This window comes from Gorilla gorilla, chromosome 1, assembly GCF_029281585.2.
Source record: "Gorilla gorilla gorilla isolate KB3781 chromosome 1, NHGRI_mGorGor1-v2.1_pri, whole genome shotgun sequence".
Classification (NCBI taxonomy): domain Eukaryota; kingdom Metazoa; phylum Chordata; class Mammalia; order Primates; family Hominidae; genus Gorilla; species Gorilla gorilla.
Window position 1 is genome coordinate 208,019,856 of NC_073224.2, and position 71,919 is coordinate 208,091,774.

A 71,919-nucleotide genomic window follows, 5' to 3' on the forward strand; every position below is an offset into this window, starting at 1 on the left:
TTAATTTTTTTCCCCCAGAAAGGATGTGATGTGTTTTTTTGTTGTTGTTCTATACATTTTTTTTCTCCCACGTTTCATGACTTCAAAGTAAATTTTCAAATTTGTCAATGATGCCATCCTATCCTAGTCTGGGGCCCCTGAGAGCTAACGAAAAGAAGTTTGTCTGTTGCCCAAAATCCTACACTCTAGCCTGTAGAGTGTTCAGGAGCATAAACTTCTGTAAAGTACTGCTAGTTTTTCAGGTGGAGAGTATTTTATTGTTAGGTAAATTGAACTGTAGTCTGGTTTATTATTTCCTGGAATTTGTCAAGAAATTAGCAGTGACTAGCAATTCTAGTGTCACTGTAGGCATTCAGCAAATGTTTGTCTGTCCGGAGTCACCAAACTACAACCACTGCTGAGTTGGAATATGGTACTTGCTGTCATGCTCTGTAATAGAGAGTAGTTTCAGAGGGAAGTGAGTGAAGTTATGCCTTGCTGAGTGTGCAAAAGGAGATTAAGGATACAGAATGACACATTATCGGGGCTTCAGAATCACTTGCCAGCACACCATTGTATTGGTGAAGATGGTGAGAAGTTGTTTGCTGGTATTCTGATCTTGGCATTTTTAAGTTTCGTAATGAATGGACTAATTATTGTCATGGACTTTTCTCATTCTTGTGTTGTAAAAGTAGGGATTCTTGAAGAGTAGTACCTTGATACGGATTTTACACATTGATATAATCTTAAAAATGATGTTATCTTAAAAATAATGTCTCCTAGAAGTTGGTAGTCTTTCACTTGATCTTAGCCAAAAGGCCGAGAAGCGATAGAAGTTGGTAGTCTTTCAGTATAAGCAAAGAGTAGTATGGTCCTTTTGTTTTTTTTTTGTTTGTTTGTTTTTGAGATGGAGTCTCGCTCTGTTTGTTGCCCAGGCTTCCCAGGTTCAAATGATCTTCCCGCCTCAGCCTCCCAAGTAGCTGAGAATACAAGTGTGTGCCACCACACCCGGCTAATTTTCATATTTTTAGTAGAGATGGGGTTTCACCATGTTGGCCAGGCTGGTCTCGAACTCCTGACCTCCAGTGATCCACCTGCCTTGGCCTCCCAAAGTGCTGGGATTAACAGGCGTGAGGGTTGTCCTTGATAGTGAACGTAATAGAATTACAGGCAAAATCACTGATGTGTAATTAAAAGTTAGAAATTATATTTTTCGGCTGGGCAAGCTGGCTCATACATGTAATCCTAGCACTTTGGGAGGCTGAGGCAGGAGGATTGCTTGAGCCCAGGAGTTCGAGACCAGCCTGGGCAACATGGTGACTCCATTTCTACAGAAAATACAAAAGTTAGGCGTGGTAGTGTGTGCCTGTAGTTCCAGCTATCCCGGAGGCTGAGGTGAGAGGATCTTGTGAGTCCAGGAAGTCAAGGCTGCAGTGAGCCAGTGAGACCCTCTCTCAAAAAAAAATAAGAAAGAAATAGTAAATAGTATTGTTACTATTCAGTGAGGGAAGGAATTGATTAGTATTAATTTCCTCTTGTGCTACAGGTGCTTTTTATATTCATTTAATTCTCACAACTACAAGAAAGGTGGTATCTTCATTTGCATCCATTTAGCTTATTTTGAATCACTTCTATTTGCCAGGCACTAGGGAAACAGCGATGAGCTCCCATGGATTTACAGTGGTGAGAAGAGATACAGAAACTCAAAAGGTTAAGTAACTTGTCCCAGGTCACACAGATAATAATTAGTGCTGGATTAAAAATCCAGGTCTTTGACTCTAAAGCCCTTGATTTTTCCAATACGTCATACTACTCTCTCAGTAGCTCCTCTTATATTGAGGTTTCTCATCAACATGATGGCCTAGCAGCTTGTACTTAGGAGAGCTGTTGAAACTAATGGAGAAGGCTGGAGGCAAGGGGATCATTTAGGAGATGCTGACTGGAGGCTCTTTGGGGCCTAAGCTAGGCTTTTATGTGGGAGGAGATTCTGCCTTGAAACTCTCTTGGGGCCCCGGGGTGTGTGCTTTGAGACAGTTTTTATGAGGCACCTGGGATATGTCTGCGTGAGGGAAGTCTGATTAAAGAAATGCAGCAGCGTGTTATGTTTTTTATTTTTTGGAAAAAGAGGAGAGTATATTTATTGGGGCCAAGAGTGAACTAGAACTTACTACTGTATCAAAGTTTCTCTGTTGAGCTGTGTGGGACACTTAAATCAGAAGAAGTGAGAAAATACACGTGAAAGCACTTTGTTAATTATAAATTGAACTACAGATTCAAAGTATTATTACCACTAAGATCTTTCTACTAAGGCAACAGATTTTGTAGCTGGAAAAGGCTGGCATTTTAGAACACCTTTATAGATGAAAAATAGTTTCAAACTGCTGAACGGGGTATTTTCTGACTCAGAACAGCAAAAGTCAGGCCACTCCCTCTGTGAGTCAGTCAAGTAAAATTTAATTTGAACGAACCAAATGTATAGGCAGAAACCATTTACAACATCATTGAACTTTGTAGCACTAGGAAGAGTAAATGTTTGAATACTTTTGTGTATAGCTTTAAAAAACAGTATGAGAGCCCCATATATAGTTGACTTGAAAAAAGTTTCAAACAAGGTAAATTGGATTTATTTTTCTTTAGAATTAACTTTTTATTCATTTTGTCCTATAAAGGTAGTATTTCCTTATGCAGTAATTAAGGAACACTTTACAATTTTCAGACAGAAAGTTGAAATTTAGTAGGGATTTATTTTACAGGATTCGACTATACTTTTTCCTTTTTGTTGTAATGTGGGGGTTGGTAACCACTGAAGCCTAGAAAACGAATGTATTTACAAATAAGATGCAGAGGAGCAGGTGCATACATTTTTAGCTGTTGCTCTTGGTCTTGGAAGAATGAAGCTTAAGTTTATGTGAAACTAAGTTTGGTTGATTTATTTGGGTGCTATTCCATCAGCTATATTTGTTGAATAGAAGATGGGATCTTTAAAATTTTGTGTACGAATCAGGATCCATAGTTTTTTTTGTTTGTTTGTTTTTGTTTTTTTTTTTAAGACGGAGTTTTGCCCTTGTTGCCCAGGCTGGAGTGCAGTGGTGCAATCTTGGCTCACTGCAGCCTGCGCCTCCTGGGTTCAAGCGATTCTCCTGCCTCAGCCTCCTGAGTAGCTGGATTACAGGCACACGCCACCACGCCTAGCTAATTTTTTGTATTTTTAGTGGAGATGAGGTTTCATAATGTTGGCCAGGCTGGTCTTGAACTCCTGACTTCAGGTGATCTACCTGCCTCGGCCTCCCAAAGTGCAGGGATTACAGGCATGAGCCACCGCGCGGCCCAGGATCCATAGTTTTAACATGGTGAACTTAGTTATGTTTATTGAATAGGGTGATGGTAGAGATCTTGGGGTACTGGTGAAGTTCAATATTACCCTTTCAGGGTTTAGGTTTCCACATTCCTTTCTTAATGCCAAATCATGTATTGTCTCATTTGAAACTCAATAATCCTGTAAGTAGTATTCTTTTAGCTTTACAGATAAGGAAATTTATTTATAGATTGATTGTTGTTGGGTTTTGTTTTGTTTTGTTTTGTTTTTCTTCCAGACAGAGTCTTACAGTGGTGCAACCTCAGCTCACTGCAGCCTCCACCTCCTAGGTTTAAGCGATTGTCCTGCCTCAGCTGGGATTATAGGCGTGCGCCACCACGCCCAGCTAATTTTTGTATTTTTAGTAGAGACAGGGTTTCGCTATGTTGCCTAGGCTGGTCCCGAACCCCTGAGCTCAGGTGTGAGTTGCTGGCCTCAGCCTCCCAAAGTACTGGGATTTGATTATTAAATCCCAGGTTTTAGAATCTAAGTTAAAGATTATCAATAAATAGATAGCAGTGAATAATTTTTTTTTTCCTTTTAGGGGCTTAAAGTACTTAAATCTCTGTTGAACAGTGGATACCACCAGTTATAATTACTTTGGGAGATGGTGATTTGAGTCTCTTAATCTGTGAAATATTAGAAAAGTCTTGGCTAGGCACAGTGGCTCATTTTGGGAGGCAGACACGGGAGGATCACTTGAGGCCAGGAGTTCGAGACCAGCCTGGGCAACATAGAGACACCATCTCTACAAAAAGTACAAAAACTAGCCAGGCATAGTGGTATGAACCTGTAGTTCAGCTACTCAGGAGGCTGAAGTGGAAGGATCACTGGAGCCTGGGAGGTCAAGGCTGAAGTGAGCCGAGACTATGCCACTACAGTCTAGCCTGGGAGACAGAGGGAGACCCTGTCTCAAAAAAAAAAAAAAGAAAAAATCTTTTCACCATTTTCATCTTCTGAACTATTACTACGTATAGAGGTGTCAGTTAGCTTTCTCTCATTTTCCTTTGTTTTATTGGCTGAACCTCATTCTATGGACTCCCTTGACTCCCTGGTCACTGTCTTGGCACTTGAAGCCTTTTAGGTTGCTTAGTGTAGAGCTGAGGTGCATATTGTGTGAAAATCTTTTTGCTCTTTGGAGTGGTAGAGGTCTAGGCTCAACCAGAAACTGTCACTACCCTAGCACCTCCATGAAAGAAGCTGCACAGCAATGCTGGCTGTCTGCTTTCCACAGTTCCCCATTGTGGAGTTACCAGGACTTAGGTGAGAGAATGACTCGTTTCCTGCACTGTTTGTTCAGTCAGTGTAGATTTACAGGACACAGAAATCTTTCCCAGAAAAATGACTGTGAGGAGTTGACAGATTATACAGATATTTTTTATGTGACTTGAATATAGACGGTTTTTGTTTGCCTATACTGATTTTCTTGCCCACAGGTTATGTTAACACAGCATCCACTTCATTTTAAGTGGCCTAAACTAAATTTCATCATTTGAATATAAATTTACCTTATACAATGTTGGCTTTTTAAATTCTTGAGAATTTTAAGATTAGGCTTTTTTGTGACCCTTTCTTTGCTAGTTGAGCCTGGTTTGAAAAAATATTTTGAACATTAGAACAGTCTTTACCTTTAGAGAAATGGTGTATTTAATTCCTCTCATAGTATTTTTTATTTGAACTTTTAGTCTTCTCAAGACATTAATTCTTTTGGCATAAAATGTACACATGATATATTTGTTTTAGCAGATCAGATAAATTACTTTATATTTTTATTTCTGCAGTGGCCAGATATGTTGGCTGTTAACTAATGTATTGTTTGACAGGAATTCAAATTCACAATCAGGTCTGTTTTCTTCCAGTTGTCCTTTAGTTTTTGTTTAAATTTGACCATCTTTTTATTTTCCCCACCGTTTTACAGGAAACATTCACTAGGTTGTATCACCACAGTATTTGTAAATTGGATTTATATACAAATGTTGATATTTGTTGTTTTTAGTAGCAGAACAAATTGTTGTGTATTGTATTTTCCATTATTGGTGAAAAGCCTTTCATTAGGGAATGGAGTGACTGGTTAGTGCAGAAGGATATGAGTCACCAGCAGGATTTGTCAGCAAATAGAGAAGGATATGATGGAGAAACAATAGATTCTAGTGACATTATTTTCATTCCACATGTGTGGTTACAAACAAGTTTCCTTTTGGTGATTAGTTTAAATTATGCAAATTGGGTCTTTCTGGGTGAAAAGTACTTTAAATATAAGTCACAGGCTATATTCTCAATTGTTTTCTTAGATTGGATCTTCATTTGGAGGTCATCAACGGGTAGAATTTAGTTAAACTCGTTATCTGTTGACTACGATTTAGTAAGTTGAAAGAAAATTTTCGTTAAGCTTTTTGGTAATTACGGAGCTGCTTGCTCAGTAGATCAGGGGAGGCCCATAAATATGGCAATATTTGCTCTTTTTCTCAGTGAGCAAAGAGTTGCTCTCTTACCACTACACTGCTTTGAAATTCCTAAGAGCTTTTATTGCATTTGAATTGGTCTGAAATTCTCAGCCCGGTCAAGGCTTCTTCAGAGTTATCTAATCAAAGACTAAGCACCTTTCTCAAGTCACACTACCATGGTTCCTTCACTGTTTCTACCAGTTTTCTATTCTAAAAGTTTTACCTTTCTTCAGAAGTCTTAATCCTACTCCATTCTTCTCATGCTTACTTTGTATCTTTAAAATTTGTGGTGGTAATATGAAAACTTAATACCAATCAAGCATTTTTCACCCACGTTGATTCTTCTAGGAGCTTGATCCTGGATAGTGTTTGTATGATGTGCACACGTCTCTGCAAATGCTTGTTCGAAGATTGGCTGTGCTGCATTTTGGTATAATTGAGAGGTGACATATTGTCCCTCATCTCAGTAAACATTTGGAGGAAGAGGATGAGAAAGATTGAATTTTGCATTCTTTAATTGGGAAGAAAAGGAAGGTGAATCCATGTTGAGCTGAGCTAGTGAGTAAAGAATAACTTCTTGACATGGCATTATAGAGTTATTTCACCATTTTTATTTCACGTTAATATGTAGTATGAAATATTTACTTTCACTGTGTGGTTTTTAAAGATCGTAATGTTACTGTGTTTTGTGAAAGGATGCCATTATTGGACAATTAGTGGATAGACAGTACATTTTAAAAGGCCACCAGCAGCTTCAAATAGAATGATTTGGATTCTTGACTGTTTATCTTGTATTGTACTCAGTACACAAACATATGTCTGTGAACTATAATGTAATTTATAAAAAGCAAGTTTAGGAGAGGAAGTGAAGTGTAACTTACCCAGTTATAGGGGAAACTTGGATCAGAGTGCCTGAACAGCAGAAACATTTCTGGGGCTCAAACAAAATAATTTATGTTGACAAGATGTATTTTGGGATGTTTTTATTCTGTGTCTTGTCCATAGAGAGTTTCCCTCCCTCTCTTTGGGGGTTAATACTGGAACAGGACCTTTAAATACGCTCAATACATTTGACAAAATGGGGAAATGAAAAGAGTTAAGTTGACCCATAAATTACTAAGTTCTGAGAGATGGTATTTTTTTTTTTTTTTTTTTTTTTTTTTGAGACAGAGTCTCACTGTCGCCCAGGTTGGAGTGCAGTGGCACAATCTCAGCTCACTGCAGGCTCCGCCCCCCGGGGTTCACGCCATTCTCCTGCCTCAGCCTCCCTAGTAGCTGGGACCACAGGCGCCCGCCACCTTGCCCGGCTAATTTTTTGTATTTTTAGTAGAGACGGGGTTTCACCGTGTTAGCCAGGATGGTCTCGATCTCCTGACCTCGTGATCCGCCCGCCTCGGCCTCCCAAAGTGCTGGGATTACAGGCGTGAGCCACCGCGCCCGGCACGAGATGGTATATTTTAGATAATGTGAACAGTAGCCTGAAAGTTTTTGCTTTGCATGCTACTCCTGTGCTGTAGGTTATTTTGAAAGGTGATTCAAATAACCTTTCCCAAGTATCTATTTTGCAACCTCAGGGAACTTGCAGCTGTTATAGTCATTTTAACTCTCCTGATATAGCTCAGAAAACATTTCAATGTGGTGTTGACAGGCTGAATCCAGGTGTTCTTTTGGATTTTTACTACTGAATTTGCTTTATTACAATTGAAGTTCAGAATCTTAAATTAATTATTAATGAAATTATTGATTCAGTGGTTCTTGGGTTAATGTACATATAGTGATGTTGGAAACTAAATTAAAATGATTAAGACTTAAATTGTTCTGTGGAAAAATTAGCCTTTTGAGATTAAAGAAAGAAGGATGGGAGGAGGAAATAAAACAAATGTTAGGATTTAACTTTCTGGGGAAGCAACTGAATTGGAGATAGTTCCTATTCTTAAGAAGGTTACCAAAGTTATTTAGGAAAAGAATGTGCTTAAACTTTATAATAAAGGGGCTTGGGAGTCTTAAAATGCACATAAACTAAAGTCTTTAAACATAAACCCCATAGAAAAGATAGCCATGATACTTTTGTCACAAAAGTATGGATGAATAGAATCCATTTAGTAAAACTATTTAATGTAATTTTTAAAAGATTAACTGAAAACAATTAGATTAATACTCAATATAAGGATTGTGCTGTTAGGATTTTTTAATGTTATTACCAGTGCTATTCCAATACTTTTTAAAGAGAAAGTCGGTGTTGGCCATAGTGCTGTTAACCTGCATTTAAATTTTATTTGTGAAAGGAAAAATACCAATTTTAGATAAGAGGTTCATTTTGAGAATTGGAAATCTTTAGAGGAAAAATGGAGTACAAAATTGTAAATATTTTTAAGTGTGGCCTGAAAATATTTAATGCAATTTTTGTCTTATAGTTATTTGTAGAGGTAGAAATTACTAGAAAAGGACAACTGTTAATCACCGGGGTACATGCACTTCTAAAACCACTCCCTTTTCATTTTGGTGGGAACAGGGCCCACAGGACTTCAGTGAATAACTGTCACTGTTCTCAGAAGCAGGTGCGATTGTTGACTAATTGCTTCCCTTATCTTTCTGAGTGGCTGGCCATGTATCTTCTACTGGTTTTGAAATGTTAAGACATTTTCCCACCATCAAGGTCATGATTTCTTTTTATAGAACTGATTATTGATTTCTGTACTGGGACTTGAGTCTCAAGTTCCCTCCTTAAATGAGGAAGTGGAAAAGTGGGAATAACCAAGGGAGTAACTATGAATTTTTTTTTTTTTTTTTTTTTGAGACAGAGTTTCACTCTGTCACCCAGGCTGGAGTACAGTGGCACGATCTTGGCTCACTGCAACCTCCGCCTCCCAGGTTCAAGCAATTCTCCTGCTTCAGCCACCTGAGCTGGGACTACAGCCATGCGCCACAATGCCTGGCTAGTTTTTGTATTTTTGGTAGAGACAGGGTTTTGCCATGTTGGCCAGGCTGGTCTTGAACTCCTGACCTCAGGTGATCCGCCCATCTTGGCCTTCCAAAGTGCTGGGATTACAGGCGTAAGCCGTCGCGCCCGGCCAAAAATTTTTTTTTAATAGTAAAAAAAGCATCTTGTTTTTGGCTTATTCACTGACATTTTGGATCCTTATTTGTGTAGAATTGAATTGATACCTCTTTATCAACTTCCTAGGACTGTAGTTATTGTGGGTAAGGAGGGATATTAATATTATATTGTATATAATTATATTATGCTATATATTATATTATTATATTTATATATTATATAAATATATGTTATAATATATGTTATATATAATATATATTTGTTATATTATGTATAATTATTATAATAATATATTAATTTAAATCTTCTAAGTTTCAAGGACTAGTTTATTCTATTTTAGTTTGATAAATGGAACAGTAGAGGGATAAACAAAGGTAGGTAGTGCAGAGGATAGATAGAACTTGATTTGGGAGTAGGTTATAAGAGATGAATAAATTTTCAGTTTGAGACCAGTTAATCAGAAGATGAGTGTTTACTAATTAAACACTGTACTAATTAAAGGTGAGGTTTTTTAGTTTACAAGTTTTCAGACACTTTTTTCCCCCAAGTGGTCAAAATACAATAGGTACAGTAGCATTTTACAGAGGACTTTCCCTACTACTTTGATGGTTGAGAAGATTTTACAATCTATTGTCTGAATAGCCTCTGAATATTAAGTTGGACTCCACAAGTTCTGTAGTTACTCAGAGCCTTGACTGTTTTTCATAAACTCTATATCCAGTCTGTGGACAAATCCCACGTCAAAGTGTATCTTGAAACTGACCCCTTCTTATCTTCCCTATTGCTGTTACCCTGGCCTAAGCTACCATTATATCTACTTGTCTCCTTGCTTCCACCCTTACCATTTTTGTAATGTTTCCACATAGCAGATAGAGTGATCCTTTGTAAAACCTAAGTTATCACTCTTTTTTTCTCTCCTTTTTCAGCTTTTATGTTAGGTTCAGTGTGTACATGTGCAGGTTTGTTACGTGGGTAAATTGAATGTCGCTCGGGTTTGGCGTGCAAATGATTTTGTCACCTCGTCACCAGTTAGCAAGCATAGTACCTGATAAGTAGTTTTTCAACCCCCACTCTCCTCTCACCCTCCACCCTCAAGTGGCCCCCAGTGTCTGTTGTTCCCCTCTTTGAGTCTATGTATACTCAGTGTTTAGCTCCCACTTATAAGTGAGAACATGCGGTATTTGGTTTTCTGTTCCTGTGTTAATTCGCTTAGGATAATGGCCTCCAGCTGCATCCATGTTGCTGCAAAGGACATGATTTCATTATTTTTTATGGCTTTGAGTTGTCACTCTTGAGTGAAACCCTTCATTGGCTTCATTTGGAGAGGCATCATTTTCTGAATAAAAGTCAAATGCTTTTAGTGGCCTATAAGGCTCTCTTTTATTTCTCTGACTCTATTCATTCCATTGTCCTCTCTGTTCCAGTAGCATTGGTTCCCTTGTTCCTAGCATACTCTAAGCTTGTCCCCACCTCATAACCTTTGCAGCGGTTAATCCTCTGCCTAAAATGCTCCCCAAATAACCTGTTTGGCTCACACTCTCAGCTCTTGGATAAAAAGTCACTTTTTTCAGTGAGGCCTTTCCTGTTAGCCTTATTTAAAATTGGAACCCCCCTCCCTCTGGCACTGCTAATTCCCCTACTTCTAATTTTTCTCCAGAGCAGTGACATTTTTATTTCTTTTTTTCTGCCCAGTAAAGTGTAAGATCCATCCCAACAGAAATTTTTGTTTTGCTTACTGCTCTTGCACCTGTAAGAGTATGTGACCCATAGTACATGTTCTGTAAATATTTGAATTAATGAAAGAATTTGAGGAAAATGCCTAGCTCTTCAGGAGGATAAATTCTTTACTGTTGACAGATTAGATTTTTTATACTTATTTTAAGGGGAAATAAAAGTGGCTATTGACATGAAGGGAATTTGCTTTAGGAAAAAAATGTTGCAAGGTGTTAGTTGTATATTACATTATTAGGCTTTCATGTTGACTGATTGTTGAAACCAAGCTGACTCAAATTTGCATTACTTCCTGTAAAATTTCTGGTAAGAAAAGTAGCAGTAAATATATGCATACTCGTTTTTTTTAGACCTTTGCTTTTAGACTGTATTTCTTTAAATCTAGAATTCTTTTATTGTACCTTTATATTTTAATGTGCTGTTTTAATTTGGTGAATACTGGCGTAGCTCACCAAATTAGAGGGTTTATTGTATCATTTAATTTGGAAATGTAAAGGGATGATTTCTTAGAAATCCTGATGTGAGTGGATTGATAAGAGATATATATATATATATTTTTTTTTTTTTTGAATTTTTTGAAACGGAATCTAGCTCTGTGGCCAGGCTGGAGTGCAGTAGCGCAGTCTCAGCTCACTGCAACCTCCGCCTCCTGGGTTCAAGCGATTCTCTTGCCTCAGCCTCCCGAGTAGCTGGGATTACAGGCATGCACCGCCACACCCAGCTAATTTTTGTATTTTTAGTAGAGATGGGCCAGGATGACTTCGATCTCCTGACTTCGTGATCCACTCACCGTGGCCTCCCAGAGTGCTGGGATTACAGGCATGAGCCACTGTGCCCGCCAATTGATAGGAATTTTAAAAGGATGCCTGGTAAAATTGGGTTAAATTAAATGAGGCTGCTTTTATAAAATTCCCTTATACTTCTAAATTCACCTTTTTTTTTTTTGAGACGGAGTCTTGCTCTGTCGCCCAGGCTGGAGTGCAGTGGTGCGATCTTGGGTCACTGCAAGCTCTGCCTCCCGGGTTCACGCCATTCTCCTGCCTCAGCCTCCCAAGTAGCTGGGACCACAGGCGCCCACCACCACACCCGACTAATTTTTTTGTATTTTTAGTGGAGACGGGGTTTCACTGTGTTAGCCAGGATGGTCTCTTATCTCCTGACCTCGTTCGTGATCTGCCCAACTCGGCCTCCCAAAGCGCTGGGATTATAGGCGTGAGCCATGGCGCCCGGCCTCTGCATTCACTTTATTTGTAGTTAGAATTACAGTTGCCAAGGCAGGATGTGAATTTTACTCATTTAGCCTCTTTAACAGGAAAGAAAACACTTTATGTAATTGTGTAGGTACAGACCTGCCTGGGACAGAGGACTAGCCCTCTGGAGCCTCTTTCTAATCCTATGATTATAGAACTGATAAGAATGTAGTTTGATTGTAAATCATTATAGGGTTCTTACCACCTTAGAATTTTTTTTAAAGGTAATACCATATGTACATGGGAAAAGTTAAAACAGTTCAAAAGGTATACGTTAGGATGTAGTAAATCATGCTGTTGACCTCCAGCCTTCAGTCCTGTGTTCCTGGCCCTGCCCCAACCCTAGGAAACCACTGTTACCTCTTATCTTTGTAATCTTCCAGATATCCCATGTGCATGAATGCATACAGTACTCACACATATTTCTAAGCACACTGTTGATACTGTCATGTACTGTGCTTTTTTTTTTACTTATTAGTGTCTTTTAGCTGTCATTTCATATCAGTTCATACAGATGTTTTCTTTTCAACCTCTGGATAGTTTTTTCTTTTTTATCCCTTATCTCCCTCCTTTCTTAATTTAAAAGGACTTCTCTGTCACAGACTATCCTTTCTCATCCTTCATTGAAGTTATATTCTTTTGTTAAAAATGGAAATGTTGCCTAGGAAATGGAAATATCCCAAATTCAACATTTTAAAAGTTAGGTTTTATGATAAAATTAAATGGAGAGAGAGTATTTGGGTGTATATTTGAATTTACCACTGTTATATGTCAAGTAAACTAGCCTTTTTCATCACTTGGTAAGTTAAAACAATAATTTATTTAAGTAGATAGAGCAGAATTAATGTCAGAGAGACAACTTTAGGAGAATTTTCCTGTATGGTGTACATGCACTGAATTTATGTTAAAACATAGGGTTCTGCAACTTTTGAGTACTTTCTAGCTGTGATAGGTTGTTTATGATTTTTTACACACTGTTTGCTTTGCATTCTTAAATGTGTCACAGGAATTAACGTTAGTTTATCTGAATTGACAGGTGCAAAAATGTAACTGTTGCTGTGTAGTTGAACTCTTGATGGAGGGGGAGGGAACAGAAGCTTGTTTTTATCATGTATCTGTTAAAAGTGCTAGAACATACTGTTTCTTTTGGCAGAAATTCCTTTGCTGGGTTCTCAGTATTAAGAATTGAAAATCTTAATAATGAATTATCTTTATTCCTGGAAATGGTCTTTCCAAAATGAGGTTGGGAGAGTAAGATGGGATAAAGCTTGTTCTGTTTGCTGAGCAGACACACACTGGAGACTAGGTAGAAAACTTAATGCTGGAGCTGTAGCCTTTAAGCCTGGCTGTCACTACAATGCAGGTCTTTCAGTGCCTTTACTCAGCTGACACACATTTGCAGTGATAACGTCATTGAACCAAAGGGATTCAAATAGGTTAGAATTTCCTTGTGTTTTGCTCTGCATTGCATGCAAACTATTGTTCTTTGAGTAGTTACTTTAATAAACTCCACCCAGTCTCCCACCTTATTTTAAGGTCGCAGAGTTGGAGATGAACATCCAAGCAGATATTTGGAAAAAAAATTATACTTGTATGGAAGTTTGCAACTTGAAAAATATGTGGGACTAGACTCAGTGGCTCACGAGACCTGTAATCCCTGTGCTTTAGGAGGCCAAAGCTGGAGGATCGCTTGAGCCCAGGAGTTTTAGACCAGCCTGGGCAACATAGCAAGGCCCCCGTCTCTCCAAAAATACTTTAAAAATATTAGCTGGGTACAGTGGCATGCACCTGTAGTCCCAGCTACTCAAGAGGTTGAGGCAGGAGGATCACTTGTGCCCAGAAGTTTGAGGTTGCCGTGAGCTATGATTGCACCACTGCGTTCCAGCCTGGGCAATAGAGCAAGACCCTGTCTCTGAAAAGAAAAGAAGAGGCTGGGTGTGGTGGCTCACGTCTGTAATCCCAGCACTTTAGGAGGCCAAGGTGGGCAGATCACGAGGTTAGGCCTTCAAGACCACCTGGCCTTTGGTGAAACCCTGTCTCTACTAAAAATACAAAAATATGCCTGTAATCCCAGCTACTTGGGAGGCTGAGGCAGGAGAATTGCTTGAACCCAGGAGGTGGAGGTTGCAGTGAGCTGAGATCGTGCCACTGCACTCCAGCCTGGGCAACAGAGTAAGACTCCGTCTCAAAAAAAAAAAAAAAGATAAGAAGTATTTGGGCCGGGCACAGTGACTCATGCCTGTAATCCCACCACTTTGGGAGGCCGAGGCAGGAGGTTGGTTTGCATCCAGGAATTCGAGATCAGCCTGGGCAACATAGTGAAACCTTGTTGCTACAGAAAATCAAAAATTAGCCTGGTGGTGTGCACCTGTGTTCCCAGCTCCTCAGGAGCCTGAGGTGGGAGGATCGCTTGAGACAGGAGGTTGAGGCTGCAGTGAGCCATGATCGCGCCACTGCACTCAGCCTGGGTGACAGAGTGAAAACCTGTCTCAAAATAAATAAATTAAAGAAAGAAAGAAACCTGGGTTTTTGTTCTTAAGCTGCTACCAGTTAGCAGTGCGATCATACTTAAGCCATTTTAACCTCTCTGAGCCCCAAACTTTTTAAAAAATTTTTTTTTAAGACTGAGTTTCGCTCTTGTTGCCCACGCTGGAGTGCAATGGCACAATCTTGGCTCACTGCAACCTCTGTCTCCCAGGTTCAAGCAATTCTCCTGCCTCAGCCTCCCGAGTAGCTGGGAATACAGGCATGTGCCACCACGCCCAACTAATTTTGTATTTTTAGTAGAGATGGGGTTTCTCCATGTTGATCGGGCTGGTCTTGAACTCCTGACCTCAGGTGATCTGCCTGCCTTGGCCTCCCAAAGTGCTGAGATTACAGGCGTGAGCCACCACACCCGGCCAACTTTTTTGTTTTTTAAAAGGTCAGGGTAGTTGATGTTTCTGTTGGTTCTAAAATTTCTTGACTGTAGAAGGAGTACTTTATGAAATGTTTTCCTCTGTAATCTAAGGTGGCTATGTTTTGGGGTAACAGAATTTTGAGGTAGGAAGAGCGATGGAGTGTATTTTTGTTTTTAGTTTTGAGGGTAGACATTTTGTGTTTTTACTCTAGCGAGTAACTCATTCTGCTGTAGTATTATTGAAGTTCTTAGAATGCCATTTTGAATTTCATTTGTGTCTTTTATATTATTTTAGTTTTATGTTTGTGTCCGTGGTTATATAATCACAAGTATGCAATTTACACAATAAAATGCCATAGAGTATCATAAAAAAAGCTTGAGGATAGATGAATAGTGTTGAAGCTTTGTAGGCCTAGCTACTTACCTGTATATTTCAGTTTCTTCCTGAAAATGGTTCCGTAGTCATTATCTTTCATACCTATTTCTGTCTGGTTACAGCTATTTTTTAGAGACTTCTAAATAAGCCTTTATTGGTAACTTAGGGAAAAGGCAAGTGAAAGAACTTAAGCTTTGTCCCTGTTTCCAGAGGAATTTATGATTATGTTGATGTTCCCTGACTGAGCCAGCTGTAAAGAGTACTGTGTTTCAAAGCAGCAGGCCTAAAAATAATAATAAAAATTCTGTCACTTCTTGCTTTGTTTTTTTTGGTAGGGATTAATGTTTGGGGAGAAGTCTATGTGAATCAGTGATCTTCAAATAATTTTGTATTCTTGAGGCAATTATGTGACAAATAATAAAAAGGTAAACTGAAAAAGAAAGGAGAGGATGAGGTTTATACATTAGTTGAGTCAGCAGGCATTTGTGGTACATTGGAAAAAACGGGACTAACAGAAGACTTGGGTTTGAATTTGGGCTCAGTTAAAAACTTCCATTGTGTGATGTTAGGCAAGTCACTTCATTTTTCTGATCTTCTTTCCTCATTCCTTATATGTTGTAACAACTACTCAAGACTTGTGAGGAAAAGGGGAAATGATTTTTAAAAAATCAATTCTTTATTTACGTAACAAGTTGGTTATGTCCAGTGCATTGTGTGAAACATTACAGTATCCTATAGGAAAGTACTGTCAGTACAGTGTTGGATCACAGGATTTTTTGAGAGTGCCTTATGAGTTAGTCTCATCATTGAGGGCCAACACATATACTTTGGATAGAAAGAATAAAATCCTCAAAGTGAAATTTTGATTAATATCCTCTACCCATTTATAGGTACACCTTATTTTAACCAAAGAGTATATGTGAAGGACCTAACCATCAAAGCAGAAAAATAAGGAGATCTTTGTGAAGTTTATGAAGAGTTCATGGGCCAGGCGCAGTAGTTCACGCCTGTAATCCCAGCACTTTGGGAGGCCTAGGCGAGTGAATCACCCGAGGTCAGGAGTTCGAGATGAGCCTGGTCAACGTGGTGAAGCCCCATCTCTACCAAAAATACAAAAATTAGCCAGGTGTGGTGGTGGGCACCTGTAATCCCAGCTACTTGGGAGGCTGAGGCAGGAAAATAGCTTGAACCTGGGGGGCGGAGGTTGCAGTGAGCTGAGATCTCGCCATTGCACTTCAGCCTGGGTGACAGAGCAAGGCTCCGTCTCAAAAAAAAAAAAAAGAAAAGAGTTCATGGAAGTTTTCTTTAAGTATCTAGTAATCATTTAAAAATTATTTGAGTTAAAAGTAATTGAGTCTCTGATTTTTTTTGTTTTTTGAGACAGAGTTTTGTTCTCATTGTCCAGACTAGAGTCCAGTGGCACAATCTCAGCTCACTGCAACCTCCACCTCCCAGGTTCAAGCAATTCTCCTGCCTCAGCCTCCCGAGTAGCTGGGATTACAGGCGTGTGCCACCATGCCTGGCTAATTTTGTATTTTTAGTAGAGACGGGGTTTCTCCATGTTGACCAGGCTGGTCTCGAACTCCCGACCTCAGGTGATCTGCTCGCCTCAGCCTCCCAAAGTGCTAGGATTACAGGCATCAGCCACCACACCTGGCTCAAGTCTCTGATTTTTTTTTTTTTTTTTTTTTTTTTGCGGCAGAGTTTTGCTCTTGTTGCCCAGGCTGGAGTGCAATGGTGCCATCTTGGCTCATCACAACCTCTACCTCCCGGGTTCGAGCGATTCTCCTGCCTCAGCCTCCTGAGTAGCTGGGATTACAGGCATGCACCACCACACCTGGCTAATTGTGTATTTTTAGTAGCGACGGGGTTTCTCCATGTTGATCAGGCTGGTCTCAAACTCCTGACCTCAGGTGATCTGCCTGCCTCAGCCTCCCAAAGTGCTAGGATTACAGGCATCAGCCACCACACCTGGCTCGAGTCTCTGATTTTTAAAACTCTTCGTAATACCCCTTTATCCACTTCTTCATAGATGGTAATAACGTATAATTGGTGACATTTCACATCGCTTTGGGCTTATAAAGAATGTATTTTGACTTCAGGCATTTGTGTTTACTGTGCCATCAGCCTCTAGTTCATTTTACTTATTCTTTTCTTCTCCAGGTTTTTCGTTGGAATATACGTTGCACATTTATGGCGATTCTGAGTGTGAGGGCAGACTTCTGCCAGGCTCAGCACAGCATTTTCGCTGACAAGTGAGCTTGGAGGTTCTATGTGCCATAATTAACATTGCCTTGAAGACTCCTGGACACCGAGACTGGCCTCAGAAATAGTTGGCTTTTTTTTTTTTAATTGCAAGCATATTTCTTTTAATGACTCCAGTAAAATTAAGCATCAAGTAAACAAGTGGAAAGTAACCTACACTTTTAACTTGTCTCACTAGTGCCTAAATGTAGTAAAGGCTGCTTAAGTTTTGTATGTAGTTGGATTTTTTGGAGTCCGAAGGTATCCATCTGCAGAAATTGAGGCCCAAATTGAATTTGGATTCAAGTGGATTCTAAATACTTTGCTTATCTTGAAGAGAGAAGCTTCATAAGGAATAAACAAGTTGAATAGAGAAAACACTGATTGATAATAGGCATTTTAGTGGTCTTTTTAATGTTTTCTGCTGTGAAACATTTCAAGATTTATTGATTTTTTTTTTTTTCACTTTCCCCATCACACTCACACGCACGCTCACACTTTTTATTTGCCATAATGAACCGTCCAGCCCCTGTGGAGATCTCCTATGAGAACATGCGTTTTCTGATAACTCACAACCCTACCAATGCTACTCTCAACAAGTTCACAGAGGTAAGATTGTAGCATGGTCTACTTTTTGGATTGATTTCTAGGTAAAATCCCATTAAAAAATTCTCTTAGCACAAAGCCATTTATTTCTGTATTTGGAGTCATCCTGCCAATCCTGGTTTGAATTGGGTTGGGTTAGTTACAGCAGATTTTTTCAAGAACATTTTATGAAATTTGGGGACTGTAGAGATATCTAGTACTGTTTTCTCTGTGTTCTTTCTACATTTATTGACAGGTTTTTTTGGTCAAACATTCAGTAATGATAATTAACATTTATTGACCACAATATGCACCTAGCATTATAATAAACAGTGTTACACATTATGCAACGAGCAATGTTTGTGCTTGAGGTCACAAATACAAAAACCCTATGAGGTGTAGATACCATTATTTCCCTCTTACCAATGAGGAAACAGGTTCAGAGCCATTTAGTAATTTGCCTAATGGCGCATAGTATGTGGTGGAACTAATGTACTTGCCTAGGTGTCTGACACTAAAAACCATTCTGTATGTACTTCAGATATTCTAACCACCTTTGATGAAAAGGCACCCCCAGACTACTTCGTTGTAATAATCGTATACAAGGGTCCAGAAACTTGGGTGAAGGAAAGGTGGTAGAGGTAGTATTTTTATGTCAGATCCTTAATATTTTTTCTATTGGTAGGAGAAAAAACTCTTTGTACTTCTTTGAGCAAGCATTTGAACATAAGCTTTTTTTTTTTTTTTGGAGACGGAGTCTCGCTCTTCACCAGGCTGGAGTGCAGTGGCACTATCTCAGCTCACTGCAAGCTCCGCCTCCCGGGTTCACGCCATTCTCCTGCCTCAGCCTCCCTGGTAGCTGGGACTACAGGCACCTGCCACCACTCCCGGCTAATTTTTTGTATTTCTAGTAGAGACGGGATTTCACCATGTTAGCCAGGATGGTCTTGATTTCCTGACCTTGTGATCTGTCACCTCGGCCTCCCAAAGTGCTGGGATTACAGGCATGAGCGACCGTGCCCAGCCCCTTTTTTTTTTTTTTTTTTTTTGAGACGGAGTGCAGTGGCACGATCTTGGCTCACCGCAACCTGCACCTCCCAGGTTTAAGCGATTCTCCTGCCTCAGCTCCCAAGTAGCTGGGACTACAGGCGCGCGCCACCACACCCAGCTAATTTTTGTATTTTTAGTAGAGACGAAGTTTCACCGTGTTGGCCAGGATGGTCTTGATCTCTTGACCTCGTGATCCGCCTGCCTCGGCCTCCCAAAATGCTGGGATTACAGGCGTGAGCCACTGCACCTGACCAGAACATAAGCTTTTTAATCATTCTTGGGTTGTTGAGTTTAAATGATTTTTCTTGCTGTATTTATGGAGTAGAGTTAGAAAGGTGGGTGAACTCTTAGTGATTTTCATTTTATAGATGGGAAAACTGAGACCAAAAGAGGTTTTGACTTGCTTAAGGTCACAAATACCATAAAAAATTTTATCACAACTTTTCAATGAATTGGCTATTACAGAGTTTAGTTTAATGGGATTTTATTTGTATTTTGAAACATTTTTAAAATTCCTGACAATACTTCTACCTTCCTTGAGTCTGTATTATAAGAAGGCCTTTTTGTGAAAAATGAAGTCCTTTAGCAATTAAAATAATTTTACACTTCAGATAACTAAATGATGGACCCTTCTTATAGGATATCACTGTGCCTGCTTATTTATACTTATAATTCCCTGAGCTTCTTAACTTTGTATACACAGTGTACAAGTTGATTCTAGGCCTGTATGCCCTCAGATTGTTCAGTCACCTTTAAGCCTGGCTGAATTATGTGGTACTATTTTCAACCTGTGGATTCCTTGGCCATAGTCTCCAGAAGTGGCACAGGCCACTGTCCTCCTGCAACTATAAAAAAGATATTGGTAGCCCCTTGAAGACAGGTAGTCACTGGGTTAGGGATTCACCGTAGGGAGAGTTTTAAAGGAGCAAGGCTTCTGGCTATAACTGCATTAGCTGTCTTTTTAATATACCACTTTTTTTCTTAATTTCAGAATTTTATTTCTTTTAAAAAAGCATGTTTCTTTCATAAAAATATAAAGAAACATAAGCAAAAAGAATTTAACAACATTTAATTGTTAATAACTGGCTTCTAGATGTTTTCTCTGCATATATCTGTATGCATAAATACACATACAGATAGGATCACACTATATATTTTTTAAAATCTTTCCCCGTCTTCCTTGGTATTGTTTTTATAGCTGTCATAGTGTTCACTATATGGATGTGCCATACTTCTTTAATCATTCCCTTATTTTTGGACCATTAATGTGGTTTCTAATTTTTCACCATTCCAGTTTGCGGTGAACGTGCTGTTACCTAAATCTTTGTATATGTCTTTAATTATTTCTTTTGTATAAACTCCCAGAAGTAGAATTTTGAGGTTGCAGTGTGTGTGAACTTTTGTATAAGTTTTCACGTTATGCTACCAAATTGCCCTTTAGAAAGGTGAGTCTTACACTGCCACTGAGATTTCATGAGTGTCCATTGAATATATAACCACAATGAGAACAGTTCTGATCTTTGTCTAAAAATGTATCTCATTGTTTTAATTTATAATAGTACATTTCTTTTTTTCTTTTTTTTTTTTTTTGGAGACGGAGTCTCGCTCTGTCGCCCAGGCTGGAGTGCAGTGACACGATCTCGGCTCACTGCAGTATCTGCCTCCTGGGTTCAAACGATTCTCCTGCCTCAGCCTCCTGAGTAGCTGGGATTACAGGCCCGTGCCACCACACTCAGCTGATCTTTGTATTTTTAATAGAGACGGGGTTTCACTATGTTGGTCAGGCTGGTCTTGAACTCCTTACCTTGTGATATGCCCGCCTCAGGCCTCCCAAAGTGCTGGGATTATAGGCGTGAACCACCCCGCCCGGCCTATAATAGTACATTTCTACATTTTTGGCTGTAGGTTTCAAAAACAAGTTCCATTATAATTTTTTTTTTTTTTTAAAGGAACTTAAGAAGTATGGAGTGACGACTTTGGTTCGAGTTTGTGATGCTACATATGATAAAGCTCCAGTTGAAAAAGAAGGAATCCACGTTCTAGTGAGTGTGTAGTATTTAAATTTTTCAAAACAAGTTGTATCTTTCAAACATAAATATTTATAAAACTAGGCCAGGTGCACTGGCTCACACCTATAATCCCAATATCGTGGGAAGATCACTTGAACCCAGGAGTTCAAGACCAGCCTGGGCAATGTGGCGAGATCTCATCTGTACAGATAATTAAAAAACTGGTGGGGCATGTTGGTGCACACCTGTGGTCCCAGCTACTTGGGTTTTTGAGGTGAGGGAATCACTTGAGCCCAGGTGGTTGAGACTGCAGTGAGCTGTGGCCACGCCACCACATTCCAGCCTGGGTGACAGAGGGAAACCCCGTCTCAAAAAAGAAAAAAAAAATTTAAAACTTGGTATTAGGTGGGCACGGTGGCACACATCTGTAGTCCCAGCTACTTGGGAGGCTGAAGTGAGAGGATCGCCTGAGCCTGGGAGGTCAAGGTTGCAGTGAGCCTTGATTATGCCACTGCACTCCAGCCTGGATGACAGAGTAAGACCTTGTCTCAAAAACAAAAACAAAAAAACCCTGGCAGTAATACTTTTGGATTTTTTTAAGGTTGTAGTGGAAAATACATTATTGATAGCAATCTTTCAAATTCTTTTGGATTAACAAATTGGCAGTTTTGTTCATTTGTGCTCTTAAAGCCTGCAAATCATAGTATTTTCAACTAATAAAAAGCAAAATTCAGTGTGCTCTTATTTTAACAACATGTAAATTTGCAAGTTTTATTTTTTAGGAAATTAATGCAATATTTAGCTTTTGTTTCTAGGCTACTAATTTGAATATAATGAAAGTAATTTCCATCAGACATTCTTAAGTCCATGTGGAACTCTGCCACTTTGCAAGTACAAGATTAGTTACTTAATATTTTGTGGATAATTTGTAGGAGGCAAAAAGGTGGGATAAGAGGATGAGGAGAGGTAGAAGGCGTCTTGCTCCAGAGTAATCAGCATAGTTTCTGATACTTTTTGTTAGGTTTCTGAGGAGCTTTAGTGTGATTAGATTTCTTATCTAGCTCAATTTGAGCACAAAGTGATTGGAATTATTTTAAATTAAGTTCCTTTTTAGCATCAAAATAGGCTGTTTCCTTATAGCAAATGGGAGCGTCAGATTAGTTAACATTTTATTCTTTCTTCCCTAAGTAGTTGTCTAAGTTGTAGGAGCAGCTTTTAGGAGCACGTAATGAAATGATCTTGTACTTTTAGATGTCTTTGAGCTGTTGGTTTGATTTTGGGAAGGTTATGTAGTAGGAAGAGAACTGGAGATTTTATAAGGAGTTAGGTAGGAAGAACGTAATAAGGAAGATACTGGTTTAAGGTTATGTTCCTGCTTCTTATTGAGAGGTAGTTCTGTAGTCTTTATTATATTGGTCAGTGGTTGGGAAGGCAGTTGATGCAAAAAGAATAATGACCTATTGGTAAGGCAGTCCTCTTATATCTGATCCATAGTTTCCTCATGTCCATTTTGGTGAAAATAAAAACTAAATAGCCAAATGTGTTTTAAAAAAATGTGTTTTAGGGCCCTGTGTGGTGGCTCATGCCTGTTCCCACCACTCTGGGAGGCCAAGGTGGGTGGATCACTTGAGTCCAGGAGTTCCAAGACTAGTGGGGCAACATGGTGAAACCCTGTCTCTCCGAAAAATACAAAAATTAGCTGGACGTGATGGTATGCACCTATACTCCCAGCTACTTGGGAGGTTGAGGTGGGAGGATCACCTGAACCCGGGAGGTCAAGGCTGCAGTGAGCCATGATTGTGCTGCTGTGCTCCAGCTTGGGTGACAGAGACCTTGTCAATCAATCAGTCAATAATGTGTTTTAATAGTTTGGCATGGTAATAATTTGCTTCCAGTCAAATTTCTAAATGACTTTACTGTCCACTGCTGGAAATCACTGGGAATGAGTGTAAACGTGTCAAATGCAGCCCTGTGTTTAAAAAGTAGTAATAAAATTTAAACTTCTGAAAATAAGCTGCATACAAGTTTATTTTGCTGCATTATGAATATGTTCTCTAGTGAGCAAAAATCAACTTGTTTTGACAGATGGCAGAGTGAGAAAATGACTGGATTGACCATAGTCTGTTTGAGTCAGTAATGTTGGTAGACATCTTTGTGAAATAGAAATGAACTAAAGAACTTGAACTAGTTTGTAGAAGATAATGGTAGGCCTAAGATTTATTCCAGGCCTTTAAATTTAGGTTTTTTTTTTTTTGTTTTAAATAGCTGTGATCTGGGAAATGCAAATCAAAAGTACAATATGATACCACCTTACTCCTGTAAGAATGGCCATAATCAAAAAATTAAAAAAAAAATAGATGTTGTCAGGGATGTGGTGAAAAGGGAACACTTGTACACTGCTGGTGGGAATGTAAACTAGTACAACCACTATAGAAAACAGTGTGGAGATTCCTTAAAGAACTAAAAGTAGAACTATCATTTGATCCAGCAATCCCATTACTGGGTATCTACCCAGAGGAAAACAAGTCATTAAAAACAAACAAACAAATAAATAAATAGCTATGATCAGATAAAATGAAAGGTTTAACTTACACTTGAAAAAACAAGGGCATTTAGCCTTAAGCTTGGAATTTCCTTTTCCCAGACAGAGATTTTAAGAATTAATCTAATTTTGCTAGGTGAAGAGGGTTTTGGAACATTTCATGGTAAGAGGATATCCCCAAATAAGGCCTGTCAGTCCTCTGAATGCTCTTGCAAACCAGACACACATTGGAATAGACTAATGGTGGTTTTAGCTGTATCAATTTGAGGTTCAGATGTTTCTAAATGATTAATGATTTTTTAAAAAATAGACACTACTTATATGAGTAAGTGAAGCATGTTTTATATTGTTTCTTAACTAGGTCCATTTTAGGGAGTATTAGAGGAAGTAAGCTCTTGACTAAGGTACTGGTTTTATTGCTATTTACAGTTAAACTCTCTAGTGACATTTATAATAACACGGACAGTCCTTTAATTATGGGGCGTAGTTGTCAACTCAGACATGTACTGTTTTGGCTAATGGGCTACATGAAGTGTTCTAGTGGTGCCAATAATGAATGCAGAATCAATTTAATGCTGTCACTTTTCTCTTTTTCCTCCCCTGATATCTTAAAGTGTCCTTATCCAATCTCATTAGAATAGCCTTATGTTTTTAAAAAAAATTCCTAACAGTGTTTTTGCATTTCTATCTTTGGAGCTTAGATGGCAGGAGGGAAGGCTTGTAAAATGTCAGCCCCCAGTCCCCCTCCTCCACTCCCCATTTGTGTTGGTTTCTTAGGACCTCTTGCTAAGTAGTGAGGAAGATAAACCCCTGCCTATACTGTGAATGCTCATGGGATTAGTCTTAATTGAAAGATAGCCCAAATAGGTGAATACAGAAGGAGAAAGGGATACTTGACAAAATGGTCTCCATTTGCCCAGGACCCTGTCATGCAGCACTGTCCTTGTTAAATGGGGACATATATAATTTAGTAAGCACTTTAAAAATACTTGTGCTTGCCTTTTAATAAGCACAAAGATGGTAGTTTGTTTCTGTTATGATTTCCTAACTATTGGAGATTTCTTATCAGATAACCTTTCTCTAAAGATGTCATAACTTAGTTATCTTGAATTATAATCTTGAATTATCTGTAGAGACCAATGAGACACCAGTTGGTATGCTTTGCCAGAGTGGACTTTTAAATCATGTTGACATGTGCTGTGTCCTCTGTTACTTTGTCTTGGCTTTAATTGCAGTTTTGTCTATTATGTCTAATTACTACTCTATTCAGATATCATATTTGGGAGAACACTAGCTCTTATGACTCTGATAGAGATTTCTGTAAGTTTTTGTAAATTCAGATGTGTGCGACACTGCATTGAGAAGGCTAATTTATTTGGCAAACTTTAATTTCAATCCTGGATCATTTTACAGCAATGATCAGAATTGTGTTAACAATAGGTATATATAGTGCAGTTAGTTCAGTTAGGCCTGCCGTGTGTACTGTGTGCAGGTATTCTGTATTAGGATGTTAATCATGGAGAAAATACCAGTTTAATGTAAAAGGTCATTTCTTTTCAGGATTGGCCATTTGATGATGGAGCTCCACCCCCTAATCAGATAGTAGATGATTGGTTAAACCTGTTAAAAACCAAATTTCGTGAAGAGCCAGGTTGCTGTGTTGCAGTGCATTGTGTTGCAGGATTGGGAAGGTAAACTCTTACCTTTATTACTCTTTTTGTCTGAATTCATTACCATGCCTAAGTTAGTTGAAAGTTTCACTTTGGTAGACATTTGCATATATTATACTAAATAACATTAAATTACCTGAAAGGAAAGGAAATGAGAGGAAAAACTAGTGTAATGATTTCTCAAAAGAGCCTGTTCATTTCATCTGGTTGTCTGATTCCGATGCCAGCCTGGATTTAGTGGGTGTTTTATTTTTCTCCCTATTTCAAGTAATCAAAAGTTCAGGTCACTGAAATTGGCAACAAAATTAAAATAATTTTAGAGTTTGATGAATCTATACATGGTTAATTTTGGACTGAAATGAATGGGAAGTTAATAGAGAGCAGATATCTGAACTTTAAACTCTTGAAAGAAGATGTATGGACAAGAATTGACTTTGATCTTAAAACCTTTCCCCCTGAGCATTGCTTAGAATGGTGTTGCAACGCTGTCATCAGCAGCAGATTAAATGCCAATTTAGGATGCACACTTTGACTCAAAACATTAGTGTAGGCTGCCATTGCCTCAAGGTGGTGGTGACTCAAGCTGTTAGTTCTGCTCTGCCCTTTTGTTTGCTATTTTCCTTTTTTGTAGTGTGGTACTGTTTGTTCATAAGGTTAGAAGTTTTAGTCCTTATCCTGAAGGTTGAAGATAATGTTGTAACTTGACTTGGCAGTATAACTAGTAGCTATCCTAGTTTTAGGTAGCCCAAAATTGGTGCCCTGTAATGGGCTTTATAAAAACATCATTTCCTTTGTTAAATTTTTTTAAAAAGATAGAACTTCTTCTAGTCATCAATTCTTGGGCATTTTCCTAGCTCATCAAAAGGATTTTCTTGAAAAAGTCTAGCACCTTTTTAGCATTTGATAAGGAAATATTAAAATCAATTGGTAATGAAAATTCTGACACATTGGAGATAAGTAATATGTTTGGTCATTTATTTTACTGTGATAATGGCTAAAGGCCAATGAAGGATTTTTGATCATATGTAGTGATGAGAAAATTTAATATATAATGTGATGTTTTAAAGAGTAAAGATTTCTTAAGATTTAGAATTTAGTGCTTTACTAAAAGTAGATAATCAGGCTGGGCGCTATGGTTCACGCCTGTAATCCCAGCACTTTGGGAGGCGGAGGCAGGCAGATTGCTTGAGCCTAGGAGTTCAAGAGCAGACTGGGTAACACGGAGAAACCCCGTCTCTACTAACTACTAAAAATCAAAAATTAGCTGGGCATGGTGGCGGGCACCTATAGTTCCAGCTATTTGAGGAACTGAGGCAGGAGGATCACCTGAGCTTTGGGAGGTTGAGGCTGCCGTGAGCCATGATTGTGCCACTGCACTCTGGCCTGGGTGATAGAGCGAGACCCTGTCCCCTGCCCCGCCAAAAAAAAAAAAAAAAAATCATAGAATTAATGATGATGAGATATATTTACTGTATTAGGCAGATACCAGCTACTTTAGTATACAGGAAGAAGAAAGCTCATGCGTTGCATTGGTAATATGCAGTTACAGGTTTTTAAAAATCCTTTCACTCCAAGACTTATGGATACTTACATACAGGTTTCTTTCTGCAGGGCGCCTGTGCTGGTTGCACTTGCTTTGATTGAATGTGGAATGAAGTACGAAGATGCAGTTCAGTTTATAAGACAGTGAGTATGAAGTTTTGTGTTCAGAAACACAGAAAGCAAGATCATGCATGAGGAAGGAATTATGGAAGGGATATTCATTTATAGTATGGGATAATTTGCTTTTTTTGGCTTGAAGTATTATTTGAAGATGTAAAAAATTTAGAGCAAGTGATAGAGACTCAGTACAGCTGGTTTCCAGATTCAAAAGTTTTCTAATTTGGACGTTATAGACTGTGTCCAGTATATTGTTTTCAGTATCTAGGAATCTCAAAAATGCCCCTTTTAATAGATTCCAAATACCTTCCAAATATAATTCTCTGTTAGGAGGAGGCAAGAAGAATGTGTAGAGGAGCAGTTAATCACCTGAGACTCTTTTTTTTTTTTGAGATAGAGTCTCGCTCTGTCGCTCAAGCTGGAGTGCAGTGGCTCGATCTCGGCTCACTGCAACCTCTGCCTCCTGGGTTCAAGCGATTCTACTGCCTCAGCCTCCCAAGTAGCTGGGACTACAGGCATGCACCACCACGCCCAGCTAATTTTTGTATTTTTAGTAGACGGGGTTTCACCATGTTGGCCAGGATGGTCTCAATCTCCTGATCTCGTGATCCGCCCACCTCGGCCTCCCAAAGTGCTGGGATTACAGGCGTGAGCCACCACGCCTGGCCTCACCTGGGACTCTTAAGAGATCTATTCAGGGACAAAATCAGGATGGTAGTGCACCGACAGGATCTTAACATTGATCTGGAATAACGAATCATGCTATTTTGTTATCCAGAATTCTTTGACAATTTTTGTCTTGCCCTTTCCCTTTCAACCCTTCCTTTAAAAAAAGAAAACGAAAGAAGAGACTATTTGCGACAGAGAGCATGAAATATATGGTAGCGGCTCTAGGAAGGTAACACATTTCAAGGAATGCTATCTTTGTATGTCTTGAGCCTGCTTCTTTATCTTAATATTATTTTTTAGCATCCTAAATACTTGCTACCAACTCTAATCTGAAGAATACATCAATCTAATTGGAAGAATGTAGTCAGATGTTTCTGGATAAACTATTCTGATCTTTATTAAATGGTTAATAGACTATAATGACAGTCAGCAAGAAAAATTTTTCTATTCCTTCTAGGAGGGCTTAGAAAGTTCATGTTGCAACTTAGCTCTTTAAGAATTGTTGTAGTATGGGAAATATGCTGGTTTTCAGCTGTGTGGAATTAGAAAGGCTTTAGGATGTAAATAATGCATTTCAGTGAATCAGACAGCTCTTTTTTTACATGATGAAGTTTGCCATTCTTGTATTTTCAGAAAAAGAAGGGGAGCGTTCAATTCCAAACAGCTGCTTTATTTGGAGAAATACCGACCTAAGATGCGATTACGCTTCAGAGATACCAATGGGCATTGCTGTGTTCAGTAGAAGGAAATGTAAACGAAGGCTGACTTGATTGTGCCATTTAGAGGGAACTCTTGGTACCTGGAAATGTGAATCTGGAATATTACCTGTGTCATCAAAGTAGTGATGGATTCAGTACTCCTCAACCACTCTCCTAATGATTGGAACAAAAGCAAACAAAAAAGAAATCTCTCTATAAAATGAATAAAATGTTTAAGAAAAGAGAAAGAGAAAAGGAATTAATTCAGTGAAGGATGATTTTGCTCCTAGTTTTGGAGTTTGAATTTCTGCCAGGATTGAATTATTTTGAAATCTCCTGTCTTTTTAAACTTTTTCAAAATAGGTCTCTAAGGAAAACCAGCAGAACATTAGCCTGTGCAAAACCATCTGTTTGGGGAGCACACTCTTCCATTATGCTTGGCACATAGATCTCCCTGTGGTGGGATTTTTTTTTTCCCTTTTTTTGTGGGGGAGGGTTGGTGGTATATTTTCCCCCTCTTTTTTCCTTCCTCTCCTACACCTCCCTTTTCCCCCGATCCAAGTTGTAGATGGAATAGAAGCCCTTGTTGCTGTAGATGTGCGTGCAGTCTGGCAGCCTTAAGCCCACCTGGGCACTTTTAGATTAAAAAAACAAGAAACAAAAAACAGCAGATATATATGTAATGATCCAGGTGGTTTTTAGTCTTTACTGATGAAAGGGTGTTCATGTTAGTTTCTTTTCCTCAAAACCCTATCTAATACTAGGCAAAGTAGCCAAGAGCCTTTTGTTTTGTTTTTATTTTGATAAATTAGTGGAGAAATGGCATTTTAAGAGGAGTCTCTTCTCAACTTACCTGAGAGTCGAATTCTTCTCTTCCCTAACCAGTGAAGCTAAGTGGATATCCCAGAAACTTGTCTTCTAAAAGGGAGGACTCCAGGCCATCAATAAAGATGTCCAGGCAGTGAGCGTACTTTCTACACCCTGTAGAATTGTGGGCTGTAGCGTTACTCTGATTTTCTGTCTAGTATCAGAGAATGCTGGTAGCTTAAAATTCTTATTTTAGGACTTGTACTCTGAATTTTCAGGAACCGTCAAAGGAGCAGCAGCAAATTCACATATTTTCGACTTGAGAAATGCTTGTGGTGTGTGTTTTCCAAACTGCCCCCTATATGTAAAGTTCAGTTTAACCACTGATTGCCTTGTTATTACTAGGTTTTTTGAGATTTAAAAAAAAAAAATCCCTGGTTTAAAACCAACAGTGATGCCTAGTGAGTATGTGTCCACAGGCCATAACAGGGTAGAAGAGAGACATTGTGCAACCCAATGAGCAGTGAAGGGACTGTGTTGCTTGTGAAGCGGTGTAGTAGCATTTTTGCAGATTCTTGGCTGGGTTTAGTGTACTGATCTAGAAAAGCTGTTTTTCTGCTCCTTTGTGGAAGGCAGTTATGATCAGGCTGCATGGACAAAGCAGGTAGAGGGGCACCATCAGGGGCTCTTGCACTATTTTCACCTCAAAATATTACATACTCAGTAGTGCCCTGCTTCTAGGGCTCTGAATATGGGCTTAAAGTCATCTTATCCTGCTGGAATTTGCTGTGCAGAGCCATAAGCCTCCCATTTTGTTAGCGTCAGCTAGGCCAGTAGGAACAGACCAGGACCTTGTCTCACACTGATGATACCTCAAATGTTGACTGGCTATGTGAACTGCCTATTTCCTATTGCTGGAGTTTTGATTTTTAACTAAACGTGAATCTGTAGATTCTCTCCTCTCCCATCCCAGAAAACAAAACAAAATAATGCTTTTTGAAATTGTTTCTAGGACTTTAAAACATAATGGTATATCCAAAATTCTTTATTTCAGAACGCAACAATAGATTCCATTAATATAGACTCAAGATCAAAACAGCATACCTGCTAAGCTAAGATAGATGGTGTTGATTCCACTGGGTTTTGAACAATACAATAACAAACCTTTTTCCTTTGACATACTCTGAATTTTGTTGTTTGGGGGGAGGGTGTGTGTGTGTGCGTGCGTGTGCGTGTGTGTGTGTGTGTGTGTGTACGCACGCACAGTGTCCATCAGTATCAGTGCCTGCCTGAGTTAGGAAAATTACATTCCTGGTTCTGTATTGAGGAGAAGGATGTATAAAGCAACATGAAACATTAGCCCTCCTTTTATTTTAAAGACTAATGTTAATTGTTCTTAAAACTGGATTTTTTTCCTTAAAATTAAAGCAATTTTTTTCTTTTCGATTTAATGAAGTATTGCTGGCTGAAACCAGTTTGACATAGAGAGATGTCAGATTGATTTGAAAGGTGTGCAGCCTGATTTAAAACCAAACCCTGAACCCTTTTAAAGAACAATAAAACATATTTTACACGCTCTTTGTGCATTTTTTTCCTCCATCCTCAAGAGTTTATGTCTGTGCTTATAAAGCGGAGTTTAAGCTGGGTGCAGTGGCTCATGCCTATAATCCCAGCACTTCGGAAGGCCAAGGCAGGCGGATCACCTGAGCTCAGGAGTTCAAGACCAGCCTGGGTAATGTGGTGAGTCCATCTCTACAAAAAAAAAATGTTTAATAATTAGCTGGGCATGGTGGTGTGTGCTTGCAGTCTCAGCTACTTGGGAGGCTGAGGTGAGAAGAACACTTGAGCCCAGGAGGTTGAGGCTGTAGTGAGCTGTGATCATGCCACTGTACTCCAGCCTTGGTGACAGACACCCTGTCCCAAAAAAAAACCAGAATTTCACTTATATCTGTTCCCCTTTCTTAGCCTGCTATTTTCAAGGACTGTTTTGGGTCCTGCTAGTTTACTGCAAGGAGGTAAAATAGAGGCTTGGAAATTCAAAGATTTTATGTCACTGAGGTGTTCAGTAAGAGCCAACTTAACCATAGCTGGGATACATCTAGTACATTTTCTGGTTCAGTTCTTGTATACAACCCTGTAGGAATTCAGCATCTTGTCAAAGGCTTGGTTTATACCATAGATTATTATTTTTTAGAGACAGAGTCATGCAGTGCTTCCCAGGCTGGAGTGCAGTGGCTATTCACAGAGTCAATAATCGCATACTATGGCCATTCTGAGTAGTCTCTCACTGCACCCAGCTTATTTATACCATAGGTTTTGGTGAAGCATTGCAACTTTGTACTTGAATTCGTATTAAAGAACAATGAGGAAGTAACAGCTCTGTATTAATATATCAGGATTTGGGAGTGTGGAATTTCCCTTTCACTATGGGGAAGCATCCATCCACCCAGCTAACAACATGCTCAGATACTAGGAAAAGATACGACACTCATTTCACTTTGGAGGACCTCAGTCTGGAGAGGGTGTCAGATATGTAGACATAAAACAGTTACAGTGGGTGGTTATAGTACTATTTATAGAACATTGATCCACAGCCTGGGCAACATGGCCAAACCCCAACTTGACAAAAAATACAAAAACTAACCGGGTGTCGTGGCGCACTACCATCTGGACTACAGTCCCAGCTACTCGGGAGGCTGAAGTGAGAGGATTGCTTGAACATGGGAGGCTGAGGTTGCAGTGACCCGATACTGTGCCACTGCACTTCATCCTGGGTGACAGCAAGACGAGTCTTAGAATTCATTGATCCTGCCACTTCTCTTCACCTCTTTTCACTTCTTCATGTCCTTCATTACCTAGCTTAGGTTCTGTGATGCACTGTGACAATCAGCTTTTCAGCCTTGCCCCATCTCTTGTTTCATTGTACTTCCCTGGCTAAAATCCATTTTTGGTTAAGTTCAGTACTCCACTTTCTGTGCACTTAAGTACTTACACAACTGAACATGCTGATTCAGTCTCTCTAAGGTCATGACCTCTCCGGGCCAGGTGGTACGCTCCTATTAAGTCTCAGTTACTCAGGAGGCTGAGGCAAGAGAATCACTTGAGCCCAGGAGTTTTGAGGCTACATTGTGAAATGATTGTGCCCGTGAACAGCCACTGCACTCCATCCTGGGCAACATAGCGAGACCCTGTCTTGAAAACCAAAGCTATGACCTCATATGAGCCTCAGAACCTCTCAATTCTAGTACATTTCTCTATCCCATTTACACTTTCTCTTAAATTTTTAACACCTTTGCCATCCTCTCAGCTTATGACTTTTTAAAACTTAGAAGTAAAGTTTTCACAAGCTCCTTCCATCACATCTACTCACCCACCTGCATCTGTGCTACTGTCTTTCTTGTAGTTACTATAGGCAGACTGTCCTTGCCCAATTTTTTTTTTTTTTTTTTTTTTTTTTTGAGACTGAGTCTTGCTCTGTCACCTAGGCTGGAGTACAGTGGCGCAATCGCAGCTCACTGCAACTTCCGCCTCCCGGGAGCAAGCGATTCTCCTGCCTCAGCATCCTGAGTAGCAGGGATTACAGGCACATGCCACCAAGCCCAGCTAATTTTTGTATTTTTAGTAGAGACGGGGTTTCACCATATTGGTCAGGCTGGTCTCAAACTCCTGACCTCATGATCTGCCTACTTTGGCCTCCCAAAGTGCTGGGATTACAGGCATGAGCCACTGCCCGGCCTGTCCTTGCCCTATTTAAGGCAAGCTCTTCCACTTGTGTGCTAAATTCCATCCCTTACCTGTTCAAAGGGCCCAGATGTGTAGCCATTTTCCTTCTCTGTCCTGCTCATTAACTTTTCCCCCTACTAGATCATTCCCATGAGCTTATAAACATGCTAGTATTCCATATTTTAAAAAAGTCCTTGTTTGACCCCGCATCTGCCCGTTCAGCTGTCATCCCGCTTCTTTGCTCTTCTCTAGTACAAGTTGAGAGTTATCTATCTATGCTCTCTACTTCTCTCCTTTGCGCTTGCACCAATGAGGATTTTGACTCCACAGAACAGCCCGTGTTAAAGATCACCAGAGGCTGGATGCAGTGGCTCGTGCCTGCACTTTGGGAGGCCAAGGCAGACAGATCACATGAGGCCAGGAGTTGAAGACCAGCCTCCCAACATGGTGAAACCCCGTCTCTACTGAAAATACAAAATTAGCTGGATGTGGTGGCACACGCCTGTAATCCCAGCTACTCTGGGTGGCTGAGGCATGAGAATCGCTTGAACCTGGGAGGCAGAGGTTGCAGTGAGCCAAAATTATGCTTCTGTGCTCCTACCTGGTCAACAGAGTAAGACTGTCTCAAAAAAAAAAAAAAAAAAAAAAAGGATCACCCCGATGGTCAATTCTCATAACTTTTTTTTGAGGGTCTTGTTTTGTCACCCAGGCTGGAGTGTAGTGGCATGATCATAGCTCACCGTAACCTTGAACTCGGGCTCAAACGATCCTACCTCAGCCTCCTGAGTAGCTAGGACTACACGTGCATGTCACTGTGCCCAGCTAATTAAAATTTTTTGGTTGGGTGTGGTGGCTCACACCTGTAATCCCAGCACTTCGGGAGGCCGAGGCGGGCGGATCACCTGAGGCCAGGGGTTCGAGACCAGCCTGGCCAACATGGCGAAACCCCGTCTCTTCTAAAAATACAAAATTAGCCAGGCATGGTGATACATGCCTGTAGTCCCAGCTACTCGGGAGGCTGAGGCAGGAGAATCGTGCCATTGCACTCCAGCCTGGGTGACGAGCGAAAGTCTGTCTCAAAAAAAAAAAAAAATTTTTTTTTTTTTTTTTTTGGAGAGACATAGTCTTCATAGCTTTTTTTTTTTTTTTGGACATGGAGTCTTGCTCTGTGGCCCAGGCTGGAGTGCCGTGGCGCGATCTCGGCTCACTGCAATCTCTACCTCCTGGGTTTAAGCAATTCTCCTGCCTCAGCCTCCCAAGTAGCTGGGACTACAGGCACGTGCCACCACGCCCAGCTAATTTTTGTATTTTTAGTAGAGATGGAGTTTCACCATGTTGGCCAGGCTGGTCTTGAACTCCTGACCTCAAGTGATCCCTCCACCTCGGCCTCCCAAAGTGCTGGGATTACAGGCGTGAGCTACCGTGCCTGGCCAAAACATAGTCTTTTTATGTTGCCCAGGCTGGTCTTGAGCTCCTGGTCTCAAATGATCCCCCTGCCTCCGCTTCCCAGAGTGCTGAGATGATGAGCATGAGCCACTGTGCCCACCTTCATAACTTCTTTGACATGTCAGCATATGGTACAGTTGACCACTTCCTCTTTGAAATGCTTCATTTGCATGTAGGAAAATAATGCCCTTCTCCCCTAACCCCCCCTCAAATGTCCAGGTTCTAAATCCCTGGAACCTGTGAATGTTATCCTACATGTCAAAGGGACTTTGTGGGTGTGATTAAGTTCGGAATTTTGAGATGGGAAGAATATCTTGGATTATCTTGGTAGGCCTGATCTAGTAGCATGGATCCATAGAAGCAGAGAACCTTTCCTAGCTGAGGTCAGAGGGAGATGTGTCTAGGATAGAAGGATCAGAGATTTATTTGAAGGTGGAGGGAAGGGGCCAGGAGCCAAGGAGTGACGGCAGCCTCGAACCTGGAGAAGGCAAGGAAACAGATTCGCCCAACAGCCTCCAAGAAGGAACTTAGCCTGCTAACACCTTGATTTTGGTTGCATGTAGGATTTCTACAGAATTGTAGGATAAATCTGTGTTGTTTTCAGCCACAATGTTTGTGATAATTTATTATAGCACCAATAGAAAACGAATACAGGTTTTTGCCTCTAGAACACCACACTCCTGAGTTTTCACCTAGTTTAGTTGCCACACCTCAGTTTGGGTTTCTGGTTCCTCATTAGCTTCTACACTTCTGTTCTATCTCCTTGGACTCTATTCTCTGGATTCTAGACCCATATCCAATACCTCCCTCTCATCTCTCACTGATGTGTCATAGTGGAAACTTAACTTTAATTCTTGCTCAAATGTTAGCTTGAGTGAAGCTTTCCATGGCCACCCTATTTGTCCCACTATGCTTTAGTGTCCTCTGTAATACTTACCACCATCTCACAAGCTTCTTCTTCTTTTTTTTTTTTTTTTAAAGTTTCACTCTTGTTGCCTAGGCTGGAGTGCGATGGTGCAATCTCGGCTTACTGCAAACTCCGCCTCCTGGGTTCAAGCAATTCTCCTGCCTCAGCCTCCCAAGTAGCTGGGATTACAGGCATGTGCCACCACGTCCGGCTAATTTTGTATTTTTAGTAGAGACAGGGTTTCTCCATGTTGATCAGGCCGGTCTCAAACTCCCAACCTCAGGTGATACGCCTGCCTCGGCCTCCCAAAGTGTTGGGATTGCAGACAGGTGTGAGCCACTGCACCCGGCCTCGATCTTTTAATTATTTGTTTCCCCCACCAAAATATAAGCTCAACAAAGGCATAGCTGTTTTTTGTTTTGTGTTTCGTTCACCGTATCTTCAGCACCTCAAATAGTGCTTGGCATGCAGCAGGTGCTCAGTGGATACTGAATGAATGGGTACGGATAGAGACATAGACAAATTATGGTACTATGATACTAGGGGGTAACTAAAACTGCCCTGGAGCACATCAGGAGATGCTGCAGTGGGCATGCTTGAGCTGGATTTTGAAGGATGAGATAGAAAAGGTTGATACACAATGAGATAGCATGTTCCATCCATCAGAATGGCTATCATAAAAAAGATGGACCGTAACAAGTCTTGGGAAGGGTGTGAAGAAATTGGAACCTTTATGCATTGCTGGTAATAATATAAAGCGATGGTGCAGTCACTTTTGAAAAACAGTTTGGCAGTTTCTCAAAAAGTTAAACACTTGCCATATGACCCAGCAATTCCAATATGTACAATTTTCAATTCTACATATATACAAGGGAAATGAAGACATTACGGTTAAATGGGCTAGGGCGGGGACAGGGTTTCTTTCTGTGGTGATAAAAGTGTTCTGGGATTAGACAGTGGTGATGGTTGCATAACAGTGTGACTGTATTAAATGCTGCTAAGTTGTACACTTACAAAAAAAGGTTGATGTGGGGACAGTACATTTCAGGTTGAGGAAATAATACAAGGCAGTGGAAGTATGAAAGAGCATGGTATTTTTGGGAGAAGGGGCAAGATTTGGTCTCTCTGGAGGGTTTGGATTTGTGCTAGGCAGGTTTGGTTGTCATCAGAGTAGAAGAGGTACTAGACACCCCTTCCTTGTACCTCCCCGTCTACCCCCGAGGCCATAGATGATTGGATCAGGGATAGACAGTTGACTCAACTGCTGACATTGGCCAGCAGATTCTCGATTTTTTCTTTTTCTTTTTTTTTTTTTTGTGATGTAGTGTTGCTCTGCTGCCCAGGCGGGAGTGCAGTGGTGTGATCTCTGCTCACTGCAACCTCTGCCTCCCGGGTTCAAGCGATTCTCCTGCCTCAGCCTCCCAAGTAGCTGGGACTACAGGTGTATGCCACCAGGCCTGGCTAATTTTTGTATTTTTAGTAGAGATGAAGTTTCACCATGTTGGCCAGGCTGGTCTCGAACTCCTGACCTCAAGTGATCCACCTGCCTCAGCCTCCTAGAGTACTGAGATTACAGGCGTGAGCCACCACGCCCAGCCCAGATTCTCAATTTCAACTGAGGTAGACTCTTGGATGTGAGGGGCCAGTAGGGCCATGTGTATGTTGGGTCATATGTGAGACGAGTAGACAAAGGACAGAGGAAGGAGGATGGAGAAGCAGCCCAGGGGAGCAGAGAGAAGAGACTGTGGCCTGGGATTAGGGGAGCAATGCCCCTGAATTCAGAGTTCTTTTTCATAAAGCCCAGCTGCACGTCGTCCCCCGAAGTCCTTTCGATGGTTTCTGTCCCTTCCCTCGCCCCTTGTTTAAAATAGCTTGAGTCAGTTTCTTAATAACCAAGACAGCCTTGACTAGAAGGGATTATACAAATAGCATGTTAAATGCTGTGACTGAAGCTCCTATAGGTAGAGTGGTGATTTATGCTACATCCTATACACTATTCTAGGCACTGAGGATATAGTGGGAAACAAGAAACACCCTCTGCCCTGGTAGGGCTTACATTCTACTGGAGAAGACAGAGAATAAACAGGTACACAAATTAGTAATCTATTTTCAGATAGTGATCAGTGCAACAAAGAGAGGAAGAAAATAAAGCAGGTAAAGGGATAGTGATTGGGGTTATACATGACAGGAGCGGTCGGGGAAAGTCTGTGGAAGGTAAAGGAGCCTGCTGTGTGCAAATGCTATGAGAAGATACTGGAGGCACTTCCCACGCAGTATGTGTAGCAGTATGTGCAAAGTTGAAAGAATAAGCTTGGTGCGTTCAAGGAACATCAGTGTGGGTTTTATGGTTGGAGCATAGCGAGGAGTGAAGAATAAACTTAGATAGAGACCAAATTGTGTTGATTTGGTGAGGCTGGGAAGGTTGTTGGGGTCATATTGCAGAGACTTATGTATCATATTAAGAAAGTTGAGGCCGGGCACGGTGGCTCACACCTGTAATCCCAGCACTTTGGGAGGCTGACGCGGGGTGGGTCGCTTGAGCTCAGGAGTTTGAGACCAGCCTGGCTAACATGGTGAAACCCCATCTCTACAGAAAATACAAAAATTAGCCAGGCATGGTGGTGCATACCTGTAGTCCCAACTACTTGGGAGGCTGAGGTGGGAGGATTGCCTGAGCCCAGGAGGCAGAGGTGGCAGAAAGAAAGAAATTTGAAACTTTATCGATCATTTCTTAATCTGGGGAAGACATCAGATTCAACTATGTGGTTTATTAAAAATGTCCATGTCCAGGTACCACCCAGATCATTCTGAATCAGTCTCTAGTTGTGAATCCGCTTTGGGCAGTGGGGAGCCATGAAGGTTGGTAAGCACAGCAGCTACGTGGTCAGATCTATGCTCAGAAAGTTATTCAAGGAGCTCCTTAAATCAGAGACCGTACCTGTTATGTAAACCCAGTTCCTGATTTGTACTATGCATGCAACAAATATCAGCTGAATGAATGAGAATGAATTGGAGAGACTAGAAGCTGAGAGACATTTATGGATGGTGGGTGGATGATAGTTGCAGCAGTTCAGGACAGAAGTGTTGGGGCCTTAACTAAGGGAGCAGCGGATGGATGGGGTAGAAGATTCTTTCCTTTTAGCCACCAGATCCCAGACCTACATGAAAAGGTATCCAGCATATCTACATGCTAATTTCTTTCTTTGTTTCTTTTTTTTTTTTTTGAGACGGAGTCTCGCTCTGTTGCTCAGGCTGGATGCAGTGGCACGATCTCAGCTCACTGCAAGCTCTGCCTCCTGGGTTCACGCCATTCTCCTGCCTCAGCCTCCCGAGTAGCTGAGACTACAGGTGCCCACCACCACACCCGGCTAAGTTTTTGTATTTTCAGTAGAGACGGGGTTTCACCATGTTAGCCAGGGTGGTCTCGATCTCCTGACCTCGTGATCTGCCTGCCTCGGCCTCCCAAAGTGCTGGGATTACAGGAGTGAGCCACCGCACCCGGCCTACTTGCTAATTTCAAAGGATTAATTTACAGGGATATCTGGCCAAGGGAAAGATTTGTAAAACCACCCCTACCTCTTATTTTCTCCACAGATCACACTTGCAAATGAAAGTAAATAGAATCCTCTTCACTACTTGCAACCCTGCTAACCACCCCAAACAGGTTAACAGAAGTGTGATATTAGCCATGTTACTTCTGTTTCCTTTGCTGTTTTGGGGTCTGGCAGTCAGGAAGATAGAGAAATAAAATGATAATACTGGCCATCATCTGTTGAGTACTACTGTGCTCAGAATTTCATGTGCATGATCTAATTTAATCTTCACAGGCTACTACATCGCTTCATCATTGCTAATTCCATTTTATAAATGAGAAAATCAGGAGGTGAAGTAATAGCAAGTTGGTGGCAGGGGCAGTATTAGAATCTGGGCCTTGGCTGGGCACGGTGGCTCACGCCTGTAATCTCAGCACTTTGGGAGGCCGAGTCAGGTGGATCACCTGAGGTCAGGAGTTCGAGACCAGCCTGGCCAAAATGATGAAACCCTGTCTGTACTAAAAATACAAAAAATTATCTGGGCATGGTGGCAGGCACCTGTAATCCCAGCTACTCTGGGGGCTGAGTCAGGAGAATCACTTGAACCTGGGAGCAGAGGTTGCAGTGAGCTGAGATTACCACACTGCACTCCAGCCTGGACCACAGAGCGAAACTCCATCTCAGAAAAAAAAAAAAAAGAAAAAAAGAAAAAAGAATCTGGAGCTGATTTTAAAACCAGTGCTTCACTGCTCAGTTGCACTGCTGTGGAGGAATGAGAAGGTGTTTCTTGGGGATCTCATGTTCAGGATGTTGCTGTGAGGTTTTGCACTCGATAAGCATTCCTGTTAATTGAGTTGCATCTTTATGTTAGGTGCAGCGGGGACACCCACCCATGCGTGTGTGTGTATAGCAGTTCTATCTCATCAGTGGATTTAACTTACGCAAACTGTGTGTAATGGGCCCTGTCAGTAACAAACCAGGACGTTTGAGCAGAGTGGTTTATAGTCTATAATTGGCTTCCTATTATTGTTGGCTGGTTCTCCTGCACATAGAGTATTATGCCAGGATTGGCATTTGATTTAAGAAATTTTCAAATTGATTTTATCTTCAGTGCATTAATGTGTGGCCTAAATTCCTGCAGAGGCATTAGATAACCAGCCTGGACATGCTTTAGCAATCGCAACTGGATCTGAGCTGCCAGTGCTACAGCTTTTATTCAGCACAGATAAATCATTTCTCTGAAAACACTTTTCTACCTAAGCCTTGTGACTGAGTTTTAAGGGCACCTCAAGTTTAGGCACCTTGAAACTGGAATATACATATTCTCCAAATCATGCAAAACACAAAAATGGGAATTTGTTAACACGAGTACATTTAATCACTATCATCCTTTTGGAACTGAACACATAAATATTCAAGGAATGGTGTGGAAATCAACCTAATTTTCAAGGGTGTAGAATTTGATGCCTTTTAAAGTCAGAAAATATGAAATATGATCCCAGTTATGAAAATGCTATAAATGTGGCTGAGTACACAGAAAACTAGAGAATGTTCTGCAATTTCCTGTAGATTAGCATAGGTAAATGTTTTTGGTAAAAAATTTTCAGCTCTAAAAGCACAGAATAGATCACAGCTGCATGAAACTACTAATTAATCATCTTTAATGCTTTTATGCAAATGATTATATTTGACTTTCATTTAGAATTGCCATTAACACCTGGAACCCTAAGATTGATAACAGGTAAAATTTTCATGAATACATAAAGATGTGAATCATGTTTAGATTAATTTATAGCACCTACATTCATTACTACAAGTCCTCTTGAAATCTAAAAATCATGGGATGAGACAGAAAATAGAGAAGAGGAGATGGCCTTTGAACTTACCAATTTTTTTTATCGGTGATGAAGGATGAGCTAAACTTGTATTTTTTCTACCTTTTGCAATAATTTGCCCAGGTGTTATGTGTGTTTGTACTACAGGAGATTTTTTAATTATTTCATGTTCGGAGACAGCACTGTTTTGTTTTTTCTTTTTGAGATGGAGTCTCACTGTGTCGCCCAGGCTGGAGTGCAGTGGCGGGATATCGGCTCACTGCAACCTTCGCCTCCTGGGTTCAAGTGATTCTCATGCCTCAGCATCCCAAGTAGCTGGGACTACAGGTGCCCGCCACTACACCCAGCTAATTTTTGTATTTTTAGTAGAGACGGGGTTTCACCATGTTGGCCAGGCTGGTCTCAAAGTCCTGACCTTGTGATCTGCCCGCCTAGGCCTCCCAAAGTGCTGGGATTACAGGTGTCAGTCACTGCACCCACCCTATTGTTCTCGTCTTTGTTATTATTAAAAAAAAATTTTGTTGAGACAGAATCTCACTTTGTCACCCAGGCTGGAGTGTGATGGCACGATATCGGCTCACTGCAACCTCCGCCCTCCTGGTTCAAGTGATTCTCGTGTCTCAGCCTCCCAAGTAGTTGGGACTACAGGCGTGCACCACCATGCTCAGCTAATTTTTTGTATTTTTAGTAGACATGGATTTTCACCATGTTGGCCAGGCTGGTCTCGAACTCCTGGCCTCAGGTGCTCCGCCTGCCTGGGTCTCCCAAAGTGCTGGGATTACAGGCGTGAACCACTGTGCCCAGCCTGTTCTCATCTTTATGTTCGTGAGTACTCAGTATTTAGCTCCCGCTTATAAGCGAGAACACGTGGTATTTGGTTTCCTTTTCCTGCATTCAGTTGCTTAGGATATTGGCCTCCAGCTGTATCTATGTTGCTGCAAAGGACATGATTTTGTTCTTTTTTATGGCTGCATAGTATTCCATGGTTTCTATGTACTACCTTTCTTTATCCAATCCACTGTTGATGGGCACCTAGGTTGATTCCATGTCTTCGCTATTGTGAACAGTGCTGTGATGAACATGTGAGTGCATGTGTCTTTTTGGTAGAATAATTTATTTTCTTTTGGCTATATACCCAGAAATGGGATTGATTGCTGGGTTGAATGGCAGCTCTGCTTTAAGTTATTTGAGAAATCTCCAAACTGCTTTTCACAGTGACTGAACTAATTTAGATTCTCACCAATAGTGTATAAGCATTCCCTTTTCTCTGCAGCCTCACCAGCATCTGTTATTATTTGACTTTTTAATAATAGCCATTCTGACTGGTGTGAGATGGTATCTCATTGTGGTTTTGATTTGCTTTTCTCTGATGATTAGTGGTGATGAGCAATTTTTCATGTTTGTTGGCCCTTGTATGTCGTCTTTTGAGAAGTACCTATTCATGTCCTTTGCCCCCCTCTTTTTTTTTTTTTTTTTTTGAGACAGGGTCTCACTCTTTCACCCAGGCTTGAGTGCAGTAGCACGAACATGGCTCATTGCAGCCTTGACCTCCTGGGCTCAAGTGATCCTCCTGCCTCAGCCTCTCAAGTAGTTGGGACCACAGGTGCCACCGCCATGCCCCGCTAATTTTTAAATGTTTTGTAGAGACAGAGCCTTGCCCTGTTGCCCAGGCTAGTCTCGAACTCCTGGTCTCAAGCAATCCTCCCACTTTGGCCTCCCAAAGTAATGAAATTACAGGTGTGAGCCATTGTACCTGGTCCCTTTGCCCATTTTTTTAGTGGGGTTATTTGTTTTTTGCTTGTTAAGTTCCTTACAGATTCTGGATATTTGTTGGATGCATAGTTTGCAAATATTTTCTCCCATTTTGTAAGTTGTCTGTTGTAAGTTTCTTTTGCTGGGCAGAACCTCCTTAGTTTAATTAGGTTCCATTTGCCAATTTTTGTTTTTGTTGCAATTGCTTGTGAGGACTTAGCCAAAAATTCTTTGCCAAGGCTGATGTTGAAAAGGATATTTCCTGGGTTTTCTTCTAGGATTTTATAGTTTGAGGTCTTACATTTAAATCTTTAATCTATCTTGAGTTGATTTTTGTATATGGTGAAAGATGGGGTTTCAGTTTCATTCTTCTGTATATGGCTAGGCAGTGATCCAAGCACCATTTATTGAATAGGGAGCCCATTCTCCATTGCTTGTTTTTGTCTACTCTGTCGAAGATCAGATGGTTGTAGGTGTATGGCTTTATTTCTGGGTTCTCTATTCTGTTCCACTGGTCTATGCATCTGTTTTTGTACCAGTACCATACTGTTTTATTTACTCTAGCCTTATAGTATAGTTTGAAGTCAGATATTGTGATGTCTCTGGCTTTTTTTTTTTTTTTTTTTGCTTGGGATTGTTTTGGCTATTTGGGCTCTTTTTTGGTTGTATGTGAATTTTAGAATAGTTTTTTCTGATTCTGTGAAAAATGACATTGGTAGTTTAATAGGAATAGTGTTAAATATGTAAATTGCTTTGGGCAGTATGGCCATTTTAAAGATACTGATTCTTCCAATCCATGAGCATGTAATATTTTTCCATTTATTTGTGTTGTCCCTGAGTTCTTTCAGCAATGTTTTGTAGTTCTCTTTCTAGAGATCTTTCACCTTTTTGGTTAGCTGTTTTCCTAGGCATTTCAATTTTTTCATGGCTATTGTAACTGGGATTGGGTTCTTGATTTGACTCTCAGCTTGAACATTATTGGTATATAGAAATGCTACTGATTTTTGTACATTGATTTTGTATCCTGAAACTTTACTAAAGTTGTCAGTTCCAGGAGCCTTTTGGTGGAGTCTTTAGGGTTTTCTAGGTATAAAATCATATTGTCAGCAAAGAAAGGAAATTTCCTATTTAGAATTAGAAATTTTCCTATTTGGATGCCTTTTATTTTATCTTGTATGCTTACTTTTTTTTTTTTTTTTTGAGAGGGAGTCTCGCTCTGTCACCCAGGCTGGAGTGCAGTGGCGTGATCTCTGCTCACTGAAAGCTCTGCCTCCTGGGTTCACACCATTCTCCTGCCTCAGCCTCCCGAATAGCTGGGACTACAGGCGCCCACCACCATGCCTGGCTAATTTTTTTGTATTTTTAGTAGAGACGCGGTTTCACCGTGCCAGCCAGGATGGTCTCGATCTCCTGACCTTGTGATCCGCCCGCCTCGGCCTCCCAAAGTGCTGGGATTACAGGCGTGAGCCACCGTGCCCGGCCCTTGTATGCTTACTTTTTAAGTGTACTATCTTTTGCATGGTAAATGACGTTTTCTCCATTTTACACGCTAGGACATGAAAGCTCAGAGAAGGTAAGTAGCCTGCCCAGTCTCACATGTATAGTAAGTGGCTGAGCCTGAATTCTAACCTGAAATGTCTAACTCAGAAGCTCTGATCACACTGCTGTACCACGGTCCCCGTGCATTCAATAAATGGAAGCTATTATTATGAACTGAAACCAGGTTGTCTCCTGAGGACACTTATTTCTCTGTAACCTAATAAATGGGGACTACTCATTCTCCATATACTACAGGCCAGTGAGAACCAAGGAGTCAGCCCCCTGCAGCCACATCCAGACCATTGTTCTTGGGTAGTACCAGCTTGAGATAGTTATCGTCAGGCTGTTACAACTACTCATCCTCATTGCTACCGTTCTCTCAATGCATGGAGTTCTCTCATCACTCAATGCATGGAGTTTCTTGGGCCTTACAGACCCACATCCTTTAGTCATTCTTTTATCCTGCATGAATTCAGTGCCTCTTCCAGCCCTCTCAGTGCTGAAGGCCTTTACTACTTTAACTCCAATGACCTATTCCTATGGCAGTGGGACTGTTCTGCCTCTTACGTCATCAGGAGGTTGAATAATGTCTGGGGGGAAAAACATTTGTGTGTGTGTATATACATAGATATATGTGTATATGTGTACATATATACATACATACACATTAGTTTACTACACATTTTAGTGACATAATGGATATGTAACACATAATTAAATTGTATTATAAATTCCATATAGACAATTGATTTTCACAGATTGCTTTTGTTGATTTTTGCCAAACTTTTATGTCCTGGGCAACCTGTGGTTACAATTGACAAACCCAACATAAATATTGGTTGATATTTGCCTTTATGTAAAGGACTTGAAAGTTAAACAATGAAGACATATGTCAAACTTCACTCATTCATTAGTGATATGAGTGACTTCTTTGAGGAATTGGATAATAGTTTTATTTTATTAATTCATTCATCTACAGACAGGGTCTTGCTCTGTTGCACAGGCTGGAGTACAGTGGCACCATTATAGCTCAATGTACCCTCGAACTCCTGAGCTTAAGGGATCCTCCCATCTCAGCCTTCTGAGTAGCTAGGACTACAGTCGTGTGTCAAATGCCTGGCCAATTTATTTGTAGAGACAGAGCATCTCTGTGTTGCCTAAGCTGATCTTGAACTTCCAGTCTCAAATGACTCTTCAGCCTTGGTCTCCCAAAGTGCTGGGATTATAGGAATGAGCCACCGCGCCTGGCCAGATAATTGCTTTTGAATACTGGAAGACTATTTCTTCAGTTTTTAAAAATTCTGTTTACAATGTGATGGCTACAGACATGATACACTTTTAAGTAAAAGCCGCATTACTAACATTTTCTCCTTTACTTTCATAAGTCTAAACAATCAATAAAACAATAAATAAATCAAGTTCTGGCTTATAGCATTTGGTAATTTCCATGGTTAGTTTCAAGCTACCAATTGACATCACTGAACACAGAGCTGGGAAACGAGGTGCAGTGGCACATCATTATGGCATTTCCACCATACAGATACAGTAAGTATAAGAGCATGGATAATAAAGCCTAGTAAAATAATTAGGAAGTGATGAGTTTTAAGAATTTATGACCTTTGTTATTAATTTAATTTATATTTGATTGTAAGTCTCTTCAACTAATTTTTTAATAATGACTGTATTGGCTGGGCACAGTGGCTCACGCCTATAATCTTAACACTTTGGGAGGCCAAGGCAGGCAGATCACCTGAGGTTGGGAGTTCGAGACCAGCCTGACCAACATGGAGAAACCCCATTTCTACTAAAAATACAAAATTAGCTGGGCATGGTGGCGCATGCCTATAATCCCAGCTACTCAGGAGGCTGAGGCAGGAGAATCGCTTGAACCTGGGAGACAGAGATTGCAGTGAGCCGAGATCGCGCCATTGCACTCCAGCCTGGGCAACAACAGCGAAACTCCATCTCAAAAAAAAAAAGCTATATCTAACAACCAGCTTGCAACATTTCTGAAATTTAATAATCAGCTCTCATTTGATGCAAGCTGGCTCCAACCAACAAACCACCGTGTCTAGTCAGTCATTTCCACACTGATTCTCTGCCACAGCCCATCAATCCGTCACTTTCTCACCTGTAACACATACATTTACCCTGTGATTCATTTTCTATTCATTCCTCAAGCCACCACAACCTGACTTGTCGTTTCCACGACAGACCCTTTGCTAGGAAGTAAAGGATCCTTTTCTTTCACTTGCCCTGTGAATTCCAGTGTCCTCAGGGCTCTGTCTTGGGTCATCTGCTTTCTCTTTCTATACACTGTGCTTTGGTGATCTCATTCAAACCCTGACATTAAGTATACTGATGGCTCCCGAGTCTATAATTCTAACCCATGCGCCTCTCTGGAGTTCCAGACCCATGTGTCCAGCAGTCTATTGGACATCACTTGTTTGTCTTCTTGGTAATTCAGACTCAGCATTTCAAGAACATATTTGTTGTTTCCCCAGACTCCAACCTCCACCTCGCAAATCTGATGTCGCCTCTCTTTTTCCTGTCTCACTAAATGGAGATACCTTACCTACTAAGTCATCTGAGCCAGACACCTGGGAGTCATCCTCACTTTTCTTTTTTTTTTTTGAGGTGGGGTCTCACTCTGTTGCCTAGGCTGGAGTGCAGTGGCACAGGTCTCAGCTTACTGCAGCCTCTGCCTCTGGGCTCAAGTGATCCTCCCACCTCAGCATCCCGAGTACCTGGGACTACAGGCACACACCACCAGCACCCGGCTAATTTTTGTATTTTTGTAGAGATTGGGTTTCTCCATGTTGCCCAGGCTGGACTTGAACTCCTGGACTCAAGCAATCCACCCATCTCGGCCTCCCAAAGTGTTGGGATTACAGGCTTGAGCCATCGAATCCATGCAGTGTCCTGATCCTGGTTCAATGCAGCCTCGATCTCTCCAGACTCAAGTGATCCGCCCACCTCAGCCTCCCGAGTAGCTGGGACTACAGGTTCAGGGCATCACGCCCAGCTAATTGTTTTATTTTTTATAGAGATGGGGCCTTGCCATGTTGCCCAGGATGGTCTTGAACTCCTGGCCTCAAGTAATCCTCCCACCTTAGCCTCCCAAAGTGCTGGGATTGCAGGCATGAGCCACCACACCCCACCCATCTTCACTTTTTACTCTGGTACCAAATCCAGATTGATCCAGTCATTCATTTATCCATCTGTTGAACTTTCCAGCAAATATTTAATAGAACAGCTGCATAGTATATTGGGTAAGAGCACTGGAGCCTGAAGTCAGCCTGCCAGGCATCAGATCCTGGCTCTGCCATTTAGCTAGCTTTGTAACCTTGGGAAATTTGCTTGCCCACTCTGTGTTTCAGGGTTTTTTTTTTTTTTTTTTTTTTTTTGACAGAGTCTCACTCTGTCATCCAGGCTGGAGTGCAGTGGTGCGATCTTGGCTCACTGCAACTTCTGTCTCCTGGGTTCAAGCGATTCTCTTGCCTCAGCCTCCCACATAGCTGGGATTACAGGCATGTGCCACCACACCCATCTAATTTTTGTATTTTTAGTAGAGACGGGGTTTCACCATGTTGGCCAGGCTGATCTCAAACTCTTGATGACTGTCTTCTTATAAGGACAACAGTTATAGTGAATTAAGTGTCCACCCTACTCTAGTGTGATCTCTTCTTAACTAATTACATCTACAATGACTCTATTTCCAAATAAGGTCACATTCTGAGGTACTGGGGGTTAGGACTTCAACATAGCTGTTTTGGAGGGACATACTCTGCTATAGTCGGAATGTTTGTGTTCCCCTCAAATTCATATGTTGAAATCCTAACTCCTAAGGTGATGGTATTAGGAGGTGGGGTCTTTGGGAAGGCAGAACACTCATGATTGGGATTAGTGCCCTTATAAAGAGACCCCAGAGAGCTAGCCTGGCCCTTCTACTATGTGAGGACATAGTAAGAAGGCACTATCTGTGAACCAGGAAGTGGGCCCTCACCAGACACTGAGGCTGTCAGGGCCTTGATCTTGGACATCCCAGCCTCCAGAACTATGAGTAACAAATTCTGTTGTTTATAAGCCACCCTGTTATAGCAGCCCAAATGGACTAAGACAGCGTTCAATCCGTAACAGGCAGGAACTCTGACACAGGAATCATATCTGCTTTCTGACCTTGTGTGGCTCACAGTCTAATGTGCTGCAGTTGTTAATGTCTTACTTCCTGTCCCCCCCACCGCGACTGTCTTAGTTCCTTTTGTCTCACAACAGCCTCCTGAGTAGACCCTAGTCTGGCCCCACCATAGTGCATCCTCCATGGGGTGTCAGAGTGATCTTTCCAACACATAGGTTGATCATGGCACCTCCTTCTGAAGCTCCCTGGGCTTTCAGGTAAAGGTTTAGCATAAAAAATCCTTCTAGTTCCAGCTCCTTCCTGCTTGTCTGCACTGAACCTTATACCACAGCCCAGAAAACTGTTTGTAGTTCCCTGATCATATTCTTCTTTTCTTCTTCTTTTTTTTTTTTGAGATGGAGTTTTGCTCTGTTGCCCAGGCTGGAGTGTAATGGTGCAATCTCAGCTCACTGCGACCTCTGCCTCCCAGGTTCAAGCGATTCTCCTGCCTCAGCCTCCTGTGTAGTAGCTGGGATTACAGGCGCCCGCCACCACACCTGGCAAATGTTTGTATTTTTAGTAGAGATGGGATTTCACCATGTTGGCCAGGCTGGTCTTGAACTCCTGACCTCAGGTAATCCACCCATCTCGGCCACTCAAAGTGCTAGGAATACAGGCGTGAGCCACCACGCCGGCTATATTTTTTAAAATTTAAAATTACTTCCTTAGGCACAACTCAACAACAAAAAGACAAACAACCCAATTTAAAAATGGGCAAAGACTTGAGTAGACATTTCTCCAAATAATATATATAAATGGCCAAAAGCACATGAAAAGATGCTCAATGTCATTAATCACTAGATTAATGCGAATAAAACTACAATGAGATACCACTTCATACCCACTAGGATGGTTATAATAAGAAAAGTAACAAGTGTTGGCGAGGATGTGGAGAAGGAGAAGTTGGAACATTGCTGGTGGAAATGTAAAATGGTGCAGCTGCCGTGAAAACAATTTGGCAGGACCTCAATAAGCTAAACATAGAATTCATAGAATACTGTCTGACCCAGCAGTTCCACTTCTAGGTATATACTCAGAAGAATTGAAAACAAGTGTTCAATTGGTGGCTCACGCCTGTAATCCCAGCATTTTGGGAGGCTGATGCGGGAGGATCACCGAGGTCAGGAGTTCGAGACCAGCCTGACCAACATGGAGAAACTCCATCTCTACTAACAATACAAAATTAGCTGGGTGTGGTGGCACATGCCTATAATCCCAGCTACTCAGGAGGCTGAGGCAAGAGAATCGCTTGAACCCGGGAGGCGGAGGTTGCGGTGAACCGAGATCACACCATTGCACTCCAGCCTGGGCAACAAGAGCAAAACTCCGTCTCAAAAAAAAAAAAAAAAGAAAGAAAAGAAAAACAAAAAGAAAACAAGTGTTCAAATAAAAACTGTACACAAATGTTCATAGCAACATTATTCACAATAATCCAAAAGTGGAAATGATCACCCATGGATGGACAAAGAAAATGTGGTATCTCTATACAATGAAATATTACTCAGCCAGACTGGGCGCGGTGGCTCACGCCTATAATCCCAACACTTTGGGAGGCCGAGGTGGGTGGATCACTTGAGGTCAGGAGTTTGAGACCAGTCTGGCTAACATGGTGAAACCCCGTCTCTACTAAAAATACAAAAATTGGCCTGGCACGGTGGCGGGTGCCTGTAATCCCAGCTACTCGGGAGGCTGAGGCAGGAGAATGAATCACTTGAACCTGGGAGACAGAGGTTGCAGTGAGCCAAGATCGTGCCACCGCCCTCCAACCTGGGTGACAGAGCAAGGCTCCATCTAAAAAAAAAAAAAAGAAATATTACTCAGCCATAAAAAGATGTGCAGTCCTGAAGTCCTGATATATGTCAGAATGTGGATGAGCCTCAAAAACCTAATGTTAAATGAAAGAAGCCGGACAGAGTCACATAACGTGTGATTCTATTTATATGAATAATATCCAGAAGAGTTAACTTTATAGGGGAACAAAAGTAGATTGGTGGTTGCTAGGGGATGAGGGGAGGGGAAAATGGGGATTAATTGCTTAATGTATATGGGGTTTTATTTTGGGCTGATGAAAATGTTTTGGAAGTAGGGTGGTAGTTGCAGGGCACTGTGAATGTACTAAACGTCATGGATATGTACACTTTAAAATATTTAATTTTATGTTATGTGAATTTTATGTCAATAAAAGAAATAAAAACAAAAAAGAATGAAGTATTGATGCATGCTACCATGTGGGTGAACCTTGAAAACATTTTGCTGAAGTGAAAGAAGCAGACAGAGAAGGTCACATATTGTGTGATTCCATTTATATGAAGTATCTAGAATAGGCAAATTCATAGAGACAGAAAGCAGATGAGTGGTTGCCAGAGTCCGAGGGAGGCGGGATGGGGAGTGGCTGTTTAATGGACATGGGGTTTCCTTTTTGGGTGATGAAATGTTTTGGAACTAGATAGTGGTAATGGTTGTACACTATTGTGAATGTACTAAATGCCACCAAATCACAGACTTTAAAATGGTTAAAATGGTAAATTTTATGTTGTGTATATTCTACCACAATAACAAATATTTCCTTACGAAAGATGTTCTGAAGTGAAGCCAGAGTCAAAGAATGTGAGCATTTTATAAATTCTTGGGGCGTGTTGCTGAATTTATGTTGAGAAGGGATCATTCATTGCCTTCCCTCCAGGAATGTTTAAGAACCTGTATTGCATCTTTGCTATACTTGAGTATCGTGGTTAAAAAACAAAGCAGCCAGGCGCGGTGGCTGACGCCTGTAATCCCAGCACTTTGGGAGGCCGAGGCGGGCGGGTCACCTAAGGTCGGGAGTTCGAGACCAGCCTGACCAACATGGAGAAACCCCATCTCTACTAAGAGTACAAAATTAGCCGGGAGTGGTGGCGCATGCCTGTAATCCCAGCTACTCAGGAGGCTGAGAAAGAGAATCGCTTGAACCCAGGAGGCAGAGGTTGTAGTGAGCTGAGATCGCGCCAGTGTACTCCAGCCTGGGTGACAGAGTGAGACACTGTCTCAAAAAAATAAATAAAATAAATAAATAAACAAAGCAAAATGGCCTCGCTAATTTGATATAACACGGTGCCTCATCAGGAAAGTTCTCTTGCTTCCAGGTTAACTTGAATGAGAAGAGTGTTTAGGAACACAGCCAGAATAAAAGGATTTTAGAGGTAGGAGAGGCCTAGAGAGCTTCGAGACCATTGCATCTCATTTTTATCAGACCAGTATTTAGTAAATAGCTTACTATTCTGAAATAAAATTCATAGATAAAATAATCTACCTGAAGTCTATATGATACAGTGCTTTAGACAATATGAGTTTTGGAGTAAACTTCCTGGGTTCAAATGCCTGTTCAGCTGCTCACCAGCCTTGTGGGCTCTGGCACCACTCTGTGCCTCAGTTTCTTCATCTATAAAATGGAGCTAATGACAGTGTTGCCTCATAGAATTGTTTGAGGATTAAATGTATGTGTATGTATATAAATATAAAATATGCTTAGGCTTATAATTGAACTGTACAAAAGAGGAGAAATAGAAGGAAAGTATAATAAATGCACTTTAAATTTGTAAATATCTAGGCACGATTACCCTAGGAAGACACTGAAATAGATGTTTGCACCTATGCATAGAATCACCCCAGATGTCACAGCTATAAATTCATATTGGTTCGACTATATTGCACCTCAAAAGCCATGAGTGTTGTTATTGGTGACATGCTCTATTGCCTAGGCTGGAGTACAGTGGTGTGATCTCGGCCCACTGCAGCCTCTGCCTCCCAGGTTCAAGCAATTCTCCTGCCTCAGCTACCTGAGTAGCTGGGATTACAGGTGGGCACCACCACACCTGGCTAATTTTTGTATTTTTAGTAGAGACGGGGTTTCACCTTGTTGGCCAGGCTGGTCTTGAACTCCCGATCTCAGGTGATCCACCCGCCTTGGCCTCCCAAAGTGCTGGGATTACAGGCGTGAGCCACCACTCCCAGCCATGGGAAGTATTTTTAAACAACCATACTTGCATGTACAGGCTTTTCATCTTCATAAATATTTAGTGGGATATTTGGAAGTGGGACATGGGACCATTCTTTATTGGGTGGGATTTCCCACGTTTCCAGATGTCTAGCATCCTTAGTCCCCTCCTCTAAATGTCAGTATGCTGTAGTGAGTGGTTCCACCCCCACGGAGAACCACTGAGACTACTCCAACCCTCTTCTTTTCCCGACCAGTTTCCTGAGAGATTCAGAGAGGATTTTTTTTTTTTTTTTTCCAGAGATAGGTTCTGGAGAATACGTACTCTCTCCACTTCTGCTCACTCTGTCACCCAGGCTGAAGTGCAGTGGTGTGACCAGAGCTCACTGCAACCTTGAACTCCTGGGCTTAAGCGATTCTCCCATCACAGCCTCTGGAGCAGCTGGGATTACAGGTGTGTGCCACCATGCCCGGCTAATTTTAAACATTTTTTGTAGAGACTGGTGGCGGGGGGATCTTGTTCTGTTGCCCAGAATGGTCTTGAACTCCTGACCTCAAGCTATCCTCCTGTCTTAGCCTCCCAAAGCTCTGGAATTACAGGCCTGAGCCACCATGCCTGGCCTAGAGAGGGAATTTAAAATCGGCAGCTATGACAGTGACTGCTTGTTCACCCCAGGCCCACCTTCAGCCTTGTGATCAGCTGGAAGATGCCTTGTTAGTAACCCAGACTCTGCCTGCCCTGCTGCATTTATCCAATTTATTTCTCTTTTGGGAGCCTTCTTCTTCCCTATCTCTCACCTCCATCCTCCCAACACCTGATCCATTAGCAAGTCCTGTTGGCTGTCCCTCCGAATATGTGACCGACCACAGTAGGCTTCTCCTCGTTCTCTGCTCCACTCTTGTCCCACTACAGTCTATTCTCATGGCAGCCAGAGGAGCTTTAAAAAAAATTTATGGCCGGGCGCGGTGGCTCACGCCTGTAATCCCAGCACTTTGGGAGGCCGAGGCGGGCAGATCATCTGAGGTCGGGAGTTCGAGACCAGCCTGACCAACATGGAGAAACCCCGTCTCTACTAAAAATACAAAATTAGCAGGGCATGGTGGCAGGTGCCTGTAATCCCAGCTACTCAGGAGGCTGAGGCAGGAGAATCACTTGAACCTGGGAGGTAGAGGTTGTGATGAGCTGAGATCACGCCATTGCACTCCAGCCTGGGCAACAAGAGCTGAACTCCATCTAAAAAGAAAAAAAAGTTACATCAAGCCATTCTGCCTCAGGTCTCCAGAGTTTTCCCAAGACACTGGGAATAAAATGCAAATTCCTCTCCCTGCCCTGCAAAGCCCTGTAGGATCCGGCCTCATCTCCCAAACTCCTTCCCACTGAGCTCAGCCACCCTGGCCTCTCATGCCACCGTTCCTGCCTCAGGGGCTTTATACCTGTTCCTCCTTCTGCCTGGAGCCCACTTCCCTGCAGCCTGGTCTTCGCTGAGTGGGCCCCTTTTGTCTGTTCCAGGTCACCTTAGAGACTATTCCTGACCACCTCATCTGGATCACTGCCTTCCCAAAGTTGCTTTCTGTCTCCTAACTCTGTTTTTTGTTGTTGAAAGTACTTATCTTGATTTGAAGTGGGAGCAGACTAAGCCACTCTGGGGCAGAGACTTCATTTGTCTCACTCTCCACAGTGTCCCAGGGCCCAACAGGATGCTGGCCAGTGCTGCTCAGTATCTTTGGAACACATGAATGAAGGCCTAATACCTAACCCCAAATGGGCCAATCAGAATCCTTCCCTGTGGGCTGGTTGTGGTGGATCCGGCCTGTAATCTCAGCATTTTTGGAGGCTGAGGTGGGAGGATCACTTGAGCCCAGGAGTTTGAGACCAGCCTGGGCAACATTAGAGATCCCATCTCTACAAAAAATACAAACATTATCTAGGTGTGGTGGCGTGTGCCTGTAGTCCCACCTACTGGGGAGGCTGAGGTGGGAGGATCACTTGAGCCCGAGAGGTTGAGGCTGCAATGAGCTGTGATTGCACCACTTGCACTCCAGAATGGGTGACAGAGGAAGACCCTATCTCAAAAAAACAAACAAAACAAAACCCCAAAAAACTGATCTTAAGCACACAGTTGGAAGAGTTTTAACAAACGTGTAGTTGTGTAACTACCACCACAGCCAAGAGACAGGACATTTCCTTCAATCCAGGAAGCATAACCTGTTTCTTGAGTTCTATGGGATAACCCAAGATTAAAAACAAACAAACAAACAAACAAACAAAAAACAGCTTTATTGTGGTATAATTGACGTGCAACAAACTGCATATATTCAAAGTGTGTAATTTGATGAGTTTTGGCATGTGACTACACCGTGAAACCACCACCACAACCAAGATTATGAACATATCCATCATCTCCAAGAGTTTCCTCCTGCCCCTTTGTAATCTTTCCCTCCCAGCCCTATTTGTCCCCCAATCTCGAGCACCCACGAATGTGTTTTCTGTTACTATAGGTTAGCTTATATTTTCTACGGTTTTCTTTTCTTTTTCTTTTTCTTTTTTTTTTGAGATGGAGTCTCACTTTGTTGCCCAGGCTGAAGTGCAGTGGCATGATCTTGGCTCACTGCAAGCTCCACCTCCTGGATTCACGCCATTCTCCTGCCTCAGCCTCCCAAGTAGCTGGGACTACAGGTGCCGGCCACCACGCCCGGCTAATTTTTTTGTATTTTTAGTAGAGACGGGGTTTCACCGTGTTAGCCAGGATGGTCTTGATCTCCTGACCTCGTGATCTGCCTGCCTCAGCCTCCCAAAGTGCTGGGATTACAGGCATGAGCCACCATGCCCAGCCATAAATTTTCTAGAGTTTTCTATAAATGGAGTCATACAGTATGCACTCTTCTTTGGCTTTTTTCACTCAGCATCATTATTTTTAGAATCATCCATGTTGTTACATGTAACAATAGTTTATTCATTTCTATTGTTGAGGATTCTTCCATTGTGTGGTATGCCATAATTTGTTTATCCACTTATCTATTGGTGGGCATTTGGACTGTTCCCAGACTGGGGTTTTTACAAATAAAGCTGCTATGAACACGTGTGTGCACGTCTTTGTATGGACATAGGTATTTCTTTTTCTCTTGTGTAAAAATCTAGGAGTGGAATGGCTGGACCATATGTTACCTTTAGTTTATTCTTTTTTGTTTTCTTTTGAGACAGAGTCTCGCTCTGTCGCCCAGGCTGGAATGCAGTGGCGTGATCTTGGCTCACTGCAACCTCTGCCTCCCGGGTTCAAGCGATTCTCCTGCCTTAGCCTCCTGAGTAGCTGGGATTATAGGCATGCGCCACCATGCCCAACTAATTTTTGTATTTTTAGTAGAGACGGGGTTTCACCGTGTTGGTCAGGCTGGTCTTGAACTCCTGATTTCGTGATCTGCCTGCCTCGGCCTCCAAAAGTGCTGGGATTACAGGCGTGAGCCACCACGCCCGGGCTATCCTTATGCTATTCTTAATCACAGATTTCTCCTTTTTACTTAAGCCAGTCAATTTGGGACTGTCAAGGTCCCTCAGCAGGATGGGGACTCAGCTCTCTCCCTCTTGTCTCCCTCCAAGCTGCCTCTCATTCTGTGCAAGTCTTGCTGTTGCTGCTGTGGACTGAGCTAGGCTGAGAATGCACGTTACCTTCCTGAGCACGTCGCCTTTCAGAAGCAATGTTGACTTACATAAGCACACTGACCTCTTGCTTCTTGCCAAAGTCTAAAATCATGGAATCTTTTGCAAGTGTGCTCTCGCTGCCTCTGGACTGGAATGTTAAGTGCAAGAGGAGTTGTCTGGCTTAATAGTCCGATCAAAATATGTCTGTGGATGGACAAGGTCAGTGATTGACTCGTAGAAGGGGCGCCTTAGATGAAAAGACAGTCTGAGTATCAGAGTGCCACAGGGATGAGTTAAGAAGGAGGCTCCTGCATTCAGAGCAGCTCAAAGATAGCACACCCAGGCAGCATATTTTTACATTTGAGTTTAATTTATTTTTGAAAAAGGAATGTATTCAGATGGTTCAAAATTCAAAAGCAAGGGTGGGTGTACAGTACCGTGAAAAATCTTTCTCATGTCCTCAGCCACCCCTTGTCCTCAGAGGTAACCACAACTCCTCCCCACCCCCAGTTCCTTAAATAGTCTTCCAGATATTTGCATATACAAAGATTTGCATATACAAATATATATGTGTATATCTTATATGTGTGTGGGGGGGTGTTCTTTTTACACAAGTGCTTGCAGACCAAACACGTTGTTGAACACTGATTTTTTTTCACTTTACATAGCTCAGAGCTTAGTCCACAGTACAATGGAAAAAGCCTCCTCATTCTTGTTCTATATTTACACAGTATTGCATTATAATTTCTTAACCAGTTGAGGCAGCATTTGACCAGTGATATTAGTAGGATCATGAGATTACGGGGGTGAATAATTTTAGTTTGCACAGTAAATAATGGCAAAGTCACAGGTGGATTCACTTGACTTACTGAACTGTGATATAATCTCATAGACTGCAGGGAAGATAGCATTTCTAAGTGCTTGATATGCCAATGGATTCATAAAGTCATAGTTCTTAAATTTTGATGTCCTTAAGAATTACCTGGGGAGCTAATTAAAGTGAGGCTAAGCAGGCTCCCCACTCTTCTGCTGCCCCAGAAAGTCTAATTCATTGGAGCAGGAGATGGTGGAGTGGGGCGCAGGATCCTAATATAGATGGTCCTCAGACTATACTTTGTGAAATGAACTTGCTCTGCAGAAGGAAAAGAGCTTCCTGCTGAAGGAGTAACTCAATAGTTTGTTAATTCAAAGTGTTAAAAAGAATTTTATTCCCATATCTTTAAACCCGAAAAGAAATTCATGAACAAGTCTGTTTTTTTTTTTTTTTCAAACAGTTCAGAAGAATATGGACTCTCTCCACCTCTGCCTAACAGTTCTCTTTCCCTCTCCTCTCTCCCTGCCACTGTCTCTCTCTCTCTCTTTCTCCCCTCTCTCTCGACAACAGTCTTGCCAGTCATTACCTTTGAAGAGACATAAGGTCTCCACCACATGGCAGGGAGCACTGTGACTGAGGAAACAGCCCTTATCCTTAGCTGGAGTCAGTTCTATGGGCTGAGAATAGTAATGAACTTGGACTTGGGAGTCCTGGGTCAAATGCCTTGTTGAAGATCAGTGGCTCACTGTGTGCTGGGCACCAAGCTGAGGATTTGATGTGCATTATCTCAGTTAATCTACAATGACCCAATTTACAGAGAGGAAAACTGAGGCTGAGAGGTTTTTAGTAATTTGCCTGGGGTTAGAGGTGTGCCACACAGCTGGTGTTGTGTTGGGCAGATCTCTTCTGGAGCTCTATCTTGCTCTCGACCACACATTTTCATGTTTGTTTTTTTTTTTTTTTTTTTTTTTTTTTTGAGACGGAGTCTCACTCTGTAGCCCAAGCTGGAGTGCGGTGGTTGGGTCTCAGCTCACTGCAACCTCTGCCTCCTGGGTTCAAGCAATTCTTCTGCCTCAGCCTCCTGAGTAGCTGGGATTACAGGTGCCCGGCTAATTTTTGTATTTTTAGTAGAGACGGGATTTCATCATGTTGGTCAGGCTGGTCTCAAACTCCTGACCTCGTGATCCATCCGCCTTGGCCTCCCAAAGTGCTGGGATTACAGGCGTGAGCCACTGCGCCCAGCGTATGTTTTATTATTATTTTTATTACACGTCACACATGGTCATTATTTTAAAAAGTTATAATACAGATAAGCAGAAATAAAAAAAATCTACCCATGTACCACCCTGCAGTGATAAGCACCATTAATGGTTTGGTATATCTTATTCCAAATATTTTTTTATGCATTTATACCTATAATTATACATACATCAATATACACATATACAAACTTGCATTTATTATTATTGCTTTTTTGAAAGGGAGTCTCGCTCTGTTGCCCAGGCTGGGGTGCAGTGGCAAGATCTCGGTTCACGGCAACTTCCAACTCCCGGTGGGAGGAGGCAATCCTCCCACCTCAGCCTCATGAGTAGCTGGGACTATAGGTGTGTGCCACCACACCTGGCTAATTTTTGTATTTTTAGTAGAGACAGGGTTTCGCCATGCTGGCCAGGCTTGTCTCGAACCCCTGACCTCCACCTGCCTTGGCCACCCAAAGTGCTGGGATTACAGCCGTGAGCCACCGTGCCCAGCCCAAACTTGCATTTAAACATAAAATAAGTTCACACTGTATATATTGATATGTAACCTGCTTTTTCCTACTAAATAATAAATACATGAACAGTTGTCCACATCAACCCGCATTATAATTTTTAATGGCTGCACAGCATCCTACTGCATATAGGGATGTAACACTTTTTTTTTTTTTTTTGAGACAGAGTCTGGCTCTGTCATCCAGGCTGGAGTGATCATTGCTCACTGCAACCTCTGCCTCCCTGACTTAAGTGATTCTCCTGCCTCAGCCTCCTGAGTATCTGGGACTATAGGCACGTGGCACCATGCCTGGTTAATTTTTGTATTTTTAGTAGAGAAATACGGGGCTTCACCACGTTGGCCAGGCTGGTCTTGAACTCCTGACCTCAAATGATCCACCTGCCTTGGCCTCTCAAAGTGCTGAGATTATAGCTGTGAGCCAGAATGCCCAGCCAACACTTTTATTTAACCAATTGCCTATCGATAGAATTTAAGTTGTTTCAATTTTTTGTTATTATAATCAAGCTGTGGCAAACATGGTAACATGGAAACATGTACCATGCTGTGGCAAACATGGGAACATGGAAACATGTACCATGCTGTGGCAAACATGGTAACATGGTAACATGGAAACAATAACTATTTATTATTTCCTATGTACCAGATACTGTACTAAGTTTTTTACAAGCATTATTTAATTTAATCCCCACAGTGATCCTATAAGGTAATACACTTATTATACCTGGTTTACAGGTGAGGAAAGTGCAATTTGGAGAGGCTGAGTCACTTGTCAACATTATCCAGCTAGCAAGTGGCAACATTGGGATTTGAATGGAGCTCTTCCTGGTTCTAAAATCCATCCTCTTTCCTCCAAATTGTGCTGGGTTCCAACTATTGAAATAAGGTTTGCTAAATTCCCTTTGTGCTGCTGCAGCCACAGAATGGGAAGGATTGGTGGCCAAGGGGCCTGGAAGGTCCCCTATCTAGCTCTTTTGAAACCTAAATGGAGCCAAAAAGTCCCGGACTCATTTCCCCTTGAGAAAGTTTGTGTACTTGGCAACAAAGATATAAAGTGTTCCCTGGAGACTGGTCAGAGGAGCTTTGATCTGGGTTACCCCAGCCTGAGGCCACATGGTCTTGAGCTGCTGGTTTGCCTGCCGTCTTCTCAGCCCCAAGAGACACACACCGGGTCCTACAGACTTTCTTGCCAGCTGAGGCCTAGATGCTGGCCAGCCCAACGCTGAGTCTTGTGCTTCTCTGCAAAACAGAGAAGATTCTCCCATGGCCCAGGACCGTGGCCTTCATAAGCACACAGCCCTTGGAGCAGCAGCCACTCAGGGGTGGCTCTTGTGTCTAATAGACACTTGGGGAACTGCCTCTCTTTAATACAGGTCCTGGGAAGTGGCACAGGAGACATGTCAATAAAAGTCTGCCTCCCCCAGAAGCAGACCCTGAGACATGGACTTCAGTGCACAGTAATTCAGGAAGTACAGGAAACATCAGTAGAGGACTGAGAAGTGTACAAGAAAGGGAAGGCTCCCAGTAAAGGGCGTATTATCCCACCAGAGACCACTTTGGGCAACTAGAGCTAAAGTCCATGGGGAAGCCGAAGAAAGCCTCAGGGTCCTCTTCCCAGATGGGCGAGGGAGCTGGGGTATTTATACACCTATCCTGCCATTCATTCTCCAGGTAGAGAGGTCTTTTGTAGCTCTGAAAAAAGCCTGCTGGGAGCGGTGGCTCACACCTGTAATCTCAACACTTTGGGAGGCCGAGGTGGATGGATCGCTTGAGTCTAGGAGTTCAAGGCTAGCCTGGGCAACATGGCAAAACTGCATCTCTACTAAAAAAAAATCTATCTATCTATCTATATAGATATAAATACACACACACACACACACACACACACACACATATATACACACAAAAATTAGCTGCGCATGGTGGCTCATCATTCATCATGCCTATAGTCCCAGCTATGTGGGGGGCTGAAGTGGGAGGATCACGGGGCCCCAAGAGGTCGAGGCTGTAGTGAGCAGAGATCATGCCACTGCACTTTCGCCTGTGCAACAGAGCAAGAGTCTCTGTCTCAAAAAAATATATAAAAATAAAATACAAAGTAAAATGAAAAAAGCTTTGGCCGGGTGCAGCGGCTCATGCCTATAATCCTAGCACTTTGGGAGGCTGAGGTTGGCGGATTGCTTGAGCTCAGGAGTTTGAGACCAGCCTGGGCAACATGGTGAAAGCCTGCCTCTGCTAAAAATACAAAAAATTAGCCACGCATGGTGGTGGGCGCCTGTAATCCCAGATACTGGGAAGGCTGAGGCACAAGAATCGGTTGAACCCGGGAGGCAGAGGTTGCAGTGAGCCGAGATCGTGCCATTGCACTCCAGCCTGGGCAACAGAATGAGACTCTGTCTCAAAAAAAAAAAAAAAAAAAAAAAAAAAGCCAAAAAAATTGCCTTCAGGTAATGAGATACAGAAACTGGAAGATGAAAGTTGAGTGAAACAGACTGAAGTGATGAGGTTTGAGGGATATGGTGGGGGCTCCACCCTGGGACCAATGCTCCTGGGGCCCAGATTCCACTAGTGAACTAAACCTTAGCACACTAAGCCAGTCTCAGCCAGTCCCAGCTATAGCTGGAAGCGGCCTTTTTAACATCTATGTGGAAGTCCACATATATTCAAACCTTATAAATCCCTGCTTAGATTTTTGTCTGCTGCTTCCATCAATTATGAGAGAGGTCTGTTATTTTGTCTTGTTCTCTTTTTCCTCTAGTTCGAAAGATCTCTTTTCTGTTTCTATTCTTGTAGTAGTTACCCTAGTAATTTCAACTTGCTTCCTGCTTATCAAAGTCTAAAATTAATCAATGCTTTTTTTTTCCCTGAACTATGCAACAACCTCAAAACACTTTAACTTCATTAACCAGTCTCCAGCTTATATACTATTGTCGCTGTGTGTTTTTTCTTTTTTTAACCCCCAAGAGATATTATTATTTTGATTTTATATAGTCAATGAATAACATGGATTATTTAGAAACATCTTAATTTCCAAATACATGGGGATTTTATGATTACTTTTTCTTTATTAATTTATAGCATATATGCATTGTGGTCTGAAAACATATTCTGTATCATTTTAATACTTTGACATTTGTTCAGATTTGCTTAATGGCCAAGGATACAGGATTTATTTGATTTCTAGAAATACTTCATGAGTGCTGAAGCAACATGGATTCTGCAGTGGTTGCATACTGTGTTCTATAGACGTCTACTAGGTCAGGCTAGTTAATCATTAAATCCTCTGCGTTCTTACTGATTGTTTTTGTCTACTTGTTTTAGCAACTAATGGAGAGAGATATGTTAACATTTCCTGCTACGATTATGGATTTATGGATTTATCTGTTTCTCTTTGTCATTCTGCCATTTTTTATTTTTTACTTTATATCTTTTAAAAAGCATGTTGTAGCTGGGTGCGGAGGTTCAAGCCTGTAATCCCAACAATTTGGGAGGCTGAGGTGGGTGGATCACCTGAGGTCAGGCGTTCGAGACTAGCCTGGGCAACATGGTGAAACCCTGTCTCTACTAAAAATACAAAAAAATTAGCCGAGTGTGGTGGCAAGCGGCTGTAATCTCAGCTACTCTGGAGGCCGAGGCAGGAGAATCGCTTGAACCCAGTAGACAGAGGTTGCAGTGAGCCGACATCGTGCCATTGCACTCCAGCCTGGGCAACAAGAGTGAAACTCTGCCTCAAATAATAATAATAATAATAAAATAAAAAGCATGTTATTAGACACATGCCAATTTAGAATTGTTATATTTTTCTGGCTAATTAAATTTTTATCATTATGAAATGACCTCTCCCATTATGAAATGATTTTGGCTTTAAAGTCTATTTTCTTCTGTAACCTCATTTCAACTTTATTTAATTTCAACAGATTTCTGTTGTTTAGTATTTGCTATGACTGGGATGTTTGTCCCCTTCAAAATTCATGTTGAAATTTAATTGCCATTTTGACAGTATTGAGAGGTGGGACCTTTAAGAAGTGTTTAGGTCATAAATGCTCAACCCTCATGAATGGATTAATGCTGGGAGTGGGTTAGCCCCCTCTGGTGCATGTGCTCTCTCTCTCTTTCTGTCTCTCGCTGTCTCGCTCTCGCTCTCTTTCACTCCTTTGCTGTCTGCCTTTCACCATGTTATTATGCAGCAAGAAGGCCCTTGCCAGATGCTAGCACTCTGATTTTGGACTTCCCAGTCTTCAGAGCTGTGAAAACAAATTTCTATACATTATAAATTATCCAGTCTTAGATATTCTGTTATAGCAGCCCAAGACAGTTTTGCATAATATACTTTTTCTATCTTTCCATTTTCAACTTTACTTTGTTTTTCTTTTCTTTTTAAAAATTGAGAAAGGTCTAGCTCTGTCACCCTGGCTGGGGTGCAGTGGCACAATCTTGGCTCACTATGGCCTCAGCCTCTTGGGGTCAAGCAATCTTCCCCTCAGCCTCCTGAGTAGCTGGGACTGCATGCGTGTGCCACCATGCCTGGCTATTTTTTTTCTATTTTTTGTAGAGATGAGGTCTCACTAGAGATGACGTTGCCTAGGTTGGTCTTGGACTCCTAGGCTCAAGTGATCGGCCTGCCTCAGCCTCCCAAAGTACTGGGAATACAGGTGTGAGCCACCATGCACAGTCCAATTTTCAACTTTTTTGTATATCTGTGCTTTAGGTGTGTTTCTTACACACAATATATAATTAGATTTTTATTATTCAGTCTGGTAATCTTTGCCTTTTGACTGAAATATTTGTTTTAAAACTTGTAGTCTATTATTATTATTTTATATACATTAGTGTTCGTTTAAACCTCCTACTTGAGGGCTGAGAGCAGTGGTTTATGCCTGTAATCCTAGCACTTGGGTGGCCAAGGTGGTTGGATCACCTGAGGTCAGGAGTTTGAGACCATCCTGACCAAATAGTGAAACCCTGTCTCTACTAAAGTACAAAATTAGCCAGGCGTGGTGATGCATGCCTGTAATCCCAGCTACTTGGGAGGTTGAGGCAAGAGAATCACTTGAACCTGGGAGTGGAAGTTGCAGTGAGCTGAGATCTCGCCATTGCACTCCAGCCTGGGCAACAAGAACAAAACTCCATTTCAAAACTAAACTAAACTAAACTAAAATAAAATAAACCTCTTACTTGAGTTTTTTTTTTCTTTTTTTCTTTCTTTTTTTTTTTTTAAACAGGATCTTGCTCGGTCACCCAGGCTGGAGTGTAGTGGCACAGTCATGGCTCACTGCAGCCTCGACCTCCCAGGCTCAAGTGATCCTCTCACCTTGGCATCCCGACTAGCTGGGACTACAGGCACATGCCATCACTCCTGGCTGATTTTTTTTTTTTTTTTTGAGATGGCGTCTAGCTGTGTTGCTCAGGCTGGAGTGCAGTGGCACGATCTCGGCTCACTGAAATCTCCACCTCCCAGGTTGAAGTGATTCTCCTGCCTCAGCCTCCTGAGTAGCTGGGACTACAGGCACATGCCACCATGCCTGGCTGATTTTTTTGTATTTTTAGTAGAGAAGGGGTTTCACCATGTTGGCCAGGATGGTCTCAAGCTCTTGACCTCATTATCCACCCGCCTCGGCCTCCCAAAGTGCTGGGATTACAGGCATGAGCCACCGTGCCCAGCCGATTTTTGTGTTTTTTGTAGGGATGGGGTTTCCCCATGTTGCCCAGGCCGGTCTTGAACTCCTGGGCTCAAGAAATCTGCCTGCCTCGGCCTCCCAAATTGCTGGGATTACAGATGTGAGCGGCCACCCCCACCCAAGATCATTTTCTATCCGCTAGAAATAAAATATTTAGAATGTCTTTGGTATATTTAGATCTGTTGATGGCAAACTGTTTCAGTTTTTATTTGTCTGAAAATGTCTCCTTTATGGTTGTTTTTCTTCCAAATGTCTAATACACGGAAAGAAAACAAATGTCAACCCAGAATTCTACACCCAGCAAAAATATCCTTCAGGAATGAAGGCAAAATAAAGACATATTATCTTTCCACTGAACTCTTAGTTCTTCTCACCCAAACCTGCCCTTCCCTAGCAATCCCAAAATTTTGAGTGGAGAGTGCAAAAGTATTGGAGTTATCCAAGGTTCGTTTTCTTTTCCTTTTATCTCATATCCGGTTCTTTGTTAAATCTTGTCTAATCTAGTTCAATCCAGCCACTTCTTACTTCCCCCACTTCAACAGCCTTAGCTCAAACCACCATCACCACCATTTCTCACCCAAACTGTAGCAATAGGCCCGATTGTTTTCTCTGCTTCCTCTCCCACCCACATTCTTTTTTTTTTTTTTTTTTTTGAGATAATATCTCACTTAGTCCCCAGACAGGAGTACAATGGCTGCGATCACGGGTCACTGCAGCTTTGACCCCCCCGGGCTTAAGCTATCCTCCCATCCCTCAGCCTCCTCAGTAGCTGGGAGTATAGGCATGCACCACCACACCTGGCTAATTTTTGATTATTTTTTGTAGAGAAGATGTCTCACTGTGTTTCCCAGGCTGGTCTCGAACTCTTGCACTCAAGTGATCTGCCTGCCTCACCCTCCCAAAGTGCTGGGATGATAGGTGTGAGCCACTGCCCCTGGCCCACATTCTATTTTTGATAACACTTTATTTATTTATTTATTTATTTATTTATTTATTTATTTACTTATTTATTTTGAGATGGAGTCTCACTCTGTCACCTGGGCTGGAGTGCAGTAGCGTGATCTCAGGTCACTGCAACCTCTGCCTCCTGGGTTCAAGCGATTCTCCTGCCTCAGCTTCCTGAGTAGCTGGGATTACAGGTGCCTGCCACCATGCCCGGCTAATTTTTTGAATTGTTTTTTTTTTTTTAGTAGAGACGGGGTTTCACCATGTTGGCCAGGTTGGGCTCAAATCCTGACTTTGTGATTCGCCTGCCTCACACAGGAGATATTGTTATTTCCCTGCTCAAACCCTCCAGTGTCCTTGCATTACATTTAGAATAAGATACAAACTTGGCTGGGTGCGGTGGCTCACACCTGTAATCCCAGCACTTTGGGAGGCCGAGGCAGGTGGATCATTTGAGGTCAGGAGCTTGAGATCAGCCTGGCCAACATGGTGAAACCCTGTCTCTACTAAAAATACAAAAACTAGCCGGGCGTGGTGGCACAGGCCTGTAATCCCAGCTACTCGGGAGGCTGAGGCACAAGAATGGCTTGAACCTGGGAGACAGAGGTTGCCGTGAGCTGAGATCACGCCACTGCACTCCAGCGTGGGAGACAGAGCAAGACTCCATCTTAAAACAAAACAAAAGAAAAAAACAATAAGATACAAACTCCATCCTTAGTGTACATGGTTGGCTCCTAGCTACCTCTCTAACTTGATTTCATGCTGTTGCTCTCCCTGGTTCACTGAGCTTCAGCCACACTGGAACCTCATTGTTCTCACTCATGCCCACTTCACATCCATCTCAGGGCCTTTCCTCCTGCTCTCCCATCTGCCTGGAATGTGCCCCTGCATTGCTGTCTGGCTCCCTCCCTCACTTCATTTTCCTCTCTGCTCAGATGTCAATTCATCAGGAAGAGCTTCCCAGACCATCCTTTCTAAACTGGTAGTCCTAGCACTCTCTCTCTTTTTTTTTTTTTTTTTTTTTGAGATGGAGTCTTGCTCTATTGCCCAGGCTGGAATGCAGTGGCACGATCTTGGCTCACTGCAACCTCCTCCACCTGCTGTGTTCAAGCGATTCTCCTGCCTTAGCCTCCCGAGTAGCTGGGATTACAGGCGTACGCCACCGTGTCTGGTTAATTTTTTTTTTTTTGAGATGAAGTCTTACTCTGTTGCCCAGGCTGGAGTGCAGTGGCACGATCTTGGCTCACTGCAACCTCCTCTGCCTCCCGGGTTCAAGTGATTCTCCTGCCTTAGCCTCCCAAGTAGCTGAGATTACAGGCGCATGCCACCATGCCTGGTTAATTTTTGTATTTTTAGTAGAGACGGAGTTTCCCCATGTAGGCCAGGCTGGTATCAAACTCCTGACCTCAAGTGATCCACCCGCCTCGGCCTCCCAAAGTGTTGGGATTACAGGTGTGAGCCACTGCACTCAGCAGTCCTGGCCCTCTCTAACCCCTTCTCTGCTTTAATTTTCTTCATAATAATTGTAACTTTCTGACCTCATTTCATATGTTCTAGATTGTAAACTCCAAAAGGACAAAACTTTATCTTATTCACTTTAATCATCCTTAGTGTCTAGAACAGTTCCTGGCACAGAAGAGATTCTCAATAAATGCCTATTGAATGGATAAATAGCACTGTGTCTATTTACAATAAGAATGCATATTAAAACATTTTAGTGCACATATAGCTTGGGTACCTAACTTTATCAGCTTCTTATTACAAAGTTGGGCTTAATTCCCTGATTACCTCAACACCCCATTCATGTGATGACAAATCCTCAGTCTCTCCTCAGAGGGATCCCCAGTTATCTCTGGGAGTTCCCAAAGTAGGGCTCACAGGAGTGGCGTGCTGGAGTCAGCATGCACAGGCGCCCTAGAGCCAATTGTTACATCTTCAGGAATCCTGTGAGCTGCTTGTTATTTGGTGGTAGCTTGAAATTGGCCCTGGTGGGAATATTTATACCATGGAAATTAATGAATGCTACAAGTCAGGGTGGTTCTCTTAAATTAAAGAAAAATTTTGAGCCAGTTTACCAGTACAAGGGTCCCCAAACTAGTTAGTAAACTACAGTCACCAGACGGCATCAACTCTCTAGCTGAGGCCCCATGGGGAAGGCTCTTGAAGCCCCAGTCACCACTGCCCAGCCTGAGAAGGCCAATGTCCCTGCCAAGGCCAGTCTATCATATACATTCAGGGAGACAGAGGTGAAGGCAGGGGCTGCCTGTCCGGTACATACAGAAACAGAACGGAGCTTCGAAGCTACAGGGTGCCTCCAAAACTTCCCTCAGCTGCTTCTCTCACCATCTGGCTTTCAGAGCTCTTAGAATCTATTTTATGTCATTTTATTTTCTATTTTATTGTTTTTAGAGACAGGGTCTCACTCTGTTGTTCAGGCTGGAGTTGAGTGGCGCAATCATAGCTCACTGTGACCTTGAACTCCTGGGCTCAAGTGATCCTCCCGACTCGGCTTCCTGAGTAGCTAGGATTACAGGCATAAACCACCATGTCTGCCTATTTTTTCTTTTTTTTCTTTGAGATACAGTCTCACCCAGGCTGGAGTGCAGTGGCGCCATCTCAGCTCACTGCAACCTCCACCTCCTAGGTTCAAGCGATCCTCCTACCTCAGCCTCCTGAGTAGCTGGAATTACAGGTATGTGCCACCATGCCAGGCTAATTTTTGTAATTTTGGTAGAAACGGGGTTTCACCATGTTGCCCAGGCCGGTCTTGAACTCCTGGGATCAAGCGATTGCTCCCAAAGTGTTGGGATTACAGGCGTGAGCCACCACACCCAGCCCCACCTATTTTTTTTTTTTTAATTTTGTAGACATGGAGTCTAGCTACACTACCCATGCTAGTCTTGAATTTCTGGCCTCAAGCGATCCTTCTGCCTTGGCCTCCCAAAGCACTGGGATTACAGGTGTGAGCCACCACACTTGGGCATTATTTTATTCTTGAACCAAGGCACCACAGTGGTGGTAGCAAGGGTGGCCTGGGGACTCTATCCTCCCGTGGCAGACTCTGCTCATCATATTTTCCATATCCGTGGTTTCCTCTTTTTTACTTGGCTGTGATGCCAGAGCCACAGAACAGCAGAGCAAGAAGACAGAAGCAGCTACCAGCCATATGGGTGCTGGAGACAAAATAAAATCTTTCTACTCACATGAGACACTGTTGGCTGGCTTATGTGTGCTTGAATCAGTTCCTAACTGATACACTCTGATTTGTAGTGTTCACTAATTTCCGTGGTGTAAATATTCCGCCGGGGCCAATTTCTCTATAATGTCCGTCCACTCCCCTAAGCCAGTTAAGTAAAAACACGTATTTTCTATGTAAGTACAACATCAAAACAAGTTCCCTAGGAATCCACCCCATGGCCAGATGGCTGCCTCCAAGCCTCTCCATAGCCTCTAGGGCTGCCCTTGCGGTTCCATAAATGTCCCTTCTCTTACTTGCTGCGTTACTGCCTCCCTAGGACCCACCCAGGCAGGAAGCACCCAGAAGATATTTCTCCTGAGTCTGCTTCCTCCACAGGACAAGACATTTATGCCAAGGAGACAGCAGAGTGGGGGCTTTTAAGCTTGTGGTTTGAGCCCTGATACTTACAAGCATCCTGGGAGTTATTTGTTTAACTCTCAGTTTGCTCTTCTGTATAATGGGCTCAATATTCCCAGCCTCACCGGGCTGATTGCTGTGAAGATTAAATGAGAAAATACCCAGAGTAAGTGCTCAGTGCTGTGCCCAGTCATCTTAGGATAAATTCCTTGAAGAGGAATTTCTGGGTTGCAGTTTCTGCTCATTCAGAATTTTGAAATTGAATTTTGAATTTAAAAATCCCTTCAAATGGGTTAATTCCAGTGTGAGAATATCCCGTTGCTCCAGAACTTCATTACTACCATGGATGGTCATTTTCTTTATCTTTGCTAATTGTTTAGGCAAAGGCAGTATTTTGTTTTTTTTCTCGTTCACTTTAAAGTTGGGTGTCTCTTTAATTCCTAACAGAGTTGATTATTCTTTCATGTTTTTTGGTCATTTGGATTTCTTTTGAAAAATTTTTTTTTGAGACAGAATTTCACTCTTGTTGCCTAGGCTGGAGTGCAATGGCACAATCTCAGCTCACTGCAACCTCCGCCTCCTGGGTTCAAGCGATTCTCCTGCCTCAGCCTCCCAAGTAGCTGGGATTACAGGCACCCACCACCATACCTGGCTAATTTTTTGTATTTTTAGTAGAGATGGGATTTCACCATATTGGCCAGGCTGGTCTTGAACTCCTGACCTCAAGTCATCTGCCCACCTCAGTCTCCCAAAGTGCTGGGATTACAGGCGTCAGCCACTGCACCCGGCCATTGCAAATTTCTTGTTCTCACCTTGCACCTGTTTTCTTTTGAGTTGTAGGGGTTGAGGGAGATGGAGCAGTTGAAGCTGGTTTGGGTGATGCAGTGGCAGTAGAATTGACAATAAGAAGAGGGATGTGAGAGAAGTTTGAAAGCAAAATAGATGGTGATTTTGGTGATGGTTTGGTTGTGGGTGGAGAAGGAGAGAGGGCAGTTCAGAATGACACCCAGGTTTCTGGTTTGAACAGTTCATTTGACAGCAGTGGCCTTTTCTGAGATGAAGATTAGTGGTGAAGATGATGTTTGTCATTTTGGTCATTTGAGTTTGAGATGCTCTGTGGAGCACCAGAGTCTAGTAAACAGTTGGATTTGTAGGCTTGGTGCTCTGAAGGCAGATGTCAGTGGGAGGCCAAGTCCTTGATCTGTGGTATGAGAATTCCCATGGAGACTGTGCAAGGAGGAGGACTTAATAGAGAAGAGGGAGGAACGCCTGTACTGAACAGGTGGACAGAGAAAGAAGACTGGGAAGTAGTGATGGGAAAAATAATTGGAGACGAGAAGGATGGGGGCCCTGGATGCTACGGAAGAGGGTGATCATGACGAAGAAGTGGGGGAACATGATCAAAGACATTGGGTAAGACCAAGAGGAGAGATGTCCCCGTGGGTTTAGAGATGAGGAAGAGCCGTTTAATAGTGTGAGGGTGGCAGAAGCCAGACTATGATGGGTTGAGGAGTGAATGAGGTGAGGACACAAATACTGAGGGTTAGGTCTCTACAGGGTCAGAAATGTTGAGGAAAATGAGTGGTGGTCCTAGCTAGAGGGGGCATGCCTATTTCCCCACCCCTTTACCAATACTGGATTTGGCCATTTTAAAAAAATTATTAATTTATTAATTTTTATTTATTTAGTTTTTGATACAGGGTCTCGCTCTCTCACCCAGGCTGTAGTGCAGTGGTGTGATCATGCCTCACTGCAGCCTTGACCTCCTGGGCCCAAGCCATCCTCCTACCTTAGCCTCCCAAGTAGCTGGGACTACAGGTGTGCGCCACCATGCCCGGCTAATATTTTGGTTTTTTGTAGAGACAGGGTCTCCCTATGTTACCCAGACTGGTCTCATGGAACTCCTGGGCTCAAGTGATCCTTCCACTTTGGCCTCCCAAAATGCTGGGATTACCAGCGTGAGCCACCGTGCCCAGCCCAGTTTTTAGTCTTCCCCTAGTTGATAAGTAAAAGTGTCTTTTCACTATTTTTATTTGCATTTATTTGATTTTCAGTGTGGTTAATTGGTCATTTGCTTTTCTTAGAAGAGTCACCCCTCCCAGGGTTGTTAGATTTAGCAAATAAAATATAAGATGCCCAGTTAAAGCTGAATTCCAGATTGTTAACTGAAAAAATCACACCATTTATAAATTTGGCAAGACTTTATTTCTTGTAAAGGGTTGCAGCCTGCAGGTTGGCCATTCTGCATGCTGAGAAGCACAGCCTCCAGCAGAGGCCCCTTAGGCACTTGGGGAGAGGGGAGAATGGAACAGGGATTTCTGCTGAATGGGTTGGTCAAAGTATACATATTCAGCAGGTTATAGGAGGAGCCATGAATATTCACAAAGGGGGGCCTGACACATGAATACTGAACAAACATGCATGTTACATGCATCCCATGTTCACTTTGGGGTGGGGACATAACATTTAAATGCCTTACAATTAAGCCCTATACGTCAAAAGGTGAAGTAGGAACAGGAAGGCACTCAAGCGTAGCCTCTGTAAACCAGCCAGAGCCAGTCCATGAGTGGTAATCTCTTATTAGGAGAACGTTACTGAAATGAGTCTCTTGTCCAGTCAAAGTTGTAGTTATGGCTTGTGGAGCAGGGCTGGGAGGGGGTCAGTTAGTCAGAGTCTCATGGTGAATGAGCTGCAACTGTTTTACTATCGCTTGTCTCAAAGCTAGGGTTTGTTTAGCTGCTAGAGAAAAAGAAAATAGGACATAGTTTATTCTCTCTCTCTTTTTTTTTTTTTTTTTTTTTTGAGACCAATTCTCTCTCTGTTGCCCAGGCTGGAGTGCAGTTGCACAATCTTGGCTCGCTGCAACCTCTACCTCCTGGGTTCCAGTGATTCTCCTGCCTCAGCCTTCCGTGTAGCCTCCCGTGTAGGTGGGTGTGTGCATGCCACCACATCCAGCTAATTTTGTTTTTTTTGGATTTTTAGTAGAGACAGAGTTTCACCATGTTGGCCAGGCTGGTCTTGAACTCCTGATCCGCCCACTTTGGCCTCCTGAAGTGCTGGGATTACAGGTGTGAGCCACCATGCTTGGCCTAGTTTATTCTTAAAATTTTTTTTTTATTTTTAAAATTTTATTTTATTTTAAAAATAGAGATGGGATCTCACTATGTTGCCCAGGCTGGTCTTAGACTCCTGGCCTCAAGCAATCGTCCAACCTCGGCCTCCCAAAGCACTGGAATTACAGATGTGAGCCACCATGCCTGGCCCATAACTTATTCTACGAGTGTAGGGGTGCATGACTTAACCCTAGCTTGGCATGGCCTTATGTCTTGTTTATAATTTGGTTTCGTATTGTCACAAACTATCTGTTTCATCAGTCTTACAATCACTATTTTTTTTCCTCGCTCTGTGGCCCAGGCTGAAGTACAGTGGCACGATCTCAGCTTTACTGCAACCTTTACCTCCTGGGGTCAAGTGATCCTCATGCCTCAGCCTCCCAAGTAGCTGGGACTACAGGCAGGCGCCACCACACCTGGCTAATTTTTTGTATTTTTGAGCAAAGATGGGGTTTCA

At 42.0% G+C, this 71,919-nt stretch overlaps 2 protein-coding genes across 3 annotated transcripts; both read left to right on the forward strand.

Moving 5' to 3' along the window:
* The first annotated feature begins 17,285 nt into the window (after positions 1-17,285).
* LOC129534211 (uncharacterized) lies at positions 17,286-17,798 on the forward strand. The gene has a single exon (XM_055390525.1). The coding sequence runs from the start codon at positions 17,286-17,288 to the stop codon at positions 17,349-17,351; it is 66 nt and encodes a 21-aa protein (XP_055246500.1). The 3' UTR covers positions 17,352-17,798.
* Positions 17,799-17,811: 13 nt separating this feature from the next.
* On the forward strand, positions 17,812-30,603 carry PTP4A2 (protein tyrosine phosphatase 4A2). Of its 2 annotated transcripts, XM_019014331.4 has the most exons (5): positions 17,812-17,945; positions 20,921-21,013; positions 25,083-25,213; positions 26,804-26,878; positions 28,154-30,603. In XM_019014331.4, exons 1-5 carry the CDS (start codon positions 17,850-17,852, stop codon positions 28,260-28,262), a joined length of 504 nt encoding a protein of 167 aa, XP_018869876.1. In that variant the 5' UTR covers positions 17,812-17,849; the 3' UTR covers positions 28,263-30,603. The 2 variants fall into 2 exon arrangements, with proteins under 2 accessions (XP_018869876.1, XP_018869882.1); XM_019014337.4 differs by lacking the exon at positions 20,921-21,013 and having other exon boundaries at positions 17,818-17,945.
* The last annotated feature ends 41,316 nt before the right edge of the window (positions 30,604-71,919 follow it).

Excerpts from the sequence above, each read along its gene's own strand:
- PTP4A2 (XM_019014331.4), top strand. The coding sequence starts at position 17,850 with ATGAACCGTCCAGCCCCTGTGGAGATCTCCTATGAGAACATGCGTTTT. Across the intron at positions 17,946-20,920 it reads CTCTCAACAAGTTCACAGAG|GAACTTAAGAAGTATGGAGT; the intron begins GTAAGATTGTAG and ends TTTTTTTTAAAG. Across the intron at positions 21,014-25,082 it reads AAGAAGGAATCCACGTTCTA|GATTGGCCATTTGATGATGG; the intron begins GTGAGTGTGTAG and ends ATTTCTTTTCAG.